This window comes from Wolffia australiana, chromosome 9 (genome assembly GCF_029677425.1).
Source record: "Wolffia australiana isolate 7733 chromosome 9, ASM2967742v1".
Taxonomy (NCBI): domain Eukaryota; kingdom Viridiplantae; phylum Streptophyta; class Magnoliopsida; order Alismatales; family Araceae; genus Wolffia; species Wolffia australiana.
In genome coordinates, this window is record NC_135843.1 from 5,336,148 (window position 1) to 5,406,537 (window position 70,390).

General features: G+C 39.3%; 6 protein-coding genes and 1 long non-coding RNA gene across 12 annotated transcripts; 2 read left to right on the plus strand and 5 right to left on the minus strand.

The window, feature by feature from the left end:
- Positions 1 to 4,072: 4,072 nt before the first annotated feature.
- On the minus strand, positions 4,073 to 12,321 carry LOC144707692 (RING/U-box superfamily protein). Of its 3 annotated transcripts, XM_078580909.1 has the most exons (6): positions 12,100 to 12,312; positions 9,630 to 9,727; positions 5,704 to 5,770; positions 5,325 to 5,610; positions 4,646 to 4,793; positions 4,073 to 4,399 (listed from the first exon to the last, which is right to left on the minus strand). In XM_078580909.1, the coding sequence occupies exons 2-5, from the start codon at positions 9,672 to 9,674 to the stop codon at positions 4,646 to 4,648; spliced, it is 546 nt and encodes a 181-aa protein (XP_078437035.1). In that variant the 5' UTR covers positions 9,675 to 9,727; positions 12,100 to 12,312; the 3' UTR covers positions 4,073 to 4,399. The 3 variants fall into 3 exon arrangements, with proteins under 3 accessions (XP_078437035.1, XP_078437036.1, XP_078437034.1); XM_078580910.1 differs by lacking the exon at positions 4,073 to 4,399 and having other exon boundaries at positions 4,531 to 4,793; positions 5,325 to 5,553; positions 5,731 to 5,770; positions 12,100 to 12,321; XM_078580908.1 differs by lacking the exon at positions 4,073 to 4,399 and having other exon boundaries at positions 4,531 to 4,793; positions 12,100 to 12,311.
- Positions 12,322 to 13,790: 1,469 nt separating this feature from the next.
- Positions 13,791 to 20,528, minus strand: LOC144707953 (uncharacterized). Its single transcript, XM_078581236.1, has 16 exons — positions 20,442 to 20,528; positions 20,191 to 20,272; positions 20,014 to 20,111; positions 19,831 to 19,931; positions 19,673 to 19,751; positions 19,513 to 19,573; positions 18,657 to 18,703; positions 18,482 to 18,574; positions 18,305 to 18,395; positions 17,807 to 17,861; positions 17,161 to 17,277; positions 16,908 to 17,055; positions 16,209 to 16,301; positions 16,057 to 16,125; positions 15,350 to 15,392; positions 13,791 to 13,976 (listed from the first exon to the last, which is right to left on the minus strand). Exons 2-16 carry the CDS (start codon positions 20,246 to 20,248, stop codon positions 13,876 to 13,878), a joined length of 1,254 nt encoding a protein of 417 aa, XP_078437362.1. The 5' UTR covers positions 20,249 to 20,272; positions 20,442 to 20,528; the 3' UTR covers positions 13,791 to 13,875.
- Positions 20,529 to 23,776: 3,248 nt separating this feature from the next.
- Positions 23,777 to 34,234, minus strand: LOC144707952 (WD40 repeat-containing protein HOS15-like). Of its 3 annotated transcripts, none has more exons than XM_078581235.1 (15): positions 34,029 to 34,234; positions 32,803 to 32,948; positions 32,361 to 32,661; positions 31,526 to 31,623; positions 31,410 to 31,456; positions 31,122 to 31,272; positions 30,973 to 31,036; positions 30,666 to 30,824; positions 30,440 to 30,561; positions 29,704 to 29,778; positions 29,557 to 29,610; positions 29,420 to 29,493; positions 27,317 to 27,391; positions 26,935 to 27,179; positions 23,777 to 23,936 (listed from the first exon to the last, which is right to left on the minus strand). In XM_078581235.1, the coding sequence occupies exons 1-14, from the start codon at positions 34,093 to 34,095 to the stop codon at positions 26,957 to 26,959; spliced, it is 1,656 nt and encodes a 551-aa protein (XP_078437361.1). In that variant the 5' UTR covers positions 34,096 to 34,234; the 3' UTR covers positions 23,777 to 23,936; positions 26,935 to 26,956. The 3 variants fall into 3 exon arrangements, with proteins under 3 accessions (XP_078437361.1, XP_078437360.1, XP_078437359.1); XM_078581234.1 differs by having other exon boundaries at positions 31,526 to 31,620; positions 32,361 to 32,721; XM_078581233.1 differs by having other exon boundaries at positions 32,361 to 32,721.
- LOC144707954 (uncharacterized) lies at positions 26,924 to 28,491 on the plus strand. Its single transcript, XR_013582599.1, has 2 exons — positions 26,924 to 27,064; positions 27,331 to 28,491. It is a non-coding gene; the product is annotated as an uncharacterized LOC144707954 (long non-coding RNA).
- A 2,139-nt stretch (positions 34,235 to 36,373) lies between the features above and the next one.
- On the minus strand, positions 36,374 to 38,640 carry LOC144708010 (uncharacterized). The gene is made up of 2 exons (XM_078581297.1): positions 38,131 to 38,640; positions 36,374 to 37,281 (listed from the first exon to the last, which is right to left on the minus strand). The coding sequence occupies exons 1-2, from the start codon at positions 38,578 to 38,580 to the stop codon at positions 37,195 to 37,197; spliced, it is 537 nt and encodes a 178-aa protein (XP_078437423.1). The 5' UTR covers positions 38,581 to 38,640; the 3' UTR covers positions 36,374 to 37,194.
- A 2,469-nt stretch (positions 38,641 to 41,109) lies between these two features.
- Positions 41,110 to 44,458, plus strand: LOC144707334 (putative WRKY transcription factor 4). The gene is made up of 4 exons (XM_078580426.1): positions 41,110 to 41,558; positions 43,009 to 43,556; positions 43,784 to 43,933; positions 44,015 to 44,458. Exons 1-4 carry the CDS (start codon positions 41,217 to 41,219, stop codon positions 44,175 to 44,177), a joined length of 1,203 nt encoding a protein of 400 aa, XP_078436552.1. The 5' UTR covers positions 41,110 to 41,216; the 3' UTR covers positions 44,178 to 44,458.
- Positions 44,459 to 45,062: 604 nt separating this feature from the next.
- On the minus strand, positions 45,063 to 47,001 carry LOC144707335 (subtilisin-like protease SBT3.11). 2 transcript variants are annotated; one of them, XM_078580428.1, is made up of 3 exons: positions 46,840 to 47,001; positions 46,619 to 46,716; positions 45,063 to 45,284 (listed from the first exon to the last, which is right to left on the minus strand). In XM_078580428.1, exons 1-3 carry the CDS (start codon positions 46,968 to 46,970, stop codon positions 45,220 to 45,222), a joined length of 294 nt encoding a protein of 97 aa, XP_078436554.1. In that variant the 5' UTR covers positions 46,971 to 47,001; the 3' UTR covers positions 45,063 to 45,219. The 2 variants fall into 2 exon arrangements, with proteins under 2 accessions (XP_078436554.1, XP_078436553.1); XM_078580427.1 differs by lacking the exon at positions 45,063 to 45,284 and adding an exon at positions 46,308 to 46,506.
- Between the last annotated feature and the right edge of the window lie 23,389 nt (positions 47,002 to 70,390).

Sequence of the window (70,390 nt, forward strand, 5' to 3'; positions counted from 1 at the left end):
TCTGTGAATCATTTTGAGCGCCTTTTTTTCTCTTCCTCTTCCTCTTCCCAGGTGTTGTTTCCCGTAACACTAATTGGGGAGAAAAACAGATTTCAAGTAGAAAATTTGGAAGGAAATAAGAGTATATACAACACTCTAAAGATTGTATGCATATATGTAGAGGCCAGACATTTGCACGCCTTGAAGAGGTGTACTAAAAAAACTGAGAAACCATGGATTTGGTCAATGCAAAGGTGACATCTTTTTGTTTTTTCTTTATGTTTTTGGTTTTCCAATTAGTCTTTAATTCAATTTTAAAATGTGAAATTTAGTTTGGATTGTGATTGGTGGTGATAGCGTCAACGCATCGACACCGGAATCGCCGCCACCGTCACCCGAAGTCAACACCACTGCTAAGGACATGCCACCATCGTCACCTGACCAAGTCAACATGCCAGTATCAGGCACGTCTCCACCCATGCATGCCCCTTCACGCGTCTTGACACGTCGCCAAAGACAGATCCAGAACTGCCCCCTGACATGACACGAAACCACGTCGCTCGTATTTATTTTTATTAACTGTATTCTCTCTTTCCTCCAAGGCCTATATGTATAGGCCAATATTCCAAGAAACAATTAGGCAAGTCATAATTCAAGAATTGAGTTTTATTTTAACTCTTAAATGAGGACTTGCCCTAGCCTCCTTCTCCCTCCCTCTTCTAGTTCGCCGCCGCCGCCGCCGCCGTTGACACCGCCACGTCTCACCGGCAGCTGCCTCCGTTCCTCTCTCTCCCTCCCTTTCTTCTTTCTTTTCTTCCTCCCTCTCCCTCATCCTCCCTCTCTTTCTCTCTCTCTCTCGGCCACACCAGGACGCCCAGCGTTGGCCGCCCTTCTCCGGCCACTCGCGCCAAGCGCCCAGCGCCGACCGCCCCTCTCAGGCCGCCCGTGCCTAGCGCCCATCGCCAGCCGCCCCTCTCAGGCTGCCCGCGTCAAGCGCCCAGCGCCAGCCGCCCGCTCAGGGCCGCTTGCGCCTAGAGCCCAGCGCCGGCCGCCCCACTCAGGGCCGCTAGCGCCTAGCGCCAGCACGCCGCCACTCCAGGCCGCCGCGCTAGCGCCAGCGCCGCCACCACTCAGGGCCGCCAGCGCTTAGCGCCAACGCCGGCCGCCCACTCAGGGCCGCCAGCGCCAGTCACCCAGCACCGGCCGCCCCGCTCAGGGCGGGCAGCGCCAGTGCCGACCGCCCCACTTAGCCGCCAGCGCCAGCGCCAGCGCCGGTCGCCCCGCTTAGTGCCGCCCGCGCCCAAGCGCCCCAGCGCCGGCCGCCCCGCTCAGGGCCACCCGCGCCAAGTGCCCAGCGTCGGCCGCCTGCTTAGGGCCACCAGTGCTAGCCGCCTAGCACCGGCAGCCTCGCTCAAAGCCGCCCGCGCCAAGCGCCCAACGCCGGTCGTCCCGCCCAGGGCCGCCCGCTCGGTCAATTCATTGCCAGGGCCGCTCAACGCCCGAAACGTCTAGATATTCCGTCCAATCGGCCATACAACGCTCGGATCGCCCAGTCACGTCACGGCCTGAATTTCCCGCAACCTCATCATGCACTACAGTGATGAGGTACGCCTGAACTCTTTGGTGTCAAGTGTTCTTCGTCCAGAGTTGCGCGCGGATTCTTCCACCGCCGTCAGATTTGATTTGATTTTCTTGGAACTTCTACAAATTCTTTCTATCGTGAGATTTCCCGCGGACGTGAATTCGTAGTGTTGAATTTGGTGCTTGACTTAGGCAAATTGCGGTGTTATTTCTTTTAATTGTCGTTGTTATTAATTTGCCTTCAATCAAATAAATGTATAAAAGTATATACTTACTCAAAGATGTATAGATGAGAGTAAGGTCGTCTCCACAGGGACTGGCCTTTAGATGTAGATTCAATTGTTGAGTTATTAGTTAATCAGATTTAGAGTTAATATTAAAGATAATTGTAATAAGAGGAGATAACTAATTAATAAGTAGAGGTGCGAATACTTTAATAAGATAGGTATGGGAGTATTAGTTATATCGATCTATCTTTTATAGCTCCTGAAAGTAAGAAAGAATTAAGATATCAGGTAGCTAGTGAAGAAATATAAAATACTTAAGAATAAGAAGATAGAGTACTTAGTAATATGAGGATGGAAGAAAGAAGAAGGGTTATATAGATGAGTATATATATATACTAAGAGAAACCGAGGGTATAGAGACGTATTTATATATTAATAAGATAGATAGGAAGAGAATAAGTGAGTATCTAGTTATAATATGCTAATTAAGAATTTAAGTGTAGAGTTATTGAGGTGACGTGAAAGGATAATAGTAGTAATAAGAGGTATTTATAGAACTAAATGATAGATCAGAATTATAGAGTTCTAAGTATATATGTATATGTAGATTTCTATTGTAAAATTACTGTAGGATATTTAGAGGTTTTCTTTATATGCTTTATATCATTTTTTTTATAGATTTTTGTTATAAAGGATTTAATGAAGTACAGAGTGATTTAGTCGAACACCCGACAGGTGTTCGACCAAATTCCCAAAAGATGGTCGAAATTAGATAGTTATATATAAGATATTGTAATGTGTATAAGTTTTTTTTGTTTTAATTTTCGTAGACGAATTGAAGATAACACAGCCTTTCGTCGAACGCACTTAAGGTGTTCGACGAATTACCTGAATGAGAAGGGAGAGAGAGATAGATTTTTATGTGATTTTTCGTTTTAGTAGAAGAAAGAAAAGGGTACTTCTGTCGAACGCCCGCAGGATGCCCAACAGAGATTCGAAGTACGATAGAAAAGCGTAAACGAGTGTTTCTGTCGAACGACCGTAGGGTGTTCGACAGAATGCTCGAAAGAGATGCGAATATATATATATATATATATATATATATATATATATATATATATATATATATATATATTTTAACGTTTTTTATAAGGTTGAATGGTTTAAAACTTAGATAAATCGAAAATGTTGACCAAAGGAAATAGGTGTTCGATGAAATGCCCGCGAATTAAAACGGATTGAAATCACGATGATGCGATAAATTCTTGACTGAATCTTCCTGCTAAGATCAAAGTAAATGTCTAGGGGATAATCTAGACGCTCTGAACTCACCGAACGCCCTGATTCAGAGGGCCGAACTTCGGTTTAGTGCTTCTCCTTACCTCCTCCTCCGTCCGGGTGCGACTCAATGAAGACGCGAGCGTCCTCGATCTTCTCGAGAGTCCTCTGCGCCGTCAAAGCTTGTCACGATGCCGTTTCGGCTGCTGGGTCACCTGCGAGAGCCTTCCGCCGTCCCCCTTCTTTCTTCGGCCGGAGATGCACAAATTGGGGCTCTCATCCGCTTTTTAAGGGCTTGGGAGAGAGCCCCGACGCCGTCTGATGGGAGGGGGGCCGCTCTGGAGGTCCTCCCGAGCCGTTGGATCCCCCAGCAGTCCCCCCCACCGGCCGAGAATCGCCTCCGCCGGCCAGGGGCCAAATTGGACGGGAATGCCCCTGGCCGTCCGATCGAGTTCGTAAAGATCCAACGGCTGCGATTAACTCGCAGCCGTGGACCCAAACTCTTCCGGTGTGCCCAAGTCCCTGCCCCGTCAGCGCTTCGTCGATGTCCACGTGGGCAGTCCACGTCGCCTTTGCCGTCTGCCATTCGTTCGCCGCCGGGTCCCACGGCAACGTCAGCCTCTCTCCTTGCGATTGAATGTGGGCCTCTTGTGCGCGGTAATGGGGGCTCTCCTTGTGCATGGGCCTCGCCAGCGGCTGGGCTGGCTTGAGCGCTGCGCGTTCGCTGGCCTGGCTGCGGGCTTGAGACCCAGTCCTTGAATTGCTCCATAACCGGCTCAATAGAAACAACCCTTTTTATCTTCACATCTTTATTTTTTCTTTTTTCAATAAGACTTCTCCATCTCTTCCTGCAAATTAAATACCGATTTTTCTCCCTGCGATTTCATGGACAATATGCTAAATAGAACATTAGAAATTTAAATAGCTCTTAAATGTATATTTTGCTGAGAATTATTTAAATTGTAAAACATGCATAAAATGGCGTTCAAATGCATCATCTTTACAACTTGCTCTATTCAGTGCATGACATGCAATATCTCATAAAATAGGGTAAAATACACATCAAATAATCCCACAATGTTGTTAAAATATGTGTAATTACATGACTGATTTTGGACTTATCAGTGCTTCGGCATCGTCGCGGTGGTTGAAGACAGTACTCCCACCATCGACGAGGAACGGGGCTGCACCACCATTATTTCATCGGTTTTAAGTTTTCGAATTCAATCGTGTGGATTTTGTGGTCTGTTTATTCCCTCCATCCAAACCCGTCCTGCATCCCCCACCCGTCGTTGTCATACCCGTCCCCATGGTCGTCTCTTTCCCTAGTTCTCCTGCATGAGTGATTATCGAGTTTGTGAGTCCCTGCATAAGGTTCTCATTATCACTGTTTCATATGTTTACGTTTTCTCTCAAGTTTTGATTCTTAGGAGTGTTTAGGAGTGAAAATGAATGTTAATGTATATTATTTACTAAGATGAGTCCAAAATTTCCTGCCTTTTATTGGATGCAATTTAGACTGTCTTAAAAAAATGTTCCCTCATCCTTTGGTAAGAGTACTGGTTATTTGAGGAACCCACTCAAGCAGTTTGAAGAGATGGCATTAGTTCTTCACTCAATCTTTTGTAGCGAGCATGATGAAATGAGGCCATCGGAGATGGTAACTTTCTCGCCTTGTGTATGAGCCGCCTACAGATTGGACAAGTCCTTCTCTCCTCCTCCATCAACCTAAAAAAATTGTCAAATGAATATTTATTTCATGTCCATAATAAGTATATTAACAGCAGGATATACTTCCCAAATAAGCATTTTAAATGAATTGTATTCAAGACCTTTAAGAACAGAGATTTTAATGAATCATAAAGTATCATATTTCATTGAATTATTAAGCATAAATCAATTAGTAGATAAATGATCAAAATATACCAGAGTCCATTGAAACTGATAGATTATGAGGGGTAGTCTTTTGAGTCGACATGTATGAACTTTGTCTCTCAAGAAGTTCAACCGCACATGTGACCCACTAACTGGGCCTTATTTATAGGCAAAATGACAAACCAAATCCTATTTAGCTCATCTTTTTTATTAAGATAGACTAATCCTCTCCACTTCAATTAAAAACAAAAACATAACGGTACTATCCAAAACCCTAATTAACTTAATAAAATAAATCAGCAGTATTTATGCATCATTTAATCTAAAATGAAACATATTATTGAACATTAAGTAAATTAAAAATTAAGACATTTTGTGATGTACCTCTTGGCGCATACAGTGCATGTGATGCAGTGCCCACAAGGAGTGAAGAAACAGTTCCTCTGAGACTCAAAGCAAATAACACAGATCTTTCCATCGTAAAGATCATCAGAAATGAATCTTTTTTCTTCTCCTGAGTTAGATGTGCCTTCATCTTCCATTGTTCCGTATGACAGCGGAGTCGCCTTTGTCGCCACTATGAACTCAGAAGCAACACCAGTCTCCCCATAATCTTCACCAAAGGAGAACACATATCTGATCATGAGCCAAAGTGCCAATGCAATTGTTCCTGATGAATTTGTAAAAAAATATTTTTGTTATTTTCTTAAATTTTTAGTTATTTACTAAAGGAAATTATAGATGATGGGGCCTGGATGTTGACCTAATATTCCCATGTAGACTGTTATACCAAGCTCGAGTGATAGTTCAGTTCGTCCCAACTTTGTCGACTACAAGAAAGTAACCAGCTAACAAGATCAAAAATTTTCAATTATCTTTATATCTATCCATTATCAATAAATATATATCAATCAAAGTATGTATTTGTAAAGTTTAGCTATCATATTTATATATGTGCCATATATATGCTATGTATATCTATCTTAAATCTGAGCATTCTTGCTCTTAGATTTTTTGTTCCTATTCTCTTCCTCTTTGTTCTGACTTTGTCACCTATCTTCATCCCCATGACACTGATTTGTAACAAAGTGGTATCAGAGCTTTTGGCTCTGTAGAGAATCAAGTTTCTGGTTGCTGATGGCAAGATAAATACACAAGACATTTTGTCTGGTTCTCCTGATGATTATTTTTTTCCTTAGAATTTTTGTCCTCACCATCTAGGCTCAAATCAACACTAGTAAGCTTGAATCTAGTTCTACCAGGTACATTTTCCTTGGATCTATGCCATGATTGAAGGGTATAAGTTATATCACCCTGAAGATTGGAAAATTATGTATAACAGAGATCCCCAGGGCAATCTCACGAGGTTGAACAAATGTATCATGTTAACTTCTCACCATATAAGAAAAACAAGACATCAAGCTATTCTATTTCCAGCATTTGATCTCAAAGAGTGTTATAACCTCCATTGAGCTCTTCACATGTAAACTGTGTGTCATATGCCTCACCCATTTATGAATAAATTGATAATTTAAGAAACACAAGTTTTTTTGGAGAAGAAATTTGATCTAATGCATTTTCTAAGTGTGCATTTGCAATGGAGGATGAAATGGAATCACTATGGGGAAACTATACTCTAGATTTGGTTGAGCTCCATAGAACAAGAAAACCTACTTACTGTAAATGGGTTTTTAAGCACAAGGATGGCATACCCAAGTTGAAAGTCCCACGTACTAAGATAGGCAAGTGAAAAAAGGTTTTAGTCAAATTCCTGGGTTGACTATGATGAAATATTTTCGCCCTGGTCAAACATTCCTCCACTCATGCCATCCTTGGCCTGACTTCTCATAATTTCTATGAGCTAGAACATGTGGATAATGAGACAACTTCTCTCCATGGGAACTTGAAGAGGATATCCATATATTTCAACCTGAGGACCATGTCGACACCAAACATAACTTTTTCTGCAAGCTTGACAAGCCTCTTTATGGTTTGACAAATTCATTGAGATAGTGGTATAAGAGGCTTAATTCCATTATATCAACATTGATTTTGAGTCGAAGCCTGTATGATTGATGTGTTGTTTTTGAGAGGTACCCTAGATCTGTAATCTATCTCCTCATGAATTCCATACTCATTTGATGTTGGCTCTCTGCTCTAAACAATGATTTTCACTCAAACCTGATATTTCATATCTTGTACGTCTAATAGGCCGTTACATTTAGAAAACCAAAAACTTTTCTCTCCCTCTCTAGCTATACAAGGGATTGGAGGCCATATTTTTGGGCCTCCCTTCTATTCAATAATTTACACTGTTCAGGTGACAGTTTCAGATACAGGCCAATTTGGCTAAGCATTCAACCTGGTTTAAAAAGGGCTACATAAAATTTTGGGGAATGTATTTCCACTACGATGTATTTGCTTTATTGAGAAATCAACTAACCCAGTTTTTCCACTACGATGTGCATATCAGCTGATTGTTAGTTGTCTGACTCTTCCCAAACCACATGATTTCTCCATTAGAATCTAGGGATTTGGGATTGGTTAAGCAAACTAATCCTTCTTAGGCATCTTTGATTTCTATGAAAAACCACAGACAGAGATCTTCATTTTGGAAAATCTTCTGGTAAGTTTATCAACTATGTGGATTCTGAGTTTTATTTTGTACCTTTTTAACTTTGGAGGCATTGCTATATCATGGAAAATATCACTTCAGCCGACCACATCATTATCAACCACCGACTAAATGGCTTTAACAGATGCAGTCAAAGGATGCATTGCGTTGAGGCTTCATCAGAAATTTATATGATGTACAATACTATCTCTATGAAAGCACAAAAATATCAATGTGCAGTATCACTATGCATGTGACATATTGATAAGAGGATATTGGTTTATCAAAAAGATAAGTACTGATGACCAAGCCATTAGCTCCTAATAGGTTTGATATCTGTCATCAGCCACTATCATGGTTTATCTCAAGACAATCCACTGTTTTTATAAAGGGGGAGACATGTTAAATCTAACCATTAATCTCGGAACACCACCTACATGATAAATAAGGGCAAAGTTTCATTTTTTAGTCTGTTTGTAATGACTACAAACAGCCGTGCATTTGTCAATATTTTACCCCCTTTCATGCTTCCTTCAGCTTTATTTCTCTTCTCCTCATTTTATCTGTTCTTAGGCAGTGATACACCTTCATCCCCATCACTTTGTAACACTATATCTCCCTACAATCCATATATTCTGGATTGCTAATGTCCTGGTTGAAAATTGGTGGGAAGGATTCAGAGATACTGTTCAAATAACCAGATAGATTATTCATTTCTATCAATCCATCATGTATTAATCGATGACAATAAAAGTGTATCTATAAAATCTAGATACCATCTGTATGGATCTATAAGTCTATCTCTCTACCATCCATATCTTCGAAATTGATTTTCTTCTCCAGAATGGTAGGAAAGGATTGAGAGATATAGTTCAACTAACCAGATAGATATCTTTTCCATATACAACGATTGAAAATGTCTGAAATATGGATATTCTATTCATATATAGATATGTATCTCTCTACCTACTGTCTATTCGAGAATGATTATGTTCTTGTTGAAAACAGATGGAGAGATTTAGAAGAAATAGTTAAACTTTGTTGACTGGTAGAAACAAAACAGATAGATAATCTTCCTACATTTATCCATCCATCATCCAAACATCTAAATGGTGATCATGAAGATGATGATCATGAAGACTATGGAGGTGATGATCATCATCTCCAATAGGCTCCAATGGAGACAGATGCACAGAGAGAGAGAGAGATGACCTAGGTATTCTCCCTCATTGGAACAAATAAACATTAACCATTTGTGATATAGATGTTATCTGATACTCTATAAACTCCTATAGATATTATATTATACATATATAGAGAGAGAAAGAGATGACCTTGGAATTCTCTCTCTCATTGGAAGAAATAAAAAATGAGCCATATGTCATAGAGATGTTCGTATTCCACTAGAGAGATAGATGATCTGGTTTCCTCTCTCCCATCGGAAGCAAAAAAATGGCCCATGTAGGACATTAATGTTATCTGATGTTCGTAGGTTCCTAGAGAGAGAAAGAGACAGAGAGCGAGAACAGAGAGAAATAGAGCGAGAGAGATGACCCGAATACTCTCTCTCTCTGTAGAAGAAGAAAAATGTCCCATGCTCGTAGGTTCCTAGAGAGAGAGAGAGAGATGACTCGGGTATTCTCTCTCTGTGGAAGAAGAAAAAAATGTCCCATGTTGGATATAGATGTTATCTGACGCTAGTGTGTTCCTAGATAGAGAGATATATGTGACCTTGTCATCTGATGCTCGTAGGTTCCCAGAGAGAGAGAGATATACGACCTGGGTATTCTCTCTCTCTTTCTCTCTCCGTGGAAGATGCCCCATGTAGGATATAGATATTATCTGATGCTCATAGGTCCCAAGAGAGAGAGATATAAGACCCGGGTGTTCTCTCTCTCTATCTATCTATCCATCTGTCAATCTCTCTCTCTCTCTATCTATCTATCTATCTGTCTCTCTCTTTATCTATCTATCTATCTATCTGTCTCTCTCTTTATCTATCTGTCTATCTCTCTCTTTCGCACATAGTAGAAGAAAAAAAAGCTGGGTATGAGAGATAGATAGATAGGTGTTACCTGATGCTGGTAGGGTTCTAGAGAGAGAAGGCGGGTCGTGGTCATGTTTCCTTGACAGCTCCCACCGCCTCAGAACTTACACCCGAGCCCTGCACTCACTGCGCTGCCTCCCCCATTATCAGAACTCAATCGCGATTTTACTTAAACATGATGATGATGATGACGATAATAATCCTGGTTGATGATGATGATACCCTGGTTGAGATGATGAGGATAGGTTGTGATGATGATGATAATCCTGGTTGTGATGATGATGATGATAACCCTGGTTGAGATGATGATGATGATGATGATGATGATGATGATGATAACCCTGGTCGTGATGATGATGATGATGATTATCCTGGTAGAGATGATGATGATGATAACCCTGGTTGTGATGATGATGATGATGATAATCCTGGTAGATGATGATGATAACCCTGGTTGAGATGATGATGATGATGATAACCCTGGTTGGGATGATGATGATAATCCTGGTTTGATGATGATGATGATAACCCTGGTTGAGATGATGATGATGATGATGATGATGATAACCCTGGTCGTGATGATGATGATGATTATCCTGGTAGAGATGATGATGATGATAACCCTGGTTGTGATGATGATGATGATGATAATCCTGGTAGATGATGATGATAACCCTGGTTGAGATGATGATGATGATGATAACCCTGGTTGTGATGATGATGATAATCCTGGTTGTGATGATGATGATGATAACCCTGGTTGTGATGATGATGATGATGATGATGCTGATGATGATAACCCTGGTCGTGATGATGATGATGATGATTATCCTGGTAGTGATGATGATGATGATGATAATCCTGGTAGATGATGATGATGATGATAACCCTGGTTGTGATGATGATGATGATGATAACCCTGGTTGTGATGATGATGATAATCCTGGTTGTGATGATGATGATGATAACCCTGGTTGTGATGATGATGATGATGATAACCCTGGTCGTGATGATGATGATGATGATTATCCTGGTAGAGATGATGATGATGATGATAACCCTGGTTGTGATGATGATGATGATAATCCTGGTAGATGATGATGATGATGATGATAACCCTGGTTGTGATGATGATGATAATCCTGGTTGTGATGATGATGATGATAACCCTGGTTGTGATGATGATGATGATGATAATCCTGGTTGTGATGATGATGATGATAACCCTGGTTGTGATGATGATGATGATGATGATGATGATGATGCTGATGATGATAACCCTGGTCGTGATGATGATGATGATGATTATCCTGGTAGAGATGATGATGATGATGATAACCCTGGTTGTGATGATGATGATGATAATCCTGGTAGATGATGATGATGATGATGATAACCCTGGTTGTGATGATGATGATAATCCTGGTTGTGATGATGATGATGATAACCCTGGTTGTGATGATGATGATGATGATGATGATGCTGATGATGATAACCCTGGTTGTGATGATGATGATGATGACGAACTTGCAGGCGATTAACAAGGCCTCTCCCGTTGAAGATGATAATGATGATGACGACGATGAATTTGTAGATGATCTACAAGGGCCCTACCATTGTAAGAACAACTTGATACTATATGGATGATGGATGATGATGATGCCACCAGTGATGATGATGATGTTGTTGATGACGATAAACTTGTAGGTGATCGATAAGGCTCCTCCCATTGTAAGAACAACTCGATATATACACGATATATGATGATAATTTGTGCTGTAATGATGATGATGATAGTAATGATAACTTGTGCTGTAATTATGATGATGATAATAAACATAATGATCACTTGTGCAGTGAGGATGATGATGATAATGATGATTGTTGAAGCTGTGATGATGACGATGATGAAGAGTGGTGGGCGATCAACGAGGCCTCTCCTATTGTAAAAACAACTTGGTTATAATACATACATGATGGATGATGTGGATGATGACGATGGTTGGCTGTGATGATGACGGCAACGACGTCGATGATGATGATGATAATGATCATAGTTCTCTCGGTGATGGTGTTGATCATAGTTTTGCATTTGATGATGATGATGATCACAACAAACTTGTTGGCGATCAACGAGGCCCCCCCCCCCATTGTAAGAACCACTCGATAATAACATGTGCACAATGGATAATGATGCTATTACTAGTGATGATGATGAGGATGATGAACTGAATGATGATCACCATGGCTAATGATCAGCCAAACTAAGCCATCTCCCTCATCAAAAGATCATGTCTATCATAATGACTATGACAACAAGACGAAGATGGTGATTATGAGAATATCAATGATAAGGGAGCCATGCTGATCTCCCTCTCCCTTATCATGATAACAGCGCAATGGTGATAAAGACTATGGAGATGATGATGATGATGATGATATGAAGCTGCTGCTGCTGCTGCTGCTGATGATGATGATGATGATGATGATGAACTTGCCGTCGATCGACATGGCTGCGGCATGGACGGTGGATGGCATGTGACATTGATGGATGAGGAAGAAGAAGCTGGGGAGAGAGTTAGGGTTTGGTTGATAGAATGGCCGCTTTGTTGAAACTGAGGAACCTGCTCTTCTTCTTTGGCTAGAGAGAAGGGTAGGTCGAGTGGGCTGTTAGGTTGGTAGGTAGGTAGAGAGAGAGAGAGAGAGATGATGGTTATCTAATTGTACCTTGTGAAGGATGGTATGTGTATCCTGTACGGTTTTAATTCTATTCTCCTAGAGAGGGAGAAGGGAGAGACATGATAGTGACCATGAGATTATTACACTCGAAGGACAGAGAGAGAGATGGGGATAAGATCACTGGATAGTTTGACTTTGCCCCCAGGAATCTCTCTCTTTCTCTTTCTTTCTCTTTCGCTCTCGCTTTCGCTTTCTCTCTCTTTCTCCCTCGCTTTCGCTTTCTCTCTCTCTTTCTTTCCCTTTCGCTTTCTCTCTCTTCCTCTCTCTTCCTCTCGCTCTCTTTCTCTCTCTCTCTTTGCCTGTTTATCTCTCTCTCTTCCTCGCTCTTTCTCTCGCTCTCTTTCTCTCTCTCTCTTTGTCTGTTTATCTCTCTCTTCCTCTCACTCTCTTTCTCTCTCTCTCTTTGTCTGTTTATCTCTCTCTCTCTTCCTCTCGCTGTCTTTCTCTCTCTTTGCCTGTTTATCTCTCTCTTCCTCACTCTTTCTCTCGCTCTCTTTCTCTCTCTCTCTTTGTCTGTTTATCTCTCTCTTCCTCTCATTCTCTTTCTCTCTCTCTTTGTCTGTTTATCTCTCTCTCTTCCTCTCGCTCTCTTTCTCTCTCTCTCTTTGTCGGTTTATCTCTCTCTTTCTCTCGCTCTCTTTCTCTCTCTTTGTCTGTTTATCTCTCTCTCTCTCGCTCTCTTTGTCTGTTTATCTCTCTCTCTTCCTCTCTCTTCCTCTCTCTTTCTCTCTCTCTCTCTTTGTCTGTTTACCTCTCGCTTCCTCACTCTTTCTCTCGCTCTCTTTCTCACTCTCTCTTTGTCTATTTATCTCTCTCTCTTCCTCTCTATTTCTCTCGCTCTCTTTCTCTCTCTCTCGCTCTCTTTCTCTCACTATCTCTATTTCTCCCTCTCTCTCTCTCTCTCTCTCTCTCTCTCTCTCTCTCTCTCTCTCTCTCTCTCTCTCTCTCTCTCTCTCTCTCTCTCTCTCTCTCTCTCTCTTTCTCTCACTCTCTCTCTTTCTTTTTCTCTCAATCTCTCTCTTTCTCTTTCTCTCGCTCTCTTTCTCTCGCTCTCTTTCTCTCGCTCTCTTTCTCTCACTCTCTTTCTCTCTCTCTCTTTCTCTCTCTCTCTTTCTCTCTCTCTCTCTCTCTCTTTCTTTTTCTCTCAATCTCTCTCTTTCTCTTATTCTCAATCTCTCTCTTTCTCTTTCTCTCGCTCTCTATCTCTCACTCTCTCTCTCTTGCTTTCTCTCTCTCTTTCTCTCTGTCTCCCTCTGTCTTTCTCTCTCACTCCCTATCTTTCTCTCTCTCTAAAACTGTCTTTTACAGAGAATTCGCCCCTGTAATTCATTAGCTACCCTCTCTCTCCCTACATTTTTCTTCTCTAGAGAGAGAGGATTCGCCAGGAGGAAAATTTGAACTTTATAATCAAGAGAAAATATAGTAGAGGGAGATATTAAAGGACCATATGGAATATAAATAGGAATTTTATTAAGTTTAAATGAGTTTAAGATTAGTAGGCGGATGATGGCAAATAAAAATCAGGGGAGGCCATTTTACAGAATAATTTCCTCTTGTACACTGATGCTGAGCGTCTTGTTGGGAAGGACGATGCTGTTGATCACCACAACCTCGTCTTCTACTTCCACCGCCTCACCTAAACAGGCAAAGACGAAGATGACGATGGCAATGACGATGATGACAATGATGATGATGATGAAGACGATGGCAATAATGATGATGATGATTATGACGACAACAATGATGATGATGATGATGACAGCAATGTTGATGATGATGACAATGATGACAATGATGATGATGATGATGATGACGACAACAATGATGATGATGATGACAATGATGACAATGATGATGATGATGAAGACGATGGCAATAATGATGATGATGATTATGACGACAAAAATGATGATGATGATGACGACAACAATGATGATGATGATGATGACAATGATGACAATGATGATGATGATGATGACGACAACAATGATGATGATGATGACAATGATGACAATGATGATGATGATGAAGACGATGGCAATAATGATGATGATGATTATGACGATAACAATGATGATGATGATGACGATGATGATCATGATGATGATGATGACGATTATGATGATGAGGATGATGACAATGATGATGACAGCAATGATGATGATGACGATTATGATAATGATGATGATGATGACAGCAATGATGATGATGATGATGACAATGATGATGATGATGACGACGCCGATGATGATGATGCTGATGAAGACAATGATGCGCATGATGATGAAGACAATGATGATGACGGTGACAACAACAAGAATGATGATGATGACAACAAGAATGATGATGATCATGCTGATGATGATGATGATGATGATGATGATGATGATGATGATAATGATGATCATGATAAGGACAATGCTGATGATGATGATGATGACAACAACAATGATGATGATGATGACAACAACAATGATGATGATGATGATGACGACCCTGCTGATGATAATGACAATGATTGTTAATATTGTGATAACCATAATGATAACACGATCCTATACCACCAAGGGTATCTTCCGCAATCTATGCCCATTAGTGGGGCATTATAGTCATTTGGCCCATTAAGGGCATTTTTGTCAGTTTTCTCTTTACGAGGGCAGTAAAGAAGTATCACGAAGTTGAAGCCCCTTGTCTCTCCTTCCTTCAACGTCTAAGTCACATCTTTCCTCTACGATCCTCGTCCCTCATGATCGTCTCTACTTCACTGCGACTTAACTACCACCTTGTCCCCAGTTGATCCCAACCTCCTCCGTTCAACCTTTTCTCAGATCATTCCCGTTCTACTCTCAAACCTCGGAAACATCTAACCTTCTCCTCCCCCATCTCCGCTTCAAACCTATATCACACACGTATCGTAATGATGATAATCACGATGATTATGATGATAATCACGATGATTATGATGATATTGATGTTGCCGTTCAAAATGGGGCGGATAAAAGGACTTACCCAGAATGGTAATGCCAAGCTTAGCGTTGTAGTCTCCTCCGCCCTGGAACCGGTAGTGTTAAATAGTAATTTAAAACAAATTATATAACCATTGTAGGTCACTTAAAATTTCCATTAAGTAGAACTTTCTCGCGAGCATAAATAATCACAAAGAAAAGGAAATTTTTTATCCTTTCTAGAGTTGGAACTGTGACGGAAATAGTAAAATTTATCAAATCTGTAAGTTGGTTTGTGTTCGGGGTCAAGGATCTTCGTTTGTATCGATTTCATCAATTAAAACAGGGATATTCTGTCCTTTCTTGATTTCAAAATATGAGGAAAAAGGTAAGATTTTATTAATATTTAAATCAGTTTGTCTGGTTGTGAGGATCTTTGCTAACATCAAAATTCATCAATTCAATATTTATCACCTCCATTAAAAATTGCGAAAATAGAAAAAAATATATCCTTAATAGATTTCGAAATACAAGGAAAATTTAAATTTTACTTAACTTTTAAATTAGTTTGTGTGGGGGGGTGTAAGGATGTCCGCTAACAAACAACTTCAACGATTAAAATTTCATCGCATGTAGTAATTGCAAAAATAGTAAAATGTTTTCCTTTCTAGAGTTCGAAAAACAAACGGAAAATTAAGATTCACTTAATTTGCAAATATTTTTTGACGATTAAACTGAATTGAGGCAGAATAAAAAGAAAGAAAAACTTACTTGGACTCGGGACCATCTCCCAACTGACGACTTCCATCCAACAATGGAGTGGATCACTACCGCATTTTCCTGATTGAACGGGTTAAAATTATGGTGATAATAATCTAGAGAGAAAATTATGCTAAATTTGGAATTAGTAATATCCATCGTACCCTGATCTCCACGTCATCTAATATAATGCAACTAATGAGCCTCGCGCCAGGGCCCACACGAGCATTTGCAGAAATGGAGACATTAGGCCCAATCTGCAGCCCATTTCGCCCCCAATACATGTAAAAATTAATTAAAAGCTTGATTTGAAGGGATAATCATGCTGAAATCAAACATTACCCGGTCGATGTGTCAAAAGATTATAACCAAAGAACCCTTATTAATATCATAGAAATAAAATTCTTGATTGTTTCTTACCACGTAAAAGAATTGCTTTTTAGAGCTATAGAGACAGAGTGCTAACGATAGAAATAAATCTGCATCATCATTCTGAAATATGATTCAATTTATGCCCGTGAACCTGAAGCTGTACTACTCGAGACTTTTTGGTGAGTATGAAATACTGGATGCCACTCTTAAGAACCGCTTGTGGGGAAAACCTCACCAAGTTTTTTTTCCTCATTAAATCGTGTTAAATGATAAGCAAGATTAGCATAATAATAAACATGTTCCCTAACAGCATGAAAAACACAAAAGGAAAACACGAGTGACAGGGTCCTCTAGCATCATTAGCAAATCTATTCCCTCATTTCCCATAATCAGTTAGAGAATTATATACCAAAACCATTAGCGTGCCCAATATATTTAAAAAAAACAGAAAATTTATTTCGAGAGATAAAATTTAGAGAAAGAGAACTCACCTTGGCTGTGAGGTGTACTTTTGCAGAAGGATGAATATAGACATCACCAACGATGGTAGGGGAATGTGATCCATCGCCATCAGCTAGTAGATGAGAAGAAGTGGAACGATACTGGGAGAGGTATAGGCCGGAGCATTTCAATGACATCCTGATATGGCAGCGAGTAATGGATCTCTATCATTGATTTTGGTAAATATTAAACGATTCTGTAAAGAATATTAAACTAGATTTATATGGCACAGAAAATGCTCACCCTGGAGTTTTGATTTGTTCCCAAAAAGCCCTAGTCTCGTATGTGTAGAGTTGCTTCTTCCCGGCTAGAGGAGACAGGATATCCTGGTCAAGTCTCACAAAATCTGCTGGAATCGACCTACAAAGAAATATGAAAAGGTTAGGGTTGATGAGGATTTCATCTACTTCAAGTAAATTTCTCTCGTTTCCAAAATCTGTGAGAGTGACAATTTAAAAAACCCTTAGGGGTTTCTGGAATAATGCTGATCTTCGTGTACAAATTATGAAAATCAAATAATGTCCAATCATTCCCTTGCAAGACCACATCATATATGATGATCAGAGGGCTAACAGTAATTAAGAATATTTTGTAGACGATTTACACCATAAATTCTAATGACATAATACAGATTTTAGATGATTACTACGTCTTGGAAGAGACAAGGCGATTCTGCCACTCAGAATCGCAAATTTTCTCAGTTTTCAAAACCTTTGATTTCTTCATTTTTCTGAATTTCTTGAAAGCAAGAATCAATGGAAAATAAAAAGATAATGCATAGATCATCCTTTTAAAAAATAAAAGTTTCAAATATATCCATAAAAAATATCGGGGGAACATAAAGTGAACAAGGTAAAGTATGAAATGTTGTGCCAGATATGTTCCATACTTGAATCCTGCAGGGAGTGACTCAAAGTCGAAACTCGATGTGCGGCGCAAATTAGCTGCAATCAGAAGAGCGCATAATTTAATTAAGCCACCCATTGTTTGCCATCAAGGCTAACTTTTTCATTTGAATGTTATATTTTTAAAATAAGAAAAGCTTCAAGTTGATACTGTATGTAAGTTGGTGATGCATGAGGTATTCACTAGAAGAGAAAACGAAGGTAGAAAAAAAAAGAAATCATGAAAAGAGATAACGAAAAAATGAGAAACAATTAAGTTGAAACAGTCAGTAGATAAACAAAAAAGTAACTTTGTTTTGCTACACAACGGCCGATGTTTATTTCTCTCTGTACACGATTACATGAAAGAGCCGTTACACTTCAAAACTTTTAGTATGATTTCATGATTCCCAACAACGTTTGAATTTTTATTTAAACGGTTTTTATCAATATCTCACATTCGGTATAATTTTAAGAAACAAATATTAACCAATGGAACAAACCTCTTTCTTTTCTATGTGCCGTCACTTCTCTGATAGCAGTAAATATATCCGGCGTAAATATGTACACACCACAGTTAATCAGATCACTTACCTGAAAAACCAATTATCATCAACATAGTAAATATAAATCTAATTACAACCAAAATTAATCTAAAACATAGAAAGGTGATTTCATACAAATGTCTCAGGCTTCTCTGTATAATGAAGCAGCTCATTCGTTGTGTCGTCAGCTACAAGCTCACCGAACTGACTAGCATATTCGGCTGATACCTTTAGGCAGAAAACAGTCCTTAATAAATAGATGATTCAAAGAAAATTTCTCACACTAAAGGATTCAAAAAGGGAGTCTCACCTTACTAACTAGAATTGTGCCTATCCCACCATACTTTTTGTGTGCCTCTGAGGAACAGCAGAAATGGACTTCAGTCAGAGATAGTTGAAAAGTAGCTTCTCAAAGCTTTTACAAAATTATCCAGCTGATTTTTGTAATGAGAGTTGCAATCAGAGGTATTTGTGTGATTTTGGCTTTAGTGCAACATCTTTTGGATTATTTTAGCCGTTCCCTAATGAGGGCAGACAAGAAGTTATCTCAGAATTGGCATGGAGATCCTCCTAGAAGGACCAAAGGCACCGATTCAGGCATGTTGTCATTTGGGTTCTTCCCTCACCCAATCTGATCGATATCTGGATCCACCCTTCCAGTTAGCTTTGGCGGTCAGATTGAATCAGATCGATCGTATCTAGATATACAGATTTCAATGATCCGTCAATCCAGATGGTGATCAGATCAAATGATCTTGGTCAGGCCCATGGACAGATCTGATCCACAGGCCAGAAAAAAAATTTGTTTTTAAGAGTGGAAGAAAGCCATCCATTAGGCTTAAATCTCTAACCATCCAAGCCTTTAATAGATGCACGGGAGAGTACACGTAAACGTTTATCCAAATTAGTGCAATGAAATGAGGTATTTCTAATCAATGAATACTTGGTGTTGGTTTTCTATAGTAAACATTTTCCACTACATAGAACTTAGCTTGTTAAACATTGCTGCTGTCTGTCCCATAAACAGTACTCCAATTAGTTAAATAAATAATCGGAAGGGAAATATTTCCCAGCGATGTTATTTCCTCACATATGAACGTACTATTTTAAAATGTCTATAAAAAATCTAAAAAGCGTCAGGTCAAAAAGGAGAAGTATGCACGTACCGAGCATCTCTGGAAGTGGGAAACTGCAGCAGACATCGCAATTCAAAAGGAATATATGAGACTGCAAAAGAAATTGAAAAACAGAAAAGCCATATCGACAATGATTAAAGTGTTCTTCGCTTCATTTTCTTTATTTTGATACAATAAATAAATTAAATACCGGACTATCTTCCATTATAAGATCCCTAAAATTGTAAATCCCTCCCGCTGAACCATGCGGCTTGTCCTCCCTCAAGTAACTGAAGAAAAATCCACCATCATCTCAATAAATAAGTAAACACAACACAGTTCTTAATTCACAGATCAGGATCCACTCACCGAACAGGAACTCTGAGCTCATTGGAGATGGAGGAAACGTAGAGAGCGAATTCTCTCTCCTCATAGAAGCCAATGAGATAGATTTGAACCAAATGCGGAATCTTTCCTCCCAAAAGAAAACGCAAATCAGAACACAATCTATACATTTTATCGATGAAAATCGGTGAGAGAAGTGAGAGATACCCTCTTGCAAGCAGAAATCGGGTGGTGAACCATTGGCTGCCCGGCCAGCGGGAAAAGAGGCTTCGGCACATTCAGAGAAAGAGGCCGGAACCGAGTTCCTGAATCAAGCAACACAACCAGCTCGAAAATTTGAAACTAAAATCAAACAAGAGCAGATTCTGCCACACTTCCGACTACCTTTGGTAGGACCGCCAACCATGATCACGGCAACCATCTTCTCCTGCGGACTTCCCATCCTCGCAGGCCGAATTCACCTCCGCTAGCGACCATTATTCCAAACCAATGCAGATCAACACTCCAAAAACGGACACGGATCTCAAAGATTCGCCAAATCTTGAGATCAAAACATCGTAATCCGCGAAGAAACAAGCCAGATCTGTGCATCTGGTAATGATTACAGTTCTAGAGAGAGAGATTGAAGAACATACCTAGCTTTGGGAGACGAGCCTAGATCACACTCTGAGAAACTGGAACTTGAGACAGTTATTTCAGGAGAGAGAGATAACAACGCTATTTATATAGAGAGAGAAAATGCCGCGTTTTTTTCTGAAAATTCGGTACACGTGGCATTATCCCCGATTTATTAGCAAAAACTAGAAATAATCATGAGAATCCTACGTGGCGAGGTAGGGATTATTGTTATGGTGGAAGCTTTGTAAAAAAAATTAAATTAATTATTTTCAGTAAGTGAAGCTTCGGAATATACTTTAGGATTATTCTTTTCCTTTTTTTTCAGGAGCATAATAATAACGGACGGCTGGACGGTTTAGGACGGACGGAACGGGGCTGAACGGGCTTCAGTTCAGTCATCTGTTACAGGGCTTGTTGTCCCGTTCCTTTGTCATTGAAAGGTGGGTGAATAAAAAATTAGATTAATTGAGGGTTTAATTCTGCTTCTGTTCCAAGGTCAGAGCAGATGACTGATGACTGATCACTGATGGCGGATGATAGATTAATTATTTTGAGTAAGTGAAGCTTCTGAATATACTTTAAATTATTCATTTCCTTTTTTCAGGAGAATAATAGTATTGGATGGCTGGACGGTTTAGGACGGACGGAACGGAGCTGAACGGGCTTCAGTTCAGTCATCTGTTACAGGGCTTGTTGTCCCGTTCCTTTGTTATCGAAATGTGAGATAATAAAAAATTAGATTAACTGAGGGTTTAAGACGAATGATGGCTGATCACTGATGACGGATGATAGGTTAATTATTTTGAGTAAGTGAAGCTTCTGAATATACTTTGGGATTATTCTTTTCCCTTTTTTTCAGGAGCATAATAATAACAGATGGCTGTACGGTTTAGGACAGACGGAACAGGGCTGAACGGGTTTCAGTTCAGTCATCTGTTTCAGGGCTTGTTATCTCGTTCCTTTTTAATCTAAAGGTGGGATAATAAAAAATTAGATTAGTTGAGGGTTTAGTTCTCCTGCTCCAAGGTCAGGGCCGATGACTGATGACTGATGACGATGGATGACAGATGACGGATGACGGATGATGGATGACAAAATTGAGTCTGTCCCGCTCTGTTTGGCATCTGTCCGCGAGACTTACTCATAAGGCAAACCTAAAGAGCCATGGGTTTGGTGGTCGGATTGGGTCGGATCGGATCAAATTGGATTGGATTGAGTCTGGTTGGGTAGATCTACTCGCCGAAATTACCCAACAATGGTTGATCTGACCTGATCTGTCCAAGTGGGAGGTAGTGAGTCATGTTGATAGTCATCTAGATTGCCTTCACTTTTTAGGGTTGACCAAACCACCAAACCTCCCACACAACCCTACCAAGGGTTGACTCGATGAACAGACCCATGGGTCAAATGACTTGATCCATCAAAGAGAGTAGGTTGACTAAGCCGACTCGTCTATGAGGGAAGGTCAGGGTTAATTTTGGGTCAGATTTATATGATAAAGGCTTACAAACTTGGTCATAAAATTATTGGACGAGTTAGAAATGGTGGTCTTGGGAGAGTTGAAATTGGGGGTTAGCAAAGCTGTTGGTTGTGTCATTCGGATCTCGTCCAAGCCATGTTGTTGAAAGGTTACAAGATCAAACATTATCATGACGACTTAAGAGATGTAGTGTGTCTTTATGTTTTCCAACTAAAATTTCTATATCACTACCAATTCTCAACTTTGTTCGGAGTTTAATAGTATTATGTAACCGTAACAATAAAGTGCCAAATATTATAAATTGATATTTTCTTCTATTCAATATTATATTAATTCATTTTTACCTCCAAAGTGTAATGAAGACTTATTGTAATGTGGTAGATGATGGCACACTAGTTACTGTATGATAGGAAGATTCAGTGATTTTAAAATTGGAATAACATCATGGATGTTGAGATATTAATAATTAGATAAATGTATCCATCATGAATTTTTTTATAACAAAATGAATCTTTGTGATCTATCTAATCTTTCATATTTTATTTAGGCTGTTGAAGTGGGAAATATCACTTTGTTCCACAGTTTGAATAAATAAAAACTGATAAGTCAACATGAATAATAAAATGAATAAAACAATGACCCACGTAAGGCTACAATGAAATGAAAAGAATGGAGAAGAAAATAATTTATAAGTAATGTATTTATGCTTTATTTTCTATGCAAGACAACAAAGTATAGTCCAAGCGTGAGGACATAAGACTAATGTGCTGCTGTTGCCATATAAATCTGAACCATATCAAGGTAAATTACGTCATTTCAGGACATAAATGTGTACTCTGCATTAGTTCATTTTTTCTCAAGTGAGGCAAAATATCCCAGGATTGGTTTTTTATAATCACCCATGCTTTGCAGATTTCCAAAAAAAATTCCATTATTAATTGATTAGAGATAAAATGTTAACCTGATGGTCTATATGCACCGAGTTGCTAATTTTGCACACAACTATGTTTCATGAATACTTAGCATATTACACCTCACTGTTAAAAATTGGGAGGTGTGGAGTTTAGATTCTTATCAAATTACATTGGCATAATACATCATATTTAGGCATTATACATTGATTATTAATTAATGTTGGATGAATAAAATTGATTAATTTGTAATTAATACAATATCAATATTCATACGACATAGCTTAATAAATTGGTTGGCACAAAGCTAAAATCTGTGCATGTGCAGCTGTTCTATACTGAGGCTCATTAACGTGTTTCCCACATTCAAAATAAGCGATATCTCATAAATCATATTTGAGCGAGTCAAGTGAGAAATCATATAATCTCATCAATGTCCTATGTCTCAGAGGACATAAAAAAACATTGGGGATTGAAATATGGGTGATTGAAATATTGGAGAATTTAGTAAGGATAACTGTCCTAGATCAGAATATATATTATACCAGATTGATTACTTGAAAGGAAGTGAAATAACTATGTTAAAATAAGAGCATATTTATTCCATCAAACCCTTATGCAAGATATAAGGAACATGTGAATAGAAAAACTAGAGGTTCTTTGAGAAGGTACAAAAATAAGGGAAAACTTTGGTGATATATCAGTCAAACTCACATAGAAGAGCAAAGGGCAAAAAAAAGTGGCCTGACAATATTTAAAAGGGATTCACTTTTCAGGGACTGAAGCCAATCTATGGTCAATAACTAAAGAAACTCTTTCCCTAAAAGTATGAACATGCTTCAAAAAGGATTCTTTAGTCATCACATTACTATTAGATATTCTTCTTAGAGGATGCCTTCAAGGAATGCTTACAATCTATGGCATTTCAAAAACCTTGAGCACACCTAGAGGGGATCATAAGTTTGAGCTAAAAAATTCCATCGATTCGATCGTTATTTTTCTGAATAGTGTTAGCAAAATTCTACATTTAAATGAAGGAACCCATTAGTGAAGAAGAGCCTGACCTTGGAAAGAAAACTTGCAAGATCACAAATCCCCCAATTAGCTCCCAGAACGTAACCCTGAGATGAGAAAAGGGACAAGTAGATGTAGTTGAAATAAATAATCACGTAATCAAGAATAACTGAGAGGAAAACAAACTGAGATTGAAGTGATAGAGCAGTTCAAACGAATTCAAATTCTGATAGAACTGCATTCATAGTTAATTATCAGTCGAACGAAATATGGCTCATTATCTTATAGTTAATGAGCTAATTAACTAGAAAACGGTGTTTGATGCTTGAGCGTGTAGGATCATTTTTATCTACCACAGCCCCACGAAGTCTCGAAACACCCCACATCATATTATCAATGAGTAATCTTTGAGGTAATTGTGAGAAAACTTTATTCGTATTTTCACTTTCATAAAGTGGTTGTAAAGTGGAAACCAGGAGATGTGTAGAGGCAGAGAGAGAAGTAGAGAGCGTGAGGGGCAAAGAGAGGAGAGAACGAGAAGCAGAGAGAGAGAGAGAGAAAGAGAAGCAGACGGAGAGAGAGAGAGAGATAAAGAGAAAGAGAGGAAGAGAGTGATAGAGAGAGAATGAGTGAGAAGCAGAGATATGAGAGAAAGAAAAATATGACTGTATGAGAGCGACAGAGGAAGAGAGAAATAGGAAAACAGCGAAACAGATAGAGAAACTATAAGAGTGCAGCCACACACAGAGAGAGATGGAGGTGAGAGACGCAGAGAGAGAAACTTGGAGAACGAAAGAATGAGAAACATGGAGAGACCAAAAAGAGAGAAAGATACAGGGGAAGAGATAAATATCGCTCGGGGGAGGAGATAAAAAGACAGAAAGAAAAGGAGAGAGAAAGAATGCAAAGAGAGACAGCAAGTGAGAGAGCGGCCGAAGGGGAGAGAGAGAGAGCGATACAGAAAGAAAATAGAGCGAGAAGAGAGAAAGAGAGACAATACGAAAGAGATATAGAGAGGAACAGTAAAAGAGAGACATCCAAAGAGAAAAAAAGTAAGAGAGCGACAGGGTGGGAGGGAAGCAGTAAGAGAACGACCGATAGAGAGAGGGAGAGAGAAGAGAGAGAAAATAACAGAGAGAGAGAGAAACAACAAGAGCCACACATGGAGAGAAGGAGAGAGAGAGAGAAAGACAACAGTAAGAGAGCCATAGAGAGAGCAACAGTAAGAGCGCGAGGGAGTCACAGAGAGACGAGCAACAGTAGTAGCGGAATAGAGTCGAAGACAGAAAAAGAGGATAGGATAGCCGCACAGTGAGAGAGAGAAACAGTAAGAGCGCGGCCCAGAGAAAGAGAATCAATAAGAGAGCAGCAGATAGAGAGAGAAACAGTAAGATAGGGACACAACGAGGAATAGAAACAATAAGAGAGCAGCAGATAGAGAGAGAAACAGTAAGATAGGGACACAACGAGGAATAGAAACATTAAGAGAGATTACGAGAGAGAAAGTATGAGAACGAATTATGAGCGGCACATAGAGAGAGAAACAATTACTGAGCTACAGAGAGAGAGAGAGAAACAGTACGACTGTAAGAGAGCGAGATACAGCGAGAGAAACAGTTAGTGAGCTACAGAGGGAGAGAGAGAGAGCGACTGTTAGAGAGTGACACAGAGAGAGAGACAGTATGAGTGCAAGGGTGCGCAGAGAGAGAGAGAGAAACAGTATGACAGTAGGAGAGCGACAGAGGAGGAAAGAGAAACAGTAAAACAGCGAAACAGATGGAGAAACGATAAGAGTGCAGCCACACCGAGAGAGAGAAACAATATGAGAACGAACAAGATAGAGAAACGATAAGAGGGCAGCGACACCTAAGATGAGAGAGAGAGAGAGAAACAGTAAGAGAGCGACAGACAAACAAACAAGTAAACACCGACCCCCAAAGAGAGAGAGAAATATAAATGGAGAGTGAAACATTAAGAGCACAGCAGTGAGAGAAACGATAAGAGGGCAGCGACGCATAGCGTAGTGAGAGAAACAGTAAACGAGCGACAGAGAAAGATAAAGGACAAGAGAACACCGACACCTAGAAAGAGAGAAACAGTAAGAAGCGTCGCAGAGAGAAACGACAATGGAACACCGACACCTGGACAGATTGAGAAAGCGAGAGAGAAACAGAAAGAGAGCGACACAGAGAGAGAAACGACAAAAGAACGACGACACCTAGAGAGAGAAATAAAGAAAGCGAGAGACTTTGACTTCAAAGACTAAAACGGAAAAGAGGGTCAGCGACTAACCGAAGAGGAGGAGAAATCCGAATAAGAAGAAGAAACGATAAAGAGAACCCAGATCGAGATACAGAGCAAACGGAGAGAAACAGCAAGAGATCGACACAGAGAAAGACTCGATAACAGAAGACCGACAGAGAGAGAGAGAGAGAGAGAGAGAAAGGAAGAGATAGCGAGAGACTTTGACTTTAGAGACTAGAATGGAAAAGGGGGTCGGTCAGCGGTCTACCCAAGAGAAATCCGAAGAAGAAAAGATAAGAGAACACCATACCAAGACAGAGAGATAGAGGGAGAGAAACAGCAAGAAATCGACACAGAGCTAGTATCGATAACAGAACGCCGACACAGAGAGAGAGAGGGATAGCGAGGAACTTTGACTTCAAAGACTAGAATGGAAAAAGGGGTCACCGATTTACCCAAGAGAAATCCGAAAAAGAAGAAGAAACGATAAAGGAACACCACACCCAGACAGAGAGACGGGGCAAACGGAGAGAAACAGCAAGAGATCGACACAGAGAAAGACTCGATAATAGAACACCGACACAAAGAGAGAGAAAGAGAGAGAAAACAGGGAAAGGAAGAGATAGCGAGGAACTTTGACTATAAAGACGAGAATGGAAAAAGGGGTCAGCGATTCGCCCAAGAGAAATCCGAAGAAGAAGAAGATAAGATCAAGAGAATACCACACCCAGACAGAGAGACAGAGCAAAGAAACCGACAAAGAGCAAGAATTGATAACAGAACACCGACCCAGAGAGAAAGAAAGAGAAAGCGAGAAAGACTTTTATTAAATTTAGAGACTAGAATGGAAGAGGGACGTACCTTAGAAGAAGAGGAGAAGGTTTCAGAGCCGGAAGTCGAGAACGCAGACGGTGCTGTTGGCGAAGGAGGCGGCGATCTTGTCGCCTTCGCCGTTCCAGCACACCTCGAATATCCCTCCCCCCCCCGCCCGGTACGTCCGCACCAACCGCCCCTCCTTCACTGACCACACGTTCAGGCTCTGGTCCACCGACCCGCTCGCCACCAGCTCCCCGTTCGGACTGAACGATATCGTGTACACCGCCGCCCTGCCCACACCGCCAGAACAAATTCGTGTTTCATTCCAGAAAAAAATTTTTTTTTTTTGGAAGAAATTTCTCGATCCGAAGACGTCGAGTCGAGATTTTTTTTTTTTCAATTTTTTCGGGAGGTGATCGGATTTTACCTGTGGCCGCTCAGGGTGCGGAGGAGCTTCCCCGCCTCCACGTCCCACAGCTTCACCGTCGAGTCCACGGAAGCGCTGGAAATTCGAATCAGGGAAAGGAAATTTGATTTAGGTCCAGATGGAGGAATCTCGGGATGAACTTTGGTCGGATTTAGATCGGATGGGAGATTCCAAATGGACTAATGATCTCGTGCGAGGAAGAACACGAGGAAGAGGAAAATCCTGCAGCAGAAATTTCCTGTGTTTTTATACCTCAGATCTTGAATCTTGATAGGGCCTTGATTCGTGTGTAGGAGATGATTTAGGTTAGATCAAGGAATCACGGGATGAAATTTGGTCAGATTTAGATCGGATGGAAGATTCCGAAAGATCTAAGATCTCGTGCGAGGAAGACGAAGAAGGAAATCTCGAAGCAGAAATTTCCGGTGATTTTATTCCTCGGATTATGAATCTAGACAGGGCCTCGACTCGAGTTTCGGAGAAGATTTATGTCAGATGGAGGATCCACGGGATGAAAGTTGGTCGTGATTCAGATCTCGTGCGAAGAAGAAGAAGAAGACACTTCGAGTGTTTTTATACCTCGGATTTTGAATCTCGACAAGGCCCCGATTGAAGAACAGCGGGATGAAATTTGGACGGAGTCTCCAATTGACGACAGATCGAAGAACAACGGGGACAGATTTTCTCCGATTCGCCACGAGGCGCGAGATCAGATCGGCGATTCCGAAAGTTTAAAGTTCGAGCAAACAAGAAGAAATTAAATCCCCCGGACTATAAAACTTGAAAAGATGGACAGAACGGATGACGGATGACGGATATAACGGATAACTAACATAGATGACGGATGGCGAATGACGGAACGGAACGGAAGGCACAGACGCTTTATGGTCAGGACCAATGACTGATGACAAAAAGAGACGGGCCGGAAGACGGATTCGTCAACCAACTTCGAACCCGTCGATTGCTGCCAAAGCATAGTTAGCCATCACCGATGACAATGATGAGAGGACGATATGAGTATAGTTCCGGATCGTCCCTGACGTGGACGAAGGACGCGGGACGTCCTACGTCCGATGTTAGCTCAGGGACGAAGGACGGGATGGTTTTTCATCCACCGACAAAAAAACTGTCCCATCCAATAATCTCAGGACTGTTTTTCGTCCCGTCCAGTCCTTCCAGGACGAATTTCCATCCCGAAATTCGTCCAGGACAAAAAAAACACATTTTATATTTTTCATATATTATAATAGATTGCAACATATTATAAATTGTCCTAGCGAGGCCACATGGCAACATCTCAACCATCGGATGTGAATCCGGCGGTTTTCTGTCCAGATTCGTCCGTCCATTGTCCGGAGACCTCCGGACGGATGATTTTTTCATCCCACAGGACGAAAAACGTCCAGTCCGGTGGGCCCCGGGACGTATTTTTGTCCCGAAATTCGTTCGTATCCTCGGACGGGACGATTTTTCGTCCCGGGACAAAAAATCGTTCTATCCGCGTCCCTGCACTATAGTTATGAGTGTTATTGGCGGTACGTGCCAGAATTAGCTGCTAATTAGTATTGTTGGTGCCGGGGTCAGGACGAATGACTGGTGACAGTAAGAGACGGGCCGGATGACGGGTCGTCGTCTTCCATCTAATTCAGGACACTTTGTCAACGTCATCGTCAACCACCTTAGAACCCATCGACGGCATCATTAACCGTCAAAGAGGGTTTATGATGTTGACAGCCGCTGAAACCTAGTTAACCATCACTAATGACAATGATGAGAGGACGACGACGAGGACGATGACGAGGATGAGAGGACAATTATGAGTGATCTCAGCGGTACCTTGCCAGAATTAGCAGCTAATTAGTATCGTTAGTGCCGGGGTCAGGACGAATGACTGGTGACAGTAAGAGACGGACCGGGAAGACGGGTCGTCGTCTTCCATCTAATTCAGGACACTATGTCAACGTCATAGTCAACCATCTTAGAACCTGTCGACGGCATCGTCAACCGTCAAAGAGGGTTTATGATGTTGACAGCCGCTGAAACCTAGTAAACCATCACTAATGACAATGATGAGAGGACGACGACGAGTGATCTCGGCGGTACCTTGCCAGAATTAGCTGCTGATTAGGATTGATGGAGCCGGGGCCGGTGGGACTCCATCTGATAGTGTAGATCTCCTGCAAAGAAGACAAGAAGGATCAGAAGAGTTGCCAGGTGCAGAGGAGAGAGATTCCACCAACCTTTTGATGGTCCTTGAAATCATAAACACACTTGTCCTGCTTCAAGCTCCAAATCTTGAAAATATGGGGAAAAATGTGATAAATTAGACCCAGCTCGTTATTATCCTTGAGAAAGAAGGAAATAAAAATCTAGATTAGAATTATTACCTTGGCGGTCATGTCGTCGGAGCAGGATGCCAAGAGAGTCCCCGTCGGATCCCACTTGATTGCATTGACCTCTCCCTGGAGGATACCAAAAACAGTAATTTTCTCTCAGATTCGACGCAACAGATGGAAAACTAAGAACAATGATGATAGCAATAAGCTATAAGAAACTTGAAGAAAAATTAGAAGAATTTTAAATGGAAGAAGAAGCAATAAGAAAATTGGAGATGAAGGAGAAATATGAAGAGAGGACGAAGAGGCTAGAGGAAACTTGAAGATGAAGGGGAAGAAATATAAAGAAAAAGAAGAGGTAGAATAAGAAGATGACGATGATGATTCTTTTCGTAGAAATGATGATAATGACGATGGAGGAGAAGAAGAAGAGAAAAGAGGGAAGGGAAGGAGAATGAAGGAGGAGAAGGAGAAGAATAAGATAATCAAGAAAGGGAAGAGGAAGAAGAAAAAAAAGACGAAGAGGAAGACGACGAAGAGTAAAAAGCGCTAAAAAGCACTAAAAAAGGAAGAGGAAGACGAAGAAGAGTAAAAGGCACTAAAAAGTGCTAAAAGAGGAAGAAGAGGAAGACGAAAAAGAGTAAAAGTCGCTAGAAGAGGGTAGGCGAGACTCAAAGATGATGATGAAGGAGATTAGAAAATGAACTAAAAGAAATTAGAAAATGATGTCAAAGAAGAAGCCAGATGAAAGTTTAAAAAAATCAGAAGAAGAATAAACTAAACTAACCTGGTGTCCGATAAAGGACTTGAGAGGTCGTGTTTCTCCGACCTTGCAGAAATAGATCATGTTATCCGTGGAGCAAGAAGCAAAAGAAACATTGTTTCTCCAGTCCACATCAAGGGTCGGAGCTGAAAAAAAAAGAAAATAAAAAAGGGAAAATCAAGATCGTTAGAACATGAGAAACCAGGTTTTTTTTGAAGAACATGAAAAACCAAGTTAAATAAATGAATACCTGAATGGAAATCAAACTGCTGCCTCGGCTCCCCGGTCTTGACGTCCCACACAATTGCGGTCTTGTCAACACTCCCGCTGACCAGAAAGTCTCCCTTTCTGTTCCATTTCAGGGAAAAAATCGGCCCTTTGTGCTTGCTCAACGTGCCCTTCACCTCCCCTGGTCAACGAACAGCACTGTCAGACGTAACCCAGGCATCACTGTTGAATTTTGACTAATGTATCACCCGTGTCTTAATAAATCTTTTTAAAATTATTGCCCGCTGGAAAAATGCTTAAAATATGTCTGGGTTCAGCGAGAGACAAACCTTCTCTGCTCCAAATCCTTGCGTTGCCATCGTAAGAACCTGTCGCGAGAAGCGTCCCATCGAACTGAAAAATGTTAATTTAAAAAAAATTAGATAACGACCAAAGAAAGAGGGTTGACAAAACCCAAGTACGAAAAAAACGGACTCACGTTCCAGTCAAGAGTGGTGACATCCTTGCTCTTCTCGTTGGTCTTTCCCTTGAAGTGTTTCAGGACCACAACGTTCGGGGGCCCATTCCGCAGGCCCAAACCGCAATGGCCCGATGGAATGGCCCAAATTCGAGCCGTTGAATCTCCAGAGCTGATGAAAATGTATAAAAAAACCCATTGATACAACGAATATAGAGAAGGAAAACCCATAACAATAGTAAAGACCTAAAGACAAACCAAAATATGGTAAATATATAGACAAAGAAAGAGAGAGAGAAGAAAACAAACCCGGACGCAAGGAGAGAACCTACGGGACTCCATGCACAAGAAAAGACCTAAAGACAAAATAAAAGAACTTTAGAGGAAAGAGTGGAATAATGAAAGAAATAAAGAGAGTTGGCGACCTCCGATGTGTGCCCTTCCAAGATGGTGACGTCAGAACTTGCAACTTCAACGCTTGAGACTGCCGCTTCGGCACAAATGTCCATCGATTCTGGGCCTACTTATAATTAATCACGGAAAACTATAGCCCATTTAATACGCCTTATTTGAGAACGCAAAATTAATAACGATAAAATAAAGAATATGATAATAATGCAATAAATACAATTCATAAAAAATAATCACGAAAGTGGTATAGAATGCATTAAAACTAAATACATATGACGGTATACAATAAACTAAAAACTAAACAAAAATAGCTGGGAAAATACACAAAACAGGATAAATAAATTCTACCTCTAAGATCTCAAAAAGGGAAAAAAATAATTAAGACATGGTATTTTGAAGTGGGCTCTCCCCCAATTTGTTTACGTTTTTATATCCGTTTTTTAATAAATGACTGCCGTTATCACATTCAAAATGGATAAGTTGGTGATAATGTGATCATCATTTATACTTTTACTGGCAAAGTATTTATCCTATAATTATGTTGATGAAATACTCTCTTTCATTACTAGAGGGTGATCCTAAATTAAACTTTTTTTTTTCGTTTTTCACAATATTTTAAAATTTTCAATAACCTTCACATTTTTATCTGAAACTAGAATTAATAACCTTCTTCTAAGTAATATAAAGGCTAAAATGGAAAACTGGCTCTGATAGGCTACTAGAAAAAGGTTGGCACACCAAATCTTCCCATTTTTAACTATATTAGTAGAAAGAATAGAATCCGGGAATGAAAATGAAAATTCATCACGTTGAAAGGGCTACACACTCAATAAAACAAATAACGCATACCGTGGGGGACAGCAACATCGGATGTTATAATAATTTTATCCTCACGATCCTTCGACAACTCCTTCTCGGGGTGTTGCTCTGGTTTTTCCTTTTGCTGATCACCTTTTTCCTCGGTTTTTTCTTTCCCCTTATCTTTCTTTCCATTATCTTTTCCTTTCTCAGAAACTTCTCTTTCTCTTTCCTGTCTATGTTCACGGTCCTTTATCAGAGCGGACTCCTTAGCTTTCTCTTGATCATTATCTTTCGCTTTGTGAAAGTTATCCTTTCTATCTTTAATGAGATCTCTGAGCTCATTAACACCCTTGGTAATGAGATCCGAAGGTTGAAGGAAAGAAAAGTCATCGTCTCCATCAGCATCATTCTTTAAGGAAAAAAAACTTATTAACAAAGAGAAAATTAGCTCACCATAGAACAGTAACTGAGTAATGATTTTCATACTTACAGCGCCTAAATTAGCTTCTAATTCCACGTAACGAAGTCCTTTCTGAACAAAAGTAACGAGAGCGCCAGGAGGAATCGAATGGCCATCAATCACACTTTTGTCGATGCCTGCCTCATATCCTAAAGCAAAAGCAGAATGCGTGAAACCTGAAATCAAAGTTATCAACTGCTATCAGAACACACAGTGAAAAAAGTTTCTTCAATAACCACTAAAAGCACAATAGGATGACAATAAAAATATCAATAAATGACTCGTTTGGAAGAGGAGCTATTGTCACGTTTGCATTTTGAAACCACGGACAATGGCTTATTCAAAATACATAGCTCGATTGAAGTCATCCGCTTTCATCCTGACAAAAAATATCAACTCTTCTTTTCGATAATAATAATAAACATGATTAATTGATTCATTTGGAAGTGGAGCTATTATCACGTTTGCATTTTGAAACCACGCACAATGGCTTATTCAAAATACAACGCATGATTGAAGTCATCCGCTTTCATCCTGACAAAAAATATCAATTCCTCTTTTCGATATTAATAATAAACATGATTAATTGATTCATTTGGAAGTGGAGCTATTGTCACGCCTGCATTTTGAAACCACACAAAATGACTTATTCACAATTCCGCTCGAGTTATGCCGTCTAGTTTGAAAATACATAAAAGAAGAAAAACATCAAATCCTATTTCGAAGATTAATAAGTGACATCATTTATCGAATTGCTTGGAAGTGGAACTGTCGCCGCGTTTGCATTTATAAACCATACAGAAATAGCTTTAACGCATTATACCGATGGAATTATTTCATCTAGTTTTCCACACCAAAAAATAAATAAAAGCTCCTTTAACAGAGAAATAACAGTTAAAAGAATAGTTAACCACATTAATTTACTCCAAAAATGCGACATTCCAGTCTCGTTTGCTCCTAGCATATGGTAACATTATTTCTTCAAACGAAATCGCAGCCTAATATTTGCCTATTACCACACTTGAGCAGAATAAAAGGCATCCTAAAGACAACCTCAGACGAACATAACCAAAACGAACAAGCACGAATCGAACAACATCGAACATACCCAAGACTTCTTATGTGTTTCAGTTCGATTTGGCAAAATCGAACAAGCACGAATCGTTTAAAAACGAAGACGACGATGTCCTACCGTAAAATCGCATACAAACATAAAACGAAGTAGAAACAAAGTAAAAGGCAAAGAAGAAGTAGACCTGATTCTTGAAGGTACCGAAAGACGAGGAAATTGAGTTCGCTGGAGGTGATTGACTGCGGCTCCATTCAATACCTCTCCTTGACGAGATCATGGCCAAGACCGCAACACATTATCGAAGAGAATAGGAAAAATCTCGAATCAGAGCTGCTCGTAGACGGCGGGAGAACTGGAAACGAGAGGAAACGAGAAGAAGAAGAACAGCGTTGAAGAATCTGTCGCCCATTAAATACCCCGTCGCGCTATTTCGGATCTTTATCGGTCCGGATCTGGAACCGATACACTTAACGGGTACTAAACGGGTACTAATTAGAATTATGGCGGTTCAAAGTACCATCGAGTCCTTTCATTTATTGTTAATTGTAAATGTTGCGCGCGGACGCGGACGGGACTGTATTACGTCATCTGTACAATAGTTAATAATTTATTTAGTACTATCTCTTGTTACTATCTCTTGATCTAATTCATGGGTTGATTAATCACGCCTTCTGTACAATAGTCAATAATTTATTTAGTTCTCAAATATTTAACTATCTCTTGATCTAACTCATGGGTTGATTATTCACACCTGTAAAATATCGTTCTAAAATGATTGTTTATGCACAGATGTCTGCATTGTTGGTGTTGCGCGTACGCCGATGGGATGTTTTTTAGGCACCCTTTCATCCTTGCCTGCTACCAAACTTAAATAGATTGCTATTGTCCTTATGAATTCTTATATTCTGCTTGATTATACTCTACTTCATTTCAAATTATTATTCTTAATGTAGCAGCTGGATAATTCTCTTGGGGGATCTGAATTACAGAATTTCATTGGCGACGGCGGAGACGAGAAACTTGGACGCAAAGAATGCATGGGCAAAATTGTCACATAGGACTAAGTGAGGTATGCTCCGCCACCTGTCTTCTATGCTACCCACGACATATAATCCAAACGAAAGAGCCTTCGTTTTTTTCCTTCTTCGTCATCTGTCTACAAGCTTCAGATCTGTGTGGTTCGTTTGAGTGGCGGAAGATGGGATTTTTTAATTATCTCCCAGAATGAGTATGGCCCTGCTTTCTATCTCTTCTCTCTCCACCCGAAGCGAGCATTGTGAGTGGGCCCCACTAGTTTATTGTTAATTGTAAATGTTGCGCACGGACGCGGACGGGACAGTATTTTTGTCTGGGGACGAAAAAACGGGTATTTTTTCGTCCGTGGACGAAAAACGGGTATTTTCGTCTGTGGACGAAGGACAGGATGGTTTTCGGTCTCGGAACGAAAAAACAGTCCCGTTTTCGAGCGTTGGATGGGATGCGGGACGAATGTACTAAATTTTCATTTTATGACTTTTATGGAAATTTTAAACTTATTTATGAATTGGAATGCCTAGCGTTTTTCATTCCGAATTTCGCATGGAATTGGGATGCCAGAGTTGCACCCGTTTCCCACCTGGACGGTATCCAGACGGGATGGTTTTGGATGGGACGGTTTTGGGAGGACCCCAATAAACGGGACATGGGAAGGAATGAAAACCGTCCCGAACAGTCCACCATCCCCATCTCGGATGATCGTGCATTATAATTGTATAAGTACCCTTCCTAGGTCCCCGATCCAAAATGGATACTAAACACAGTTATTGTAAAAGCACCCTTACTAAAAATACACTAAATGGGCAATAATTAGGATTATGGTGTTTCAAAATGAGTTCAAGACCTTATATTTATGGTTATTGTAAAGGTACCCTTACTGGCTCCCAGGCTTTTTATATACTGTTGTGAAATTACAGAGGGTGGTATAAAATTGGAATGTGGAGCTTCAAAGCATATTCAAGACCTAGTAATCATAGATATTGTAGAATTGCCCTTAGTTGGACATGGATTTGGTGCTTCAAAGCCTTCTGTTGATAGATATTGTTTGAGAAAAGTCATCTCACTGGCACTTGCAATTAATTTTTGCTTCCCAATATCCGATATCAGACACTCCGATAAACGATATCACGGAGAAGCAAGATGGTTTCAGATGACGATATCAGGTATCGGAACGGGCCTTCGTTCAGTCATCCGTCCAAGGGCTAGTGACCTCGTTCCGGTTGGGCGTGCAAGGGGTCAGACGGAACAGACATTGGAACGGACATCAGGACGGTTAAAGGTAAGACTAATTGAGTCGCGTTTGATTACAGAACAGTAAGGAATGGGACAAAACGAGGACCGGACTGATGACGCTTTGCAGATGGTAGTATAGAGTATACTAGTACATAATGCATAATTGGAGAATGGAACTTCAAAGTGTGTTCAAGCCCTAGTATTTATGGCTGTTGCAAAAATACCTTTGATGGCTCCCCAATTATAAATACAGTTTTGAACTTACTCACTGAGGGTGGTCAATAAATAGATTATGAAACCTTGTACACAATGGTCTGCATAGGCCCTGTAAAACATCTATACTATACTATGGGCCGACGAATGGATGCAGATGATGAGAGAGAGAGGGAGAGACAGAGAGAGACGGAGAGACAGAGAGAGAGAGGGAGAAAGATGGAGAGAAGGAAAGACAGAGAGAATCGTAGACAGAGAGGGAAAGACAGAGAGAGGGAGAGAGAGAGAGTGAAAGACAGAGAGAGAGGATAAGACAGAGATAGGGAGAGAGAGAGAGAGAGTGTGAAAGACAGAGAGAGAAAGATATAGAGAGAGAGGGAAAGACAGTGAAAGCAGAGACAGAGAGAGAAAGATAGAGAGAGAGAGAGGGAAAGACAGTGAGCGGGAGAGACAGAGAGAGGATAAGACAGATAGAGAAAGAGAGAGGGAGAGACAGAGAGAGAAAGATACAGAGAGAGGGGTAGAAAAGAGGGAGAGAAAGATAGAAAGGGAGAGAGAGGGAGAGACAGAGAGAGAAAGAGAGACAAAAGACAGAGACACAGAGAGAGAATGATAAAGAGAGAGAGACAGACAGACAGACAGAAAGAAAGATAGGAAGAGGCAGAGAAAGAGATACAGACAGACATAAAGATAGAGAGACTGAGAGATGGAGAGAGAGAGTTTGAGATAGAGACAGAGGTAGAAAGATAGAGAGACTGAGAGACAAAGATAGAAATATAGAGAGATTGAGAGAGAGAGAGAGAGATTGAGTGACAGAGAAAGAGATAGAGAGAGATATGTTCACGAGTAAAAGTGTATGGTAGTTCAGATCAGGCATTCCTTGCTACTGGAACAACAAGCCGGCTCGCCATGAGCTCATTCATCTGGGCAATGTGCTGTGACAGCCAAGTGATTGTCTGCACAAGTGAATAAAACAGACTTGTTTAGGTAATTATTCTATTTTTCCACACGTATAATCTGACAAAAAGGAAGATTTTGGCCAAATTTAATCAGAAAACGCAACTTGGGTTTCATGCTTCAGAGCAAAGAAAGACCAAGAACAGTATCTGGGAAGAATCTTTGAACAACAATTGAGAAGAATCGATCTGTACCGCCAAAAACTCTACAATTAATCGTCTATCTCTCTCCTCAGCCCCCCCCCCAAACAAATAACCAAGGAAAGAAATAAATATTGGAGTTCGATGATAATACTCGTACATATTTTCCAGCTAATCATGTTCACCAAAACTAATCACTCTAGGAAGGAAATATTCCGGATTAAAGAGACCTGTGTTGAGAATACAGATGTTTATTGTTGTCATTCAGACTTTAATACACTTAGAAAAACAAGCTCCTGAGAAGAAGATTACCTAAAATAAAGGACAAGAATACGATTTTCGCCATTTATTCACGTAAAAGAGACTGACAGGAATACGTTCTAAGCTAATTACAGCTTAATATCGGTCTAAATATTTGTTATCGCCCTTAAATGTTCAGTCTATACGTGCATAAACTGAGAAAATTAACATCAACTCCGGCATTAATCTACAAAATTAACACATAATACATAATTCCCACCACGGATAGACGGATGAATGATTAGAGTAAAGAGAACATTCCATCACTAATCACTCTAGAAATGCATAAACCGAAAAAAAATAACATTAACTCCGTCGTTAATCCACCAAATCAAAATACACAATTCCAATTACCGAGAGACTTAAACGATCAAATATCACTGAATGGCAAGAGTAGAGTGAACGAACTTGATCCTTGTCTTTGATGAGGAGGAGAAGCCGGATCTTCTCCCTTCTGTGTCTGTGCCGACTATACAAAAGCATCGCAGCCAGCCCAAGAACAGCGCCCACCGACCAGACCCCAGGAGCTTCCCCTACACCCAATCTCGAAAGCTTGAACCGCACTATTCGAGAATCAAGCGCTCCCCGCAAGTATTCCACGAGATTTCGTCGAATCCCAGCCGCCCATCTCGTCACTCCGCCATTCTTAGATCCCGAAACGGATGAATTATAGCAAGAATTTGAAGAAATCGGAGTAATTTTCATTTCAGAAGCATGAATCGAAGTCTCTTCCAGTAGAAGACCTTCGTGATTGCTGGGCGGAAAAACAGAGAAATCTTCCTCGGCTAGAATCGATCCTCCGCTCGTCGCTACAACTTCCCAATCTCTCTGCCGATCATCAGAAGCTTCTTCCGCCATTTCCCTCGTCTGATCAGCCTTCTTGCTCCACTGAAGAAGCAAGCCACTTCTTCTTCCTCTACAGCAGATAATTTTTAAATGCGGTTATTAAATTATCTCCATATTTCTAAAGAATACAAGTTTCATAGAGGTTATTTTGGTCATTTCACATCATTTTAAAGTGTGGAATAACCAAATATTACAATATTTGGTTATTTCACATTTAAAAATAATACTTTATTTCTAAATTCCCTCCCTATTAGAAAATGTTCATCTTGGGGATCAAATTCTGTTTCGTCCTTTACCGTCATCAGTCATCCTTCCAGAAAGCCTTGCCCTCGGAACATGTTCAGGAGGTTTGAGAGGCTGGTTGCTGCACCCCACATGCCCACTTGGTATTCATAATACCCAATTGCTCCTTCCATTTAATTGATGTACATCATAATTTGAAAAAACAATGTAATCCTTTCTTTTCATATCTTATCAAACTTTAAAAAGACCATCATCATCATTAACAAAAATGTCAATGTCCATCGTCTCGAGCATGCATTGAATTTCGGCAGCAATCATGCATTCCTTAATGTCACTATTACTCGTACACTTGGATGAAAACGGGATAGTTCACTAGTGCAAAATCCTAATGTCATTCGACTTAACTCGCGAGGTCCGATATTGCAGTTTAGCAGCGCGCCAGCCTTAACAAATGCTAAATGCCAAGCAGCCTGAGCTAGTTCTAGGGAATTCATTTTAGGATACAGTGGTAGTAAGTGGGCGAGCCTCTAAAAGAAAAAATGTAGTACTGGCCAAGGAAAATTTTGTGCTAGGCAAGACATGGATACGGCATTTACATGTAAAACCAGATGGGCTACACTATATATGTGTGCCGCACCGACACACAGATATAGAGTGCAATGGACGCAGATGTGACGGTTATTCTTTCCGTGGACGAAAAAATTGTCCCGCCCTGGAGTTCGGAAGATAGACGAGATGAAGAATCATCCGCCGATCCCCGGACATGATTATTGTTTCGTCCATGGGCGAAATAACTGTTCTGTTAGGGGATTGGATGGCAGACGGGACGGTTTCTGCGATCTGCCAGAGTCATGTATCCGTCTGAGAGCTCCAGCTGGAATTCGACACGTGATGTGCCACGTGTCAAATTCCAAGTGGCCTAACGAACTGCTTTGTCCCGGATGTGGGACGGGACGCGGACGAAAATATTCGAGTCGGGACGAATTGCGGACGGGATGTGGACAGAAATATTAGAGATGGGACGCACTCTGGACGGGGCATTTCGAACTAACTCCTAAAAATTGGATGTAGGACGAGACGATCTTTGTCCCGCCCGGTCCCGTCCTTCGTCCCCCCACGTGGACAATCGCACACTATACACGCGGATATAGTGCAGGGACGGGGGCAGGACGATTTTTTCGTCCCAGGATGAAAAAATCGTCCCGTCTGCAAGGTTGGACGAAAATCGCAATGAAAATTCGTCCCGAGGCCTCCGGACGGGACGATTTTTGTCCACTTGGATGGAAAAACCGTCCCGTTCGCATCCCTGCACTGATTCCGGACGTGAGACGGGACAATCTTTGTCCCGTCCTGTCCATCATCCACGTCTTGGACAATCCTGAACTGACTTGGATGAAAAAACTGTCCCGTCCATCGTCCACGTCTCGGACAATCCTGAACTGACTTGGACGAAAAAACCGTCCCGTCCATTGTCCACGTCTCGGACGATCCTGAACTGACTTGGACAAAAAAACCATCCCGTCCGCGTCCCTGCACTGATTCTGGATGTCAGGCGAGACGATCTTTGTCCCGTCGCGTCCATCACCACGTCTCGGACGATCCTGAACTGACTTGGACAAGAAAACCATCCCGTATGCGTCCTTGCACTGATTCCGGATGTCAGACGGGACGATCTTTGTCCCATCCCGTCCATCATCCACGTCTCGGCCGACCCTGAACTGACTAGTGCATGGATGCAGACGGGATGGTTTTTCATCCCAGGACGAAAAGATCGTCACGTCCGCAAGGTTGGACGAAAACTGAGATGGAAATTCATCTCGAGACCTCTGACAAAAAATTGTCCCATCTGGAGGTCTCTGACAAAAAAACCGTCCCGTCTATATCCCTGCACTGATTCCAGAGGTCAGACGGGACAATCTTCGTCCCATCCCGTCCATCGTTCGCATCCCGGACGATCCAGAACTATACACGCGGACCGCCCCCAGGGCCCAAGACTCCACAAGAGGGGTACTTCAAAGGGGCTTAATAAATATCCCACCACCAATAACAACAACGAATAAACAATTTATTAGCTGGATAACATCAAATATAAAATACCCTCATCGCCATCAAAATATCATTTCATCCGCGGGAATTTCGCCCAATTTACGTCACGTCAGGCCAATTAATCAAGGTTAGAGAGTTGGGGAAGCAACCTCCGCATCTCTCTCTCTAGAGTCTAGACCCATCTTATCTCTCTCTCTAGGATGATGCATGTCTCTCTCTAGAAAGAAGAGTAAAAACGAGTGGATAGGGCAGAGAATGGGATCCATGGAAGCGAAGGCCGTTGATTGCTCTTCTTCTTCATCGTCTACTGCGGCTTCTTCCTCTTCTTCGTGTTCTTCGTGTTCTTCCGTAGATCTGCGATGGGGGAGAAGGAAGGGGCGACGAAGGCGGCGGCGCCGCCGAGGCTGGCGTTGCCGCCGCGGCAGAGCTGCGAGAGCATCGTCAGGGGCGGAGGAACGGGAAGTGACGTCAGCCCCGGACCGATGACGTTGGTCTCGAGCTTCTTCGCGGAGGAGCCGGAGTCGGATTGCAGATCGTTTCTGCAGATCTTGGCCGGCGCCATGGCGACTCCCGTCGGCGGAGCTATGGCGGGGGAGAAGATTAAGGACGAGAACTCCGTTTCCAGGCCTGTGTTCTTGTTGCCGCAGATTTCTAGTCCGAGTGGGTTGCTCGAATCCCCGAGCTTTTGCTTTCCTGGGCAGGTGCGTGATTCTCGGCGGAATTTACTCTTTTACACTTTGTCTGATTTGAATTTTTTGTTTGATTTCGGGGGATTTGAGTTCGTTCTCTGTTTAGTCTCGATTTCTGTTTTTGCTTTCGGGGGTTCGAGTTTTGGAAGTTCAACTATTGTATGATTTTCGGGATCCAACTTCTACTTGATTTTCGTTTTGCTTTAGTTTTTGCGAGTGAATTCGATTTTTTGGAGTTCAATTTCTGTTTTGTTTCAATGTTTGTTTGATTTCGGGAGTTCAATTTCTGTTTGATTTCAACTTCTGTTTGGTTTTCGGGAGTTCAATCTTTTTGATTTCTACTTGTGCTTGATTTTCGGGAGTTCAACTTCGGTTTGATTTTTCGGAAGTTTATCTTTTCCTCTTCATTTTCCGTCCGAAAAAGTAGATTCCCTTCGATTCCAATAAATTATTTCGCTTATGAATTTGACGGACTTTTATTTCTATTTTGCTCTGATCCAACTCTGTTACAATTTTTTTCCGAGAAAATATACTGAGTCCCTTTCTCTGATTTCCAAGAGATTTCGCCATCTTTCCCAATATCTACGAACCAAACGTTCTTCAAGTTCTTTAATATCTTCAAAGTTTATTCATTCTCCGATTCCAAAAAGAAAAAAGTTCAAACTCGGATCTCCAAAAAAATATAAATCAGCTCCACAGACACCCCGCTATGTTCGATTTTTTTTCCTAGAAAATATATCGAGTCCCTTTCTCTGATTTCCAAGAGATTTCGCCATCTTTCCCAAAATCTACGAACCAAACGTTCTTCAAGTTCTTTAATATCCTCAATGATCATTCATTCTCCGATTACAAAAAGAAAAATATATCGAGTCCTTTTCTCTGATTTCCAAGAGATTTCGCCATCTTACCCAAAATCTACGAACCACACGTTCTTCAAGTTCTTCAATATCTTCAATGATCATTCATTCTCCTACCACAAAAAGAAAAACATTCAAACTTGGAACTCCAAAAAAAAAAAAAAAATCTGCTCCACAGACCCCCCACTCTGTTCGAATCGGTTTCCTAGAAAATATATTGAGTCCTTTCTCTGATTTCCAAGAGATGTCGCCATCTTTCCCAACATCTACGAACCAACCGTTTTTCAAGTTCTTCAATATCTTCAAAGTTTATTCATTCTCCGACTACAAAAAAAAAAATTCAACCTTGGAACTCCAAAAAAAAAAAAATCAGCTCCGCAGACCCCCCACTCTGAATATATATTGAGTCCCTTACTCTGATTTCCAAGAGATTTCGCCATCATTCCCAAAATATACAAACCAAACGTCCTTCAACTTCTTCCATATCTTCAAACATTATTCATTCTCCTACCAAAAAAAGAAAAAAATTCAAACTTGGAACTCCAAAAAAAATATAAATCAGCTCCACAGATCTCCCACTCATCTCCCCCTATCTGCTGCTTCAGGGAGCCTTTGGGATATCACACCAACAAGCTCTGGCTCAGGTCACTGCACAGGCTCTCCTCGCCGCGCAGTTTCATCTCCCGTCACCGCCACCCGTCCCCAACGAGCCCCTGACGGCACCGTCACCGCCACCGCCTCCCTGCCCGCCGCCCACCACCGACAGCTACAACTGGAGAAAGTATGGCCAGAAGAAGGTCAAATGCAGCGAGTTCCCCCGTAGCTACTACAAGTGCACCTTCCCCAATTGCCAAGTCAAGAAGAAGGTGGAGAAGTCTCTAGAAGGCCAAGTCCTTGAGATCACCTACAAGGGCCAGCACATCCACTCTCCTCCCTTGACCAGAAGAGCCAAGCCCCCCGCCGCCGTCGAGCCGCCGGCCGAGCCGATGGCCCTCTCCATCGTCGACCCCTACAAGCCAGAGCTCCCGGCGAGAGAAGAAGACGCGGATGCCAAGTCTTTGCTCACCGTCGACCAGCTCTCCGGCCTCAGCGACGTCGAAGACACGGACGACACTGTGGCCCCTTCAGGTCCCCTCCAGGACCCCAAGCGGAGGTACCCAATTCAAATCCGTGCAATGTGGGGCTGGATCTCAATTGAGGGTTTAGGGTTTAGGGTTTAGGGTTTAGGGTTTAGGGTTTTTTTTATTATAAGATGTGGCTAAGGGGATTCGATCCGCCGACCTGGTGGTCGTTGGGAAAGGCCCACTACCACCAGGCTATGTGGTTGTTGCTTAGGGTTTAGGGTTTGGATCACGACGTAATTATTTGATACGGTGACAGGAAGGGTGTGGTGGGGAAGGCGGTCGCGGCGACGGTACCGGTGGAGCCGAAGATAATCGTCCAGACGACGAGCGAAGTTGACCTGCTGGATGATGGATTCAGGTGGCGAAAGTATGGCCAGAAGGTTGTCAAAGGGAATCCCAACCCAAGGTATAATTAACCCAAAACCCCATCTAATTTCTACTATTCATTCACATGGACATTTCATTAAATCAAACTTATATCGTATAGGAGCTACTACAAGTGCACCAGCCCAGGGTGCAGCGCGAGAAAGCACATAGAGCGCTCCTCAACAGACTACAAGGTGGTCATCACCACCTACGAGAGGAAGCACAACCACGGCGTACCCGGCACCGCAGCGACGGCGGCCGCGGCCATTGCCGAGACCTTGTAACAAGGTCGTGGCTCTCGCTATTCGTCCACGCGGTCAGTGACGACCACTTACCTGAAATTCTTCGGTCAAGCCCTGCCAGAGCAGGAGTCCCTGATTGGTTCCCGAGAGGCTCTCAAAATATGTACATGGAAGGCTTTGGGCCGTCGCCGCCCCCGCAATTGCCGCTGCCATTGTCATTGCCACGACTGCCACTGTCGCCGCTGCCAATCCCTGTTATTCGAAGGGCAGCTCGTGGCTTATTGTATGAGATGTTGTATTTGTGAATAAGGGGTTTACTATGATTATAGTTCATTGACACGGACGAGATGATTTTTTCGTCCCGGGACGAAAAATCGTCCCGTCTGAGGATATGGACGTATTTCGGGACTAAGATTCGTCGGGGGGACCACCGGACGGGACGGTTTTTGTCCTGAGGGACGAAAAAACCTTCCGTCCGGAGGTCTCGGACGATGGACGGACGGATGTGGACTAATAACCGCCGGATTCACATCCGATGGTTGAGATCTTGCCACGTGAGTCGCTATGGCAATTTGCATTAAGCTCCCTGTATTTTTTCGCGCATGCAAACTGATGCCGCTCAAAATTAATTGTACACATGCCCATTTGCATTCTCTCTCCAACATATTTCCCTTAAAAAACTTAGAAAAATCTATATTAGTATATTAAAAATATAAAATGGGTTTTTTTCGTCCAGAACAAATTTCAGGACAAAAATTCATCCCGGAAGGACTGGATGGGACGCAAACCGTCCCGGTATGATTGAATGGGACGGTTTTTTTAGCGTTGGACGAAAAACTGTCTCGTCCTTCGTCCCTGAACTTACTCTGGACGTTGGGAAGGACAAAATTCGTCCCATCCCGTCCATCATCCATGTCCGGGACGATCTGGAACTATAACTATGATTTATTTATCATGTGATAATTCAAGGGGGTTGTTTCTGGGATTACATCGTCATGAAGATAGTTTATGCAAGGTGGGAGAACAGGGTATTTCCCACTGATCAAGCAAGCAAGCTTGATGAACAAGTTGGACATGTGGCGTTTCACTTGTGGCCAGAAGCCAGCTGGACGGCTTGGTCGCGTTGTACTTGAAGAACACCTGGAAGTTCTGGTGTTGGCAGGGGGGAGAAAATAGGGGATTAGGAATTAAAAAACATGAAATTAGGTTTTTCAAACCATAATAAGATTCATCAGCATGGTGGTTTAAATAAGTCTAGTGACATAGATTTCTAATGATAAAAAATATTTGGGTTTTTGGCACACAGATTATATACCCCCTTAACTGTTCATAATTTTGTATCTTCTTGGGCGATTGTAAATGTAACTCTTGTCCGGTTCATGATCTAATTTAATCAGCAGACCTCGGAAAGACAAATTATTTACAGGACAGTAAGTGTTCCTCGTAGAGATCAAAACAAGAAAGCAATTAAAAACATAGGATAATTTTAATAAGTGGTGATTCGTCAATGAAAAATGTAGATCAAAGAAATAAATCCCCAGCAAATAATCTTCATGTAGAACTTTTTTTTTTGAAAACAATTTTCATCTGGACCTTAATGTGGATGGAAGAAAAAACTTGGATTTCTAGTGTTTCCTATCATTCCATCACCAATTAGTTCCACGACATAAGTATTCCTCGATGTGATGAACATCGTTTACCGATTAAACGATGAAGCATCACCGATACGAACAGTCTATCTAGTATAAAAGGAGACAATCTTAAGATGCGGATCGGAGGATTAGATCATGAGATGGGAGGAATTGGAAAATATTTTCAAATGTGTGAGATGACGGAAATTTGGATTTGAATAAAATTCGATAAAATTTCCAAATTTGGAAATTTCAAAAAGATTTCAAGTTTGGATCAGCCGGATCAAGGATCTGTTTGAGAATCGTTTACACTTTTTTAAAACAATATCTTCCAAACTTTGTTATTCAGTCCGACAATCCAAATCCTCTTAGCGCAACCTGTATCTAAATTTAAACCGTCCAATAAACTACAATTCGAGGAAAGTATTTTAAAGAAAGATTTCAAATGTGGATCAGCCTGATCAAGGATCTGTTTGAGAATCGTTCACACTTTTTTAAAACAATATCTTCCAAACTTTGTTATTCAGTCCGACAATCAAAATCCTCTTAGCGCAACCTGTATCTAAATTTAAACCGTCCAATAAACTACAATTCGAGGAAAGTATTTTAAAGAAAGATTTCAAATGTGGATCAGCCTGATCAAGGATCTGTTTGAGAATCGTTTACACTTCCTTAAAACAATATCTTCCAAGCTTTGTTATTCAGTCCGAGAATCCAAATTCCATATGCGCAACCTGTATCTAAATTTAAACCGTCCAATAAACAACAATACCGAGGAAAGTATATCAAAACTGTAATTTCCTCGACAAAAGCAATAAAATGACAATAAATTTCGCATAAAAGAATACGTACTCGATATCTCCTCGACCTGCTTCGGCGTGAGCTTAGCAGAGAAACCGCTCATCGCCGTGCTGTAGCTGTAGAGAAGGGCCGATCTCGCCGCTTCCTCGCTTCAAACGCCACGATTACGAAAAAAAAAAAAGTGAACTACTACCGAGTACTGTAACAGAGGAAGATGAAAAACAAAATCATCGAATTATCGAAAAGAAACGCGATCAAAGCGCGAAAAAAACCTGCCGAGGACGGTAGCCAGAGTCTTGATGTGATGAACTTCAGGATCAATATCATTCTCCTTGAGAAGATGAACGATGTGGACTGCCGCCTCTTCCTGATCGCCCGCCTCGTATGATATTGCTTCCGCCATCGCCACAGCAAAAAAAAAAAGATCTTAGGAAGAATGCTAAGGAATAGAGAAATATGTATATAGTGAAAATAGTCAACGTAGTGAACAGAAAAAATCTGGATTCTATTGAATTTTGATTTATCAACGCTTATATTTAAAAATATTTTTAAAATATATATTTTAGTGGATAGTGAAAATAGTCTGTATAGTTAACAGAAAAGATCTGGATTCTATTGAATTTTGATTTATAAAGGCTTTTATTTAAAAATATTTGTAGAATAAGGATATTTTAGGGGATAGTGAAAATAGTTTGTGTAGTTAACAGAAAAGATCTGGATTCTATTGAATTTTGATTTATGAAGGCTTTTATTTAAAAATATTTGTAGAATAAGGATATTTTAGGGGATAGTGAAAATAGTCTGTGTAGTTAACAGAAAAGATCTGGATTCTATTGAATTTTGACTTAAGAAGGCTTTTATTTAAAAATATTTGTAGAATAAGGATATTTTAGGGTATAGTGAAAATAGTCTGTATAGTTAACAGAAAAGATCTGGATTATATTGAATTTTGATTTATCAACGCTTATATTTAAAAATATTTTTAAAATATATTTTTTAGCGGATAATGAAAAATATTCAGTATAGTTAACAGAAAAGATATGGATTCTAATAAATTTTGATTTATGAAGGCTTTTATTTAAAAATATTTGTAAAATATGGATATTTTTGGGGATAGTGAAAATAGTCAGTATAGTTAACAGAAAATATCTGGATTCTATTGAATTTTGATTTATGAACGTAAATATTTTTATTTAAAAATATTAATTAAATATGGATATTTTAGAGGGCTGGGCATCTTGAATTTATTCTTTATGAAAAAATATTGAAATAGTTAACTGAAGTTTAGAAGGAAATATGATTTGACGACGGAACTGAAAACCCACCTACAAACGCTTTACGGCCAATCATTCCGGACAACGCTTGCATCATGTTTGGATATTTTGCTAGTGGCAGTTATGTGCGTGTTGTTACCATATTTGTGGGCAGTTATTATTTTTTTCTTGTTGGTCAAGAAAAATGGAAACTGAAATAGTCAGGCTTAATTAAGTTTAATAGGGATGATCAGTTTCCATAGAATATTGAATTTTTAGACAGTTTTGTGAACCTTTCTGTAGTATAAAAATTTTGGGATGTAGATATATAATGGAATAGACATCTCTAACTCGCTTATGATTTCTGGCTGCTCCAAAATTCATGCCGCAAATTATATTATGGTTGAATAATTTATTGATGTTAGTAGGGATTAGCCAATTTCAATGCAAATATGATAGGTGGACAGTTTTTGTTGATTTTAAATATACAGTTTGTAGAAGTTAATATTTTTGTTGTCTAGGCCTTTCTCTATCACACTCCTAACTTTATTAACCATTTGAGAAAGTAAAATGCACCTTCCTTAGTACTGGAATAGTCATTTAACTGGAAAATTTGATTCCTAGGTAATTATGTCTGGTGGACATGTTTAGCATACATTTAATATTTATAACTTCTAGAAAGTAGACATTTTAATGAGATGGATCTCTCTCTATTACTCCCTTATCTTGACTAGAATATTCATGTCGTCTGTTTGTGTGTCCTAGAAAAACAGTTGGATTCAGCGGGAATAATATCTTGCTTCTTGAAGATAGATATTCTAATCTTCTAAGCCTCTCTCAATTTCACTGAAAGCTTCACTAACCACTCAAAAATTCAAACTGTGTATTATCATGTAGTAGAATAAGGACAAGATTTTATACAAAAAATATATTTCCATTGAATTATGATTCATAGCCATTTTGATAATTTGTGTCAAATATAGCTTTAATGAGATGAATATTAAATGGGTTGGAGCTCTCTCTATCATATTTTTTTATAAAATATCATATTATATATTTTGTAAACAGTTACTGATTTTATACAAAACCAACTTCCATAAAAATATCATATTATTTATGGACAACTATGTGTGAAGAATTTTAATATGTAGGTTATACAGGTATGGATGATATCGGAATGACACCCCCCCCCCATTTTCTTCCTTGATTTTCCTATTTTTCATGAAGAGTTTTCTCCACATGAAATGGAGTTTTATATTTATTTGTACACTCCTTTCTGTCATAGTTATTAATATTCCATTTTATGTAATTTGTTTTAATTTTAAACATGGACAATATCAACATTCTGATGTGAAGAGTCTCTCTGCATTTTGTTCCTCAAATTTCCTGGTTGATTAAGCATATTTCCTACTTATATCAGTTGATGCAATTTACAGCTCCTATAATGTACATATGTTTATAGGGGGGTCTCTATCAACCACCCCCATAATTTTCTCCAAACTTGAATAATCTATTTGTGTGCTTCCTTTTAATGATATACATGCCATGATTTTCCCTGTATTCTATCAGTATGCTAATATCTATTTATAATTTGAAATATAACTACATGTTATCTTTCCCTTTATGACCTCACCCTAATTTTTTTTATATATTTTTTGGATCACATATTTACACGTACATCTTTGAGAAGGTAGATATGTTTTGATGTAGCCTCTCCCTCTCTCATGCTCTCTCTCTCTCTCTCTATTATTTCCTAATTTATTATTCCAACTGCAACATGCATCTTTAATGCATTAGTATGTAATCATGTATATTTTTATTTCAATTAAAGTGATTACATGTGGGTGTTCTCAAGCCTAAAGTATTAATTTTTTTTTCACAAGGATGCTTTGAATTTTATGATTTTAGAAATTTTTATTTTTATAGATTTTATGATATTATATTTTGAAAGAAAAGTCAAATATGAATTTTCCTATATTTTTTTACAAGTTCCCGTATTTCATATTCATGAAGATATAATTTTTTGGATTCTGAAATATATATATATATATAATTGGCTTTATTTAATTTTAAATTAATTAATTAATGCATTTTTGGGTGAATCCTCACCCGCACCATGTGGCATGATCTTATCCGTCGATCATAGATGAATCATTTTTTTTGCAATGATAAAATCACTAATCATTTCTAAAAGCACCATCACACCATGTCAAATCATGATGCCGTAATGGCCAATGATTGCTAAAGGTTTTTTTATTTTACAACGATGGCATGGCCTAATCACAAAAAGAGAGACTTAATTCATAATAAATGTGAATTTGGAAATCAAGCAAGAGGAATTTATGACATTTCTCTCTTTTTAATTTGACCAGTCAAAAGTTGTAGCGCCAAACTGAAGTGTCATGCGACACATGGCACCACGTGTACACATGACCCCATGTGCATCATCCTTGATTGATGGCTTGTGTTTCCCTTGGTGATCTCACTTTAGGGTTAAAATTTGTCAGAGGTGATTAGGATTATTCAATATATATATATATATATATAACCGTACTTAAAAATATGTAGTTAGTGATGAGTACAGATCGTCTACATGGGGAGTGATAATTAACGAATTTCTTTTGTGTACTAGTGATGATGAACGAGAGGATCGACAAAACAAGATTCAAGGACGTGAGCTAGTGATATCGATTAAAAATATGTAAGTTATAAGTTAATTTAACTTAAATAAAAGAGAAAGTGAATGTGAAGGACACGTCGATGAACGACGGTATGAATGAGGATAGTGGTTGGGTATGGAGTGGTACTATGGCGAGGATAGATAAACGAGAGAAGAGAATATAAATGAGTAAAATGTGAGTGAAGATATGATGATAAACCCTGATTATGTTAACTATTGTGTCAGAAAAGTTAACAGCGTAAGGCGAAGACACCTACCTCGGATCCCTACGTTCCACCAAGCTCACGCCAATTTACGAGTGCCAGTAAGCTCCCCCTATTCTCCAATGTTTCTCTCCCCATACCCAGGACACCAAGAACACTATTGATGGATCTCAAATCTCACTATCTTTTAATCAGCCTACACAAGTAGGATACAACTTCAAGATGAATTTTACAATGATCCAGGCCTCTATTTATAGATCAGAGGGTATGGATAGAAAGAGGAGGGAGAGAAGAAGCAAAGCTAAAAATTTCAGTTAGATCCGAGTTGTAGATAAAAAGTTATGTCCTTTTGAAGTTGAAGAAATTCTAGCCATTTATATTTTATCTCCCCTCATCATCGTCGTCGTTTTCTGTGCATGTTGAGAAGTCAAAGTGTTCCGTATTCCGCACCACTTTGTATTCTGCGTGTCCTTTGTCATTTTCAGTGCGGTGCCTGTCGTTTTCTGGGCCCCGTTCGTCTAGAGAGAAGAGAAAAAGACAAGCGGAAGAAAAAGACAGAAGAAAATATATATAAAAGGAGAGAGAAGATTTGTGCTGATGTGACGGCACGTCAGCACGCGCCACATAAGGCACATGAAATATATTTTTTAGTAACGTGGCGGCACGCTCATTGTCGCCAGAATAAAAAAAGAGGACGATAAAAGTGTATTTTTGTCTTATCTCCCTTGGCTTCGCAGCATTTATTGTAAAAAGGGCTCCTTTTTTTAGTTCATCCACGTCACCCTGCGCAGAAAAATCCAAAACAACTTTTCGTTAGTATTGATTGCAATCATCGCTTCATGAATCACAAAGCAATGATTGCTGCTGAAATGATTGGCTGACGCCAATCATTAACTCAGTTAATGATTGGTTGCCGCCAATCATTAAAATAGACTCTAGTTCGTCGTCGTCCGACGAATCGAATGACGGCATGTGGCGTGCAAAGTAAAGGACTTAAAATGTATAAAGAATATTTAAAATTTCATATTGATTAAAATAACATCCCAAAAAATTCACATAAATTTATATTTTTCGACTCAGGAAATTCATATCTTTCTAAATTTAATGTTGAAAATTTACAGAATAATCATATTATGTCTCAAAAATTATATTCTTTTAGAGTATATTTTTAGAAAAATCCCAAGATGCATAAAATTCAGAAATGCATTCTAAATATAGATTTAATCATTTTAAGCTTGATACCATGAAAATATGAGTACTTTAATGCAAATAAACATATAAATATGATCATATAAGGTACTAAAAGGCATGTTATTAGCACCACGTGCCCCTGTAATTAAAAAACACAAAATTCAAGTAATAACGATATTAATCACAGAATAATATAGTTAACGCAAATGATGTGTCTGACATGGTGCCGCGTCTATGCGCACCCTGTCACAGAATGTTTGGTTTGTGTTAATGGTTATTGGACACATGGTACCATGTGTACACATGACACACTTGTGTAAATTCTATACGATGTAAAATCCCAAGTTCTTCGGGTTCTTCATTAGACCTAGTTAATTCCTCACATAGGGAACCCACTTTGGATTCTAGTTATTCAATGTCCTTTAGTATACTAGTGTTCTTCTTCATCCAGTTCTTACTTCATTCTATAATGTCCCTTTTCAAAACTATCTATTTCAAAACAAATGATTGAAAAATGTTCATTTTTCATTTTTCTAATAATTCCTTTATATCAGTACATATCTTTTTTTCGAACACATTATCAATATATCAATTGAGATCATCATTGTCCATCAAATAAACTTCAAAATATGATTCATAGTTAATATTCACCTGAGGCTAATTTATTCATGCAAATGAAATTAGCATTCTCTTCTCTATATTCTTCTTTGCCACTTGCTTACACTCATCATTTTCAGTCCTCATCATCTCTAAGGCTTTCTCTTCATTTGGAATATTTTATTTTAGAGTCATATTTACATTCATATGTGATTCTCTTCTTTTGACCAAGCTTGTCTCAGGCCATTCTCAGATGAAGTGGCATTTCTTCATGCAACAAAAGCATGCCTACTTTTTTTTTTCAAAATTTATCCTACTATCAATTTTTCTTAGATTTTTCATTTTTTTGTGAAATGAGTGTGATTTATTCTTCTTTTTCAATGGAGATCATCAATCTTGAATGATATATCCTTTAATATTGCCGCTAATTTTATTCTACCAGCTTGACCTCATGATGTCAACTCTCATCTCTTTTCTTTATTAATCTTATGAATACTGATTTAACCCATAATCTCATATAGAAACACCTCGTACAAGTTGGACTCTTTGATTCGATGTTACCAGTGGGGTTGCTTTTACTTGATTGAATATTAAAAACCTTTTTCATGCATTGGAAGTGAGTAAGTTTAAGTTCCATAAACATCATATAATCACATTACCTTATGGGGAACTAATTCCATTTCTGGCTTGCTCCTTGGGTGAGACTCTTCTAGCCACTCATGTATTCATCTTTTAATTATATTTTCTTCTCCAAATTGTTCTCCAATTTTGAGAAAAATGCAATGATGGATGTCATATTTTCTTCTCCAATTGTTCTTAAAGATCTGGTTGTCACTATCAAGTCTCACCAACGTAATGAGTGGAGTGATCAGAAGGGAAGTAAGTGGGTTCAGGTATCGCTAGCATGGGCACTTAAATTGATTGCCCCTTCTATTTATACTTATTTAGTTACTTTCAATAAGAAATCTTATAATTTTAAGAATATCCACAAACATCCATTAATTATGCATGTAATCCTCTAGGCCCATGAATTATTCTACTCAATTACTTCAATGGCCTAATAATACTTATTGGCTAGCGCTATTAAGTATCTATATCAACATTTATATTGATTTATAAATAATTAATTTAACCAAATTTACAGGTCCACTTTCCAGGCTGTGGGGTGCTAGCTACAGCTACTGCTCTAGAATATGAATATTAATGATTGAACTCTTTCATGGAGCTTTTTCTCTCATCGGTTACCCTAAATGTATAATCCTTTGCATGTGTAAGACTTTATAGGACTTGAGGTATGATTAACCATCGAGTCCTAATCCATCATTCATTTATAATTGATGTGTAATGGGGATCATTGGAAAATGTCCTCTCTAATATCTCCACTACCCTTGGAAGGGATTTAATAAATGTTCTTACTCAATTCAATCTCCTCCTATTTTGAGAGCAGAAGATTCCACGTTGGCCACTTAATCACCTTTTTGACGTTCTTGCTATATCTGAGCTAAGACATGTTTGAATCCTGTTATTAAGGACACACATATATTGATCAAAACATAGCCATGTGTATAAGATATCATTAGCGTCTCAGCTAGATGAACCGCTTACATATCCATGCTCTAAATCAAATTATTTGAAGTTTATTATTGTACCAGTCAGGGATTCATGCAGATCAAATAAGTGAACTCTTTCCCTAAAGAGAAACCATTGTGTATCCATAGTGTCTCCACTTTAATGGCAGTATGATTGACCATACTTCTCATAAGTAGGTATAAAATATGTTAGTCTTTCTAGGTAGTTTGATGTCCTTCTCAAGTATTATTCACATAAAAGTATTTAGAATACATTGTTAAAGACCTATGATCATTTTATTATGATCTCATCATACTATACTAAGTCATTCCAGGAATTCACAAACATCATTGTACAAAAAAATATTTCATTGAACTTAAAACATGACATGGAATTGTGATTTACTTGACATCCACGTAATACCTATCATTACCTTCATGTTCCAATCTTATGAAAGAGAACTATATATTTTATGATTAATATCAAAATTCGTAAATGTGTTGCACAATGACCTAATGAAATTCAGTAGCTTGTACTAACACCTTATTGTCTCCGTGAACTTCTTGCTTTACTTCATTCTTACAACCTCAAAGTCAGGGATTAAAATAGAAAAAATGGTATAATGTACGCAAGATGTTCATTCACGGATGGTACATAACTTATCCCACATCTCCCGATACTTATGTTTCCTATGAGAAACATTACATTCTTTATGGATAATATGTACTCATACTCAAAAGGGCCCATCCAAAATTATAATAGTGTTCATGGCCTTTGTAGTTAAGTTTCATATGAGAAAAATTATCATCATGTTCGCCTAGGGTGAGAAGTTTGTGCCATCAAAAGTAGGAGGCCTAAGGTTACTTTCCCTGGCCATAGGATCTACTGCTAAACACCAGTTACGGTTCTATGTCTAGGTAGACTCAGATACCACTTGTTAGTTTAAGTGACTAAGGTTTTGCCTAAGGGAGGGAAATGAATTAGGTTCTTTAAACTGTATTCGCTCTAATATAGTTACCCATGTGACATATGATATACCTATCTACATAATGATAAAGAGGATAGGTTACACTCAATTGGTATGTTTAGAAAACTTAGCCTAGTCCTTAATTATGTTTGGGTTTATCCTACCCAATCTGCTGATGATGAGCTCTAACCTAAGTTTTTGTGAATCTCCCCCAGATAATAAATATATATATGTTTAAAAAGGATACAAGAAAAAAAAGTTTGGTAAAGCAGTGTAGTCCTTGACCATCAAAGTCTGCACATCATGGTGATGCTTGATCTCTTTCAACTAAACCCCAAAGCCTTCACCTGGTTTACCTCAAAGCCAACTAGGCACCATTTAGGGTTTGTGTCCCTAGTTAATCCAAACACTAGTATAGATGTAAAAAAATTTATCCAGATAGATATAAAAGGATATGCAATAATAATATTTAATCAAGTATAATAATATAGTTCAGTATACCTTGTTTTTATCTATATATTGATTATCTTCTTCCTTTTATGTTACTCTGCGTCCTCTTCTATGTTGATACAGATGTAATCCCTTTGAAGATCAAATTAATCTCTGGTTAAAGAGGTATAGAAATTAGGATTTCTTCATTTGAAATCTTGTATCTCATCCGTATGTTTCATCTTTATCTTGCATGTAACTTTCAACATACTGCACAAAAAACTATTATTAAATCATCCTACAGCCTTTCCTGTAACCTCTTCACTCCTGCATCAAATGGCATGATTCTAGATGCTATGGAATTGTACGGCTGTTAAAAAAATTATGTTCAATAAAACTAAAAAAATATTATAAAAATATCAAAGAGATGATCTTAGGTCAAAATCTTGGAAGGCCCGACTTCTAGATCAAAATAGTATCTTCCTTATAAATTATTCACACAATCAGATATATAAATGTTTTTAAATCCTATGTATTTGACATGATGTAAGCAAAAACTGCAGTGTTTTTGAAATTTCCTTGAAAACAAGGTCAAATTTTCTTCCAAAGTCAATATATCTTGATTTCTCTTTGTATTGTAATTAGGGCTAAACCAACCTATATATGGTTCAAATTTTAAAGGGGATGATAATATGTTAATTATTTGAATACCATGCACTTTTCAAACTTATTTTAATTGTTATAACGACATTCTAATTTTTTAGGATGATATTTTTTAAAAAACCATTTTTAGTTATTTTTATAGAATTTTATGATAAAAAAAATTTTAAGCCAGAAATGTAATTTTACTTTTGTATGAAATTAAATTCAGACACTAAATAATTACGGAAATCAGAATATATTTATATATATACATATATAGAATTTTCTGACTTCAAATTTGTGAATAAAATAAATTTGTAAGAGAGAATATAATTTTAAAGATGTTTATGAAGCACAAAACAATTTATGAATATATTAAAGTATTTTTTTATTTTTTTGGCTTTCCTGAAATCTTTTTGCCTCTTTTGCAAATCATGACATGGATCAAGGAGGAGAGATAAATTCAAATGATTGAGAATGATTTGGTTGTAATATCTGACAATCTAGATGTTGTGCCCTGAAATGTTGGGTAAGTTTTTCTCTCTCCTATATATATCCATACCCTTTGATCTATAAATTTAATTCTCTATCCTTGTAAAATATTCCAAGTGAAAGAAAGTTATTTCAATATCCGTGAGGTGATCTTGGAGTTCATTTTCTATTGGTTTTAGAAAACAAAACCAAAGTTGTGGGGCTCTCCCCCTTAAACTAAATGGATCTTGGGAGAATATAAATATCTACGATGTGCCTTATTGTGCTTCAAGCCTTCAACACCATCTATCTATTCTCATCCATCCATTCATATCAATTGATTTGTGTCTACCCATCCTTATCCATTTCATCCATAATATCCACATGCATAATTTGTCATAAGTAATTGTCGCACCCACTTATTCTATTCATTTATATACATTATTTATTATGTATATATATCTATCATTAACTATAGTCGTTCCCATCCTTTCATAATATCAATTTACAAATATTTCCTCTCATCCCTTAGTCACCATATAAAAGGCATTTAAAACCCTAATAATGTTTCTTGCGGAGACGACCCTTGTGATAAACTCAAAATTGGGGGGCTGAAATTACGTTGTTGCAAATTTGAGTTTAGTCAATAAAATTTATAAACCTATACTCGTAAATAATTTGTTTGCTCGTGATGAGTGAGGTTGATTCTATAGGCAATGGATGTTAGGGATGGAACTCTCTCGATAGGATGAAGATGACTAATTAGGGTTTTATAAGTTAGTGTTTATGACAGATGAGAACGGAGGGACGACTTGGGATCATGGTGGTGGCGTGGTAGTGAAGTGGTCGATAGTGGATGATGGATATTATGTGGCCATCAAGCCAAATCACACCGCCATGTTTATTGAAGTTTGTTGAATAAACTATTGTGTTCATTATTATTCCACTGTGATGTTTATAATAAAGTCCATGAATACGTGAAATAAAATAGTAAATTATGATGAGATCATCATACAGTGATCCATAGTCTTTAAACATGTATTCTAAATACTCTTTTATGATGGATAGTTGAGATATATATCGAATTATCTGAGTAGAATAGCACTAACTGATCCTACTTCTACGATAAGTATAGCTGATCGTGTGGCTTTTAGTGTGGCGACACTAAGTATAGAGTGGGTGCTCTTTGGAGAAAGAGTTCGCTGAATTGATACGAAGAATCCCTGAATGGTATCATACCTAAATGTTATTCAGGTTGATTCATGTCACGGTTGTTTAAGTGATCCATTGGCTTGAGACACCAAGGACATTTCATGGATGGACGACTATATTTTGACTATGACTTGCGAGCATCTAATCATAGGTTTCAAACAAGTCATAGCTCGGACGTAGTAAGAAGCTCACGGAGGTGATTGAGTGCATCACGTAGTAAGAGCATCTAATCATAGGTTTCGTTGAATCATCCCCTCTCAATATAAGAGGATATTGATTCAAGGAAGATGATGCACTGAATCCATGGCTAGGGTAGTGATGATATTAGAGGAGATCTCTAATAATCCAATGAACAACTCCAAGCACTAGAGACACCATGTAACATTTGATGGATGATAACAACCTAAATTTGGTCTTTATTTCATGCTATTAGCACAATTTTATGCATTTAAAGAGCTGAAAATGGGGTTTGATAAGCCAAAAATAGGGGTGAAAATTACGCAAATTTTTTAGCCCTTGTCGTTGTGAATTTTTGGCTTATGCAATAAAATTTATAAAACTCTACTTAATATGTATAGTGATAAGTATGAGTGTCGTCCAAGGGAGGCAAGTAGGAATTTCAATTTGATTTTATTTTTGGTGTTTTAGATCCTAATTAGAGTGAATTTGATCTTCAATGAGGATCAAGTCACCCTAATTAGGTGAGAATTTAGAGAGGGGGGCAGAAGAGATGAGATGAAAAGAAGAAATGTGGGCTCTAGATTGAATTAATTGATCCGATTGGATGGATCAGAGAATTCAATTAGAGAGGTTGGAAGAACTTTTTGATTTAAGTTTTGGTTGGTTTTGAGAATTTGCTAAATCAGAAATAAAAAGGGAAATCTTAATCTCCTAAGAATTAAAACTAAATTTTTTAGAGTTTTCTTTTGGAATGCAATTGAATGCCAAGGTAAATCCCTCAATTTCTCCTCTCAATCCTAATCAGGGCTTGTACATGCCGCTCAAGCCAAGCGATTTAGAAGTTCAGATCAGAATAGAGATGAAGAAACAAACAGCTTAACCTAATTCATTCAAAATGCATAAAAGTTCAAATACAATCAAGGAAAAAAAGTACCAGATAACTTGATCCAAGCTAGAGATCCTCCCTATCTTGCAGCTGTGATAGAGCACCATCCAGAATGAGCTCCCCCTCTCGAAATTTAGCTTTTATACTTAGGTTATAGGGTAAAAATCACCATTTTACCCCCGTTTAGTACTTAATATTTATCTATCAATGTAGGGTATATCTGAATGATCTAATCATACAGATAGAAAGAGGGGATCAAGACGAACAAATCCATAAAAAAATCATCTCAATCGGACTTCAGGATCAAAAGTTATTAATAAATCCATTTTAAACCAATTTAATCCATTGGATTTAAAATTGATTTATTTATTAGTTTCGTTTTTAAACGCGCAATGACGTGTCGCTCTCTCATTGGCTGGCGCATTTTGAATCCTCCTTTTTAAAGAAATGTCCTTAAAAAGCCTAGAATTTCTTTTAGACGCCGCCCAAAAGTAATTGCGTATATGCCCCTGGCGCACTCTCTCTCCTCCGATTTCTCCTAAAAACATTAAAAATATATATTAAAAATTGCAATAAAACCCTGTAAAATTTTAAATTGGATCTTTACGCCTGCCGTGGCGACCGAGAGTTGTTAGGGTCTTTTGCAACGAAACGTTGCAAAAAGGCCCCGAAAAGTCTAGAAATTGCACAAATACATTTTTTTCTCTTATAAATATGCCCTTTTTTCATAGAATAAATGCATTTCTTCTTGAAATAAATCTCAGAAAATTCCTAAAAATTCGTAAAAAATTCTAGAAAATTCTAGAAAATTCCCTGATTAATTCCCATGTTGATAAATGTCGAAATAAACTTTTTAATGTGCCATTTTCATCCAAAAATAATTATTTCGAGCTTCAATAAATCCTTAAAAATTCATATAATTAACAGAAAATTAGGGAAAAATCAGAAATTACTTGGAAGCATTATTTTTGTGTAAATATATGATAACAACCCAAATTTAAGCCTTTTAAATGCATAAATCATGCTAATAACATGAAATAAAGACCAAAATTAGGGTGTTATCAGGGTTGTTATCATATATTTACATAAATTTAATGTTCCCAAGTGATTTCTGATTCTTCCCTAATTTTCTGTTAATTTCATGAATTTTATGGGATTTATTTGATCTTGAAATATTTTTTAAAATGAAAATGGCAGATTTAAAATTTAATTTTGAGTTTAATTATTATGGGGATGAAATTGGATTTATTTAATTGGATTTTTTCGTGATTTATTTAAGTGAGAAATGAATTTTGTAAATAAGAAAAGGATATATTTATAATGAGAAAATGATTTTTAAAGCAATTTTTACTTTTCTAGGGGCTTTTCATAAATTTCAGTTGCAATTATGCCCTCAAAAACAGCTATCGGTCATGTATGCAGACGTAAAGCTATTATTTAAACAGTTACAGGGTTTTATTGCAATTATTTAGTATTTTTTTAATGGTTTTTATGAGAAATCAGAGGAGATAGAATGCGCAAGGGGCATATACACAATTACTTTTGGGCGGTGTTCAGGAGCAATTCCAGGCTTTCTAAAGGACTTTTCTGCAAAAAAGATAATTCAAAATGTACCCGCCAATGAGAGGGCGACACATCATGGCGTATTAAAAAAAAGAAATGAATAAATAAATGAATTTAAATCCAATGGCTTAAATTGGTTTAAAATTCATTTATTAATAACTTTTGATCTTGAAGTCCAATTGAGATGATTTTTTTATTGATTTGCTCGTCTTGATCCCCTCTTTCTATCTGTATGTTGGATTATTCAGATCAATCTTACATTGATAGATAAAAATTAATTACTAAACGGGGGAAAATGGTGATTTTTACCATGTAATCTAAGTATAAAAGCTAAATTTTGAGAGGGGGAGATCATTCTTGATGGTGCTCTATCACAGCTTCAAGACAGAGAGGACCTCCAGCTTGGATCAACCTATTTGGTACTTTTTCCTTCTTTGTATTTGAACTTTTGAAGTTTAATTTCTTGATTGTTCTTCTTGATTCTGGTCTGAACTTCTAAATTGCTTGGCTTGAGTGGCATGTACAAGCCCTTACTAGGATTGAGAGGAGAAATTCAGAGATTGACCTACCTATTCCAATTGCACATAAAAAACTATAAAGAACTTCAATTTCTAGGAGATTAAACTTCCCATTTTATAGTCCAATAGAGTAGTTATTTTAGAATTATCAAGCCTACAGAAACAACCAAAACAAATCAAAATTTTCTCCCTTCAACCGCTCTAATTGACCCCCTTTGACCCTTCTCTTTGGATCAAAGAAGCCAATCTAGAGCCCCTTATTTCTTCTATTCCTCTCAACTCTTCTACCCTCCTTTCTAACTTTCTCATTTAATTAGGGTGATTTGATCTTCATTGAATATCAAATTAACTTTAATTAGTGTCAAATTACTCAATTATATCATCAATTGAATTTACTTACTAGCTTCCCTTGGACGATACCCTTTACTTATCACTACACATCTTAAGTAGGGTTTTTATAAATTTTAGGGTTAATATCACGGTACAACCCAAACTAGGTCGAAAGTCTGCGAACTAACCTTAGCTTTTTTTTTGGTACGGTATATCCCAAACTCATTAAGTCGTCTACGATATATCCTGGTGATGACATGGAGTCCATCGTGGCTGCCAGGTGGATCTCCGGCCAGATTTTGACCTGGCGGAACCCACCTAGCAGCCGTGCTGGATTCCACGTCATCATCGGGATATGTTGACCTGCCAAGGGTTTTCCGATAAGAGAGAGAGAGAGGGGCATTCTAGAGAGAGAGAGAGAAGCGGCCTAGAGAGAGAGAGAAGGAGAGAGAGGTTCTAGAGAGAGAAAGAGAGGTGTTCTAGAGAGAGAGGCATTTTGTAGAGAGAGAAAGGGAGAGAGAGGTGCTCTAGAGAGACCCGACCTCTCTCTTTCTAGAAAGAGAGGTGTTCTAGAGAGAGAGGCATTTTTTAGAGAGAGAAAGGGAGAGAGAGGTGCTCTAGAGAGACCCGACCTCTCTCTTTCTAGAAAGAGAGGTGTTCTAGAGAGAGAGGCATTTTTTAGAGAGAGAAAGGAAGAGAGAGGCGCTCTAGCGAGACCCGACCTCTCTTTCTCTCTCTAGAAAGAGAGGTGTTCTAGAGAGAGGCGTTCTGTCGAACTTCAGTTGGGTCTCTCTCCCTTTCTCTCTCTAAAAAATGCCTCTCTCTCTCTCTAGAACACCTCTCTTTCTAGAGAGAGAGGTCGGGTCTCTCTAGAGCGCCTCTCTCTTCCTTTCTCTCTCTACAAAATGCCTCTCTCTCTAGAACACCTCTCTTTCTAGAAAGAGAGAGGTCGGGTCTCTCTAGAGCACCTCTCTCTCCCTTTCTCTCTCTACAAAATGCCTCTCTCTCTAGAACACCTCTCTTTCTCTCTCTAGAACCTCTCTCTCCTTCTCTCTCTCTCTAGGCCGCTTCTCTCTCTCTCTCTAGAATGCCCCTCTCTCTCTTATCAGAAAACCCTTGGCAGGTCGACATATCCCAGTGATGACGTGGAATCCAGCATGGCTACTAGGTGGGTTTCGCCAAGTCAAAATCTGACCGGAGATCCACCTGGCAGCCACGATGGACTCCACGTCATCACCAGGATATATCGCAGACGACTTAGTGAGTTTGGGATAATACCGTACCAAAAAAAAAGCTAAGGTTAATTCGTAGACTTTCGAACTGGTTTGGGCTGTACCGTGATATTAACCCTAAATTTTATTGTATAAGCTAAAATTGACAACGACAAGGGTTTAAAATTTTATAAAATTCACTCCTATTTTTGGCTTATCAATTGGCGTCGTTGCCGGGGAAGCAATGCTAAGGAAATTCAATTGGTTTTATTTCTATAAATTGAGTGCTTAATATTATGTTCAAGTTCTTTTTGGTTTAATTTTCTCTGAAGTGCTTATTATTCATCTAATCTTTATTATTGCACTACATTTTATTGCTTACAATAGATAATATTTTCCAAGCATATGAAGCAACCATGTCTCACTATTATGGGAAAAGTTCTTATTATCATGAGTTGCATCAAAATTATCACCATGATCATTGTCTTTATGACAATTCACAATCTGATTATAGTCTTGATCATAGAGATTCCTTGCATCATGATGAAAAAATATATGTGGCATCGGTCCTTATAAGCAATAATGATGACCGTTCAAATGAGGCCTTCCCCAATTTTCATGAGCATTGGTATTATCCACAATCTATAGAGGCAACAATCCCTAAATTTTCTCTCCATAATTCCCATGATATGTGCCCTTTGGAACATCCACACAATGAGTTGGGGCAATCACCCTCATTAGGCTTATCGTCTATTTCATTGTACAATGCATCATCTTCAATTTCTAAAGGGCAACATGTATTTGTTAATGACTTTGAAATGATTCAAGAGAAAATTGCTCAGCTTGATGACTCCGAGGAGAGCGACCAGTTTATGATGAATTATTTTCTTTACTATGAGGATGCTTTCAAACATGGCTGTCTTTCCAAAATAATTCTACTTCATAATATGATTAGAGGATTTCCTATGAAAGCAAATGATTTTTATGAAATGGGAAAATACTTCATAGGGATCTTACATATGGAGAAAGATGTTTGTAATTTTTTTAAGGATTTATTAGCAGAAAGCGGTCCCCTTGAGGAAGATTATTTTGTCAGGAAAATGAAAAATATTAAGATGGAGATTGCTGAAATATTTAATTTACATTTTTGTGAAGTTGAAGTACATGGATATGAGGTATGACAATCCCAATGTTATACTACTTCTGAGTTCATATATCATGATGAGATGGAAGCAAAGGTGGAAAGTGATGAGGAAGGTCATGTCGAACACACCCATCCTCATCTTGAAGGGTATTGTATGTAAACCCATATACAATAGGAGTGGAGATGAGATGAATGGAGTTGTGAGACACGACTGTTTTGTCAAATCATTGAAGGACACTTTTGGGGAATCAAGGATATCAATGGAAGAAGTGGACGCAATAATCTCTGACGTTTATATGTTGTTTATTGATGACAAAAATCATGTGAAAGAAAATAACAATGTGAAGGCTTCAATGAGGATGATGTTGATGAAAGTAGAAATGCAAAAAGATTTTTGCAGTGGAGAATTACGTAAAGGTCAACTAAGGATAAGGACAAAAGAAAATTGTTATGAATTTGAGGTTGAACCTTTTTTGCATAAAATCCTTTTTACAGATTGGCATGATCATTTCTTTGAATGGAAGCAGAATTTTTTTGCATGATTTTCTTTAAATCATACTCCTTTAACATTTTAATCTTGTGGGCCAAAGTTAGAAGGAAACTTACTTTTAAATATAGGTATATACACATGGGCATCGAGTTTCTCATACACGGTCCTTTGAGTTTAGATTTATGATTGAGATATTCTTTAGCTTGATTTATTTTGCTTTTCCTAATGGGAACTCGGATTCTTCTCCAATTCCCCTTTTCTTCTTTTATCCAATTTCTTCTTTTGCTGTCATAACAAGTAGCTGGAGTCCACATGAAGGAGAATTTGAGGGATGCAACGATGACTTAAGGAGGAGCGGGTTTGCAGAATTAGCCACAACATGATCTCAACCTGATTTCTCTCTTAAATTTCTATCTTTCAAGACTTCAAATATTTTTTTCGTGTGCAAACTCTATCAGTCTTGTTGTGTTTTTATTTTTTTGATCAGGATGTTGACCAAGTTGGAGCAATAATGATGCATGGGGCAGGCATGACTTATTCAAGATTTTTTAATCTATCATCTCAACAGCAAACCACCACGTCCATCCCCACTGTTTGCCATTCTCTCCCTCAATTTTCCTTTTGGTTATTTTCTTAGTTATGCATTGAGGACCATGCATGTTCTAGTAGGGGGGAGCTAGTTCATTTTATATGGCAAACGGTGACTTATGCATTTAATTTTGATGAATATTACATGAATTAAACCTGCTTATAACCATAATTAACATGCATATACATGAACCAGACTTTTCATCCATGGGTTTGGGAACATGTGTAGAGAAGTTAAGCTCCTAGAGTGGATCAAGAGCATGTTTGAGGTAGAACACGTGTGATTTTGAGCAATGTGGGTTCAATTTCAAATTGGAGAGAGTGTCTAGTTGGTGATTAGATGATGGAAAGTCAAAGGGTAGAAGCTCTATGCTCCAAAGGTTGAGGGATGAGTGAATTGAGGTCCTCCATTCCATCAGCTTGAAGTAACCTATCCCACTTATGTATTTTGTATCACCATTAGCCTACTCTTTTTTCATAATAGGAGTGAGTCATTCTGATGTAATACGATGGGCCGGGATCGATCGGCTCGTATTACGTCACAAGAATTAGATGAATAATTTCGTGAATGATATGAATATATGACGATGAAGAAAACGTCGAATGAGCAAGACTCGATCGTTTACAAGCAGGGAAGAAGACCTCGCCGATCAAGGGGAAGATATTGACCCTAGATCAAACTCCCAATGACCCTCTTGACCGACTAGACGACTACGAGGTAAGGGGCGTGTGACGGCCCTAAGATGTTCGGCGTTCAAATCAACGAATATCCTTTCAACCACAAAAATAAGATCCTATCTCTCGACGAATGTGGCTACCCCTATCCGTAGATTATATTGAAAGAGGGCAGTGGACGAGATAGGGGAAGATGACACTGAAGGCAGTAATAATACTGGGAATGACAGAGGGAAGACGAGAGGATACCTTGTATGTCGATAGTCCACGGCGTGGGAAATGGTGTCTCAACGTAGTCAAAGGCGATGGGAGATTCCGCGTGGGTGAGGCACAACAAGGGCGGAGGATGGGGTTCTTGGCTTGTAATCACCCCAAGAATGCCTCTGGATGGTGGCTCGTGTCGATTCTTGAATTTCTTGTGCAGTAGTTGATCAGGAATGCCAAGAAGGTGATGATTTCTTGAAGCTTTGATCGTTCTTGAGCGGTAGTAGATGAAAAATGCCAAGAAGGTGGTGGTTTCTTGAAACCTTGGGGTTCTTGAGCGGTAGTTAATCAAGAACGCCAAGAGGGTGGTGGTTTCTTGAAATCTTGGTGGTTCTTGGTGGATGGCAATGGCGGCGGCAGACGATGGCGGCGGCGGGGACGATAGCCTCCAAGAAGAGGGTTCTTGAAAATAACCACCCAAGAAGTCTGTGATAGAGGGGTGTTTCTTGATCTTCTTGGATGGATCTTGGAGAAGGTCGATGGTGGCGGCGGACGACGACGGCGGCGGGGATGATAACCTCCAAGAAGAGGTTTCTTGGACGTTTCTTGGGGGCTAATAATCCAAGATTCCCAAGGAGAGGGCGTTCTTGGAGGAGGTTGGTGAAATCTTGGGGAGGAACAATGGCGACGCGTACCCGGAGTGATCTCGACGGTGACGGTTGACGATGTTTCTCCCTTGGTGACGCTTTCTTGAATCCTTGAGACCCTTCGGAGTGATCTCGACGGAGGGCTTCTTGGCTTCAAGAAGGGAGGAATTCTTGAATCTTTTAGCTTCTTCGGAGTGATCTCGACGAAGACGTTGAACGCGTTCCCACGGAGTGGTCTCGACGTGGGGGATGCGGGCTCTACTCCACGGAGTGATCTCGACGTGGGCGGGAATAGCCAATTCCCTCTACTCTACTCACTACAATAGGTGGAGACAAGAGTTGTAAAAATTCTTTCAACAAATGACTCAAATGTTCCTTGGGCATGCTATCCCCTTATATAGTGAGGATAGGTGCCAAGTGAACGTGGGGAGAGGACAAACCGCCGCGAGACGTGGTTCGGCCTCTCCTTACAATTTGAAAATAAAACTATAATTTCAAAAGTAAAAGATAAATGGCGAGGCCCAACATTGGCCTAGTCCATGAAATCCAAAGACACAAGCAAAACATAAACAAACACAAGGGAAGATAGAGATGCTTACGCAGGGTATTTGAACCCCGGGTGGCGAGCGTCAACGCGAGCTGCTCGGCGTGGCTGATGTCGTCCCGTCGTGCCATCTCCAGGATGGTCCTCCATCACATTCTCCAAGTCCTATGCACAGAATACATCATCTTCACCTACCTCATTGTTCCACACACTTCACGTCCTATCCGTCACAACTTGATTCCACCACCTCACTTTTCCCACACATTTTGCATTCTACTGATCATCACCTCGATTCCACTACTGAGGATATACCTATCTCCCAAGTATTTCTATCTTCCTTTCCATGGTATCAAACTGATATCGCCTCTTCGCCTCTTTTCTGTCCATGATTCACTCTGCATTATCTAAATCTTATTCTTCTGTCCCTTCTCTCTGGACCAATGTGATTGTTATGACACTCATGCTAGTTGTGATAAGATGTTTGGAAACCATTTAGAGGATGGAAAGTGTTTAATTTTTGTCATGCCCCTCTTCGATTAAAAAAAAAAGAGAAACAAAAAATAAGAAGAAGCAGAAAGAAAAAATATACAGGTGAGTAAAAAGAAACATTTTGAGAAAAAAGGAAAAAGAAGAAGAAGAAGAAGATAAAGGGGGGGGAGGTTTGACTTGTGCAAATTTCTTGTGTTAATATTCCATTCATGGTCATATTTTTCTCTATCTTTGTATCACCATATTGGTCTCATCTTTTCTATCTCTCCCATTTCTTCTGAAAATCTTGGGAGTAGGTTATCTTAGGTAGCACCACACCCATTGGACCATATCGATCTCATTGTTAACACTTACCCTAATCCCTTCACAAGGTTTCCATCTTCCCTATCACGATCTTTACAAGTCCGCCATATATTCTTCTTGTTATCTTCCATATTCTGTGCTCAACAGGAGGAGGAAATGGCTTCTTCTGTTCTTGGGTAGGAGAAAAGTTAATGGAGAGACAAGTACTAGGTGGCCGCCACCCTGGGAGAGAGTGATCTTGCTTGCTAGAGATGTGATGCCAGTATCAAATGAGTGAAGCGAGATTACCTTAGGAGTATAGTGTCATACCAAGCGACAAGTACACTCCCTTTTCATCTACGTGGTCATACAAACCAATGAGAGAGGAACCCCACATTCCTGAAAAGGTCGAAGCTCAAAATGTCATTTAGTGTTTTATCTCAGCTTGTGATTGATGCATTTACCTCTTCCAACACTTGTTTCTTTGATCTACAGGATGAAAAAATATAATTTGGCAAAATACCTAGATGTTGCTACGGGACTAGCAACGTCTAAGTAGGGGGGTATATGATAACACCCTAAATTCGGTCTTTATTTCATGCTATTAGCACAATTTTATGCATTTAAAGAGCTTAAAATGGGGTTGTTATGGGAGGCGATACGATTGACATTTTTCTGGACAACATCAATCATTGCTGGAGTGAAATTGTGATGCTCCCAAAATGTGTTGTCATCTCATTGAGTACTCACGACTTCTCCTCCATGTGTTGCAGGGCTGAAGTCTTTTGACAGGATAGCAAGATTTTCTGTAATGATGAATGTGGTACTTATCCCAATAAATATTTCTTGAACTGGGCAGAATTGCTCTTTGTTGCCTCCATCTGTATTGTTTGTGTGTGTATTTGTGTCATCAGCGTCTGGTTCGGAGTCCGAGTTGATGACAATAGCAGTATGGTCTTGGGGTTGCTTTTGCAGTCGCTGTTGGAGAAGTCGCACACTCCTCCGTGGTGCGCACATATTTTTGGCTCCTGCGCCCTCCATTGCCTCCATGTGGCTGTGGATGTACCTGCATTTTGTGGGAGATGTCATAATATTTCTGTGATGAATGATAATCCAAGGCACTCAAAAAATGTTCAGAAAGAATTGTGTTTAAAACCAATGGGGAGAGTAAATAGAGAGAGGACCAAACCTTAGTAGACAAACATAACTGTTAAGGAGCATTTAAAAAATTAATAAATGAAGATGTAGAAACAAAGAAATATATATATATATATAGAGAGAGAGAGATCAAGCGGAAACAACATGAGTGAAGAAAATGTGAGAGATAGGTTCTCAGTTGGAACAACAATAGTCATCAAATCATTGATGTCCACAGATGAGATTCGTGACAGACTTTCTTATAGAGGGAATTTCCTGAGACAGAAACACTTACGTTGCAGTTCTAGGGTGCGTTGACACGAATGTCAAATGGCCCATCATCTTCATCCTCGTCCTCATTTGCTCTCAAGTCATCGTTGTTGTACCATGACTTCAACATCATTAGGACTTCAACGCTCTCTACAGTGAGCCGCGATCGCCTGTAGTTGATGACACGACAACCTTCAGAGAGTAGATGCTCACACGCTGCATTCGTTGCTTGCACAGCTAGGAAATCCTTCGCAACCAATGGTAACGTGGAGTAAGAAAGCTGGCTTGCTGTGGGGGTAAAATTAATCAGATATTCAATCAGGAAAGCAAGAGAGTAAGAATATGAAAAATGCAAATTTCACGCTACTTGTCGTCTTCCACCAATGCAACACCTCTGTACCAAAAGCTGGGGGGGCCGTTTCATATACGTCGAGCTCCTCAGTAGGATCAATTCTTTGTGGTAGTTCAGATGGATCTTGTAGTTCTTCTAGCTCCATTTATATGAAATCACTCGTCGTTGATAGAGTAGATGGTTCGGTGGGTCAACTTCCAACATTCTTGGATACTGAATGGGACTCCATGATATTGCGAACGGTAGATAGAACATCATTCTTAGCATGTGGATCAATCAAGCGAAGCTTCATGGATGGGTCGAGTAGAGAGGTAATAGTGAAAGCCTCATTTCCTGTCAGTAAGGACACATATTTATCTAACTTCACCGGCATAGCAGCACATACAGTAGATAAGGCGTTCCTTTGCCTGACAGACATAGCGTGTCCAACAGGAAGCATGGAGGAGTTCATTACTCCCACTCTAATACGCTCAAGGTGCCTCATCAGTCCCTTAATAATGACTATACCCTCATTTGAAGTCGTTGACTTGCTCCGAATAGCGAAAGAGATACCGTGTTGGAATGGTTTGAGTAAGTCGATAAATTTTTCTATTAGGTCCCATTCTACGTCAAGTAAAGAACGTTTGCGAAGAACGATTGACATCATCATACCGATAACTAATTTCTTCTCAATGCACTCGCGTAGCATTTTGAAAGTTGAGCTCCTTCTTGTAGGGCTATCTATCGAGATCCTCCTTGTGTTTGACATATTTAACTGTCGGCAGTAGGAAAAATATTTTGCCTCTTTCTTTGACGATCCTCGAATAGCGACAACCACCTCTCTTAGGCGCCGAACAACGTCCCCTAAGGAAATTGCAGAACGATCCGACTCCTCTGCATAGAACACGTTGTCAAGGTTTGTGAGGTCTACTTCATCAATGAAGCTTGCCTCGGGACCATCGTCGATGAAATCGAGCGCCTTCACTCCGGCTTGCATAACTAAGTTGATCACGTGCGCAATACACAACACATGTCTCTTTGTAGTAAAACGGGGGTTCACTGTGCGCAACTCTCATTCTAATGTCGTCATCATTGTTGAATTATTCGAAGCATTATCTGT

Bases quoted from the DNA above. Each gene is read 5' to 3' on its own strand.
- LOC144707692 (XM_078580909.1), bottom strand. From the start codon at position 9,674: ATGACCACGACCCGCCTTCTCTCTCTAGAACCCTACCAGCATCAG. The intron at 5,771-9,629 runs GTAACACCTATC...ACTTTCTTGTAG, and splicing joins TAGAACCCTACCAGCATCAG to TCGACAAAGTTGGGACGAAC. The intron at 5,611-5,703 runs GTCAACATCCAG...CAAATTCATCAG, and splicing joins AGTCTACATGGGAATATTAG to GAACAATTGCATTGGCACTT.
- LOC144707953 (XM_078581236.1), bottom strand. From the start codon at position 20,248: ATGGGAAGTCCGCAGGAGAAGATGGTTGCCGTGATCATGGTTGGCGGT. The intron at 20,112-20,190 runs GTAGTCGGAAGT...TGCTTGATTCAG, and splicing joins GGTTGGCGGTCCTACCAAAG to GAACTCGGTTCCGGCCTCTT. The intron at 16,126-16,208 runs GTACGATGGATA...CCGTTCAATCAG, and splicing joins TAGATGACGTGGAGATCAGG to GAAAATGCGGTAGTGATCCA.
- LOC144707952 (XM_078581233.1), bottom strand. From the start codon at position 34,095: ATGGAGCCGCAGTCAATCACCTCCAGCGAACTCAATTTCCTCGTCTTT. The intron at 29,779-30,439 runs GTTAGTTTAGTT...GGTATCCTCCAG, and splicing joins AGTCCTTTATCGGACACCAG to GGAGAGGTCAATGCAATCAA. The intron at 29,494-29,556 runs GTTGGTGGAATC...TCTTCTTTGCAG, and splicing joins ATTTCAAGGACCATCAAAAG to GAGATCTACACTATCAGATG.
- LOC144708010 (XM_078581297.1), bottom strand. From the start codon at position 38,580: ATGGCGGAAGAAGCTTCTGATGATCGGCAGAGAGATTGGGAAGTTGTA. The intron at 37,282-38,130 runs GTTCGTTCACTC...TCACTTGTGCAG, and splicing joins TCATCAAAGACAAGGATCAA to ACAATCACTTGGCTGTCACA.
- LOC144707334 (XM_078580426.1), top strand. From the start codon at position 41,217: ATGGGGGAGAAGGAAGGGGCGACGAAGGCGGCGGCGCCGCCGAGGCTG. The intron at 41,559-43,008 runs GTGCGTGATTCT...CTGCTGCTTCAG, and splicing joins GCTTTTGCTTTCCTGGGCAG to GGAGCCTTTGGGATATCACA. The intron at 43,934-44,014 runs GTATAATTAACC...TATATCGTATAG, and splicing joins AAAGGGAATCCCAACCCAAG to GAGCTACTACAAGTGCACCA.
- LOC144707335 (XM_078580427.1), bottom strand. From the start codon at position 46,970: ATGGCGGAAGCAATATCATACGAGGCGGGCGATCAGGAAGAGGCGGCA. The intron at 46,717-46,839 runs GTTTTTTTCGCG...TGGCGTTTGAAG, and splicing joins CTGGCTACCGTCCTCGGCAG to CGAGGAAGCGGCGAGATCGG. The intron at 46,507-46,618 runs GTACGTATTCTT...GTTTAAATTTAG, and splicing joins GCAGGTCGAGGAGATATCGA to ATACAGGTTGCGCATATGGA.